General features: G+C 40.1%; 1 pseudogene; it reads left to right on the forward strand.

Moving 5' to 3' along the window:
• The first annotated feature begins 12,590 nt into the window (after positions 1–12,590).
• On the forward strand, positions 12,591–44,454 carry LOC143640728 (eukaryotic translation initiation factor 5 pseudogene; annotated as a pseudogene).
• The last annotated feature ends 27,635 nt before the right edge of the window (positions 44,455–72,089 follow it).

Here is a 72,089-nt window from a genome sequence, read left to right on the forward strand (position 1 = left end):
ATTTGACATGGAGAGTGTTTCTATGTCTGTGTATCCCACTTTTTCCATCATTGTAGATATTAGAAAAGTGAATGCATCAATGCATGTGTCCTGTCCAGTAGACAGCATCCCATCACACATCCTGCCCAATTTATCAATGGACTGTGGCTTGCCTTATCGATTGGCAGCACCTACTACTTTCCTTAGTTCCTGTTTTCTTTCTGAATTCTGGTCACTCTCCAGAATTGGCTCATGTTTTTTTGTCCAAGACATGTACCACTTCCGAGCTCTGTGACATAGCCATGTAATGGATAGCTGAAGGGAATGGGGAGCATCTCAGAAAACTCAGATATCAGTGTGACCAGTAAAGTCTCAGTACAGAAACCCTGCTTTGTTCCTTTTGCTTACCTACTGTTCTGTTGACCTGAATGTCAGGAAGGTCTTTGCTTCAGGCCATCAGTTTGTTAAGCCTGAAGAAAACTGCTTTCTAATGGAAATTAATGGGCATTACCTGTGGCTCTTTGCGTAATTGCTTTAGAAAGGGATGTGTCTGAATCATCCTCTTTGCTCTGTGTGAGGCTGTGGCTTAGATTCTCAGCGTCTGATGGATCTAAAGAAAGATCCCACGTGTGCATCCAAAACCAAAATGGCAAAAAGTTCAGTCATTGTGGATGAAGCCTCATGCTTCCTCTGTTAGATTCCTGACCTCTATCAAGAAAGAATAGGGATCCTTTGGGTCAAATGAGTTCTTCGAAGACCGGCAGAGGTGCTTGGGTTTTCACATGACTCCAAATCACATAAAGAATCTATACCTCACAGTCAGTAGGCCTCAAAATGGAGAAACAGAGCAGTATTAATGGCAGACCTATTTGATCAATCCTGGTTCACAGGTAGTGTGTCCAGGAAACCCTGACTTTAGGCAAATGAGGGGCAAGGGAACTTATTTAGGACACTGACATAGGATGGGCCCCTTATGGAAACATTCAGCCAAAGGTTATGATGAGTGTCTATATGGAAGAAGATGAGGGCCATGTGAGAGTGTTTTGGTTTTAATTGAACATGTTATTAACCCTAACCATACAGTGTTCCCTCAATCTAAGTATTCAGAAGAGCAGGGACAGATTTGTTTTTACAATACAGGAATGTAAGTGATCTTCCACCTGATGAAAACCTCAAAGGTCAATGCAGAAATGATCCCTGGAGAAGTTGTAGGCAGCTATGAAGGACCTGAGAAAGCAAAAGCCATCTTTCATGGCAAACAACCTGGTCAGAATGAAGGGTTGTGTCTGAATCAGACTCTCTCTTCTTAATGTAGAGGAGATGGACCAAACAAGGTCTAAGTGGTGAGCTGTTCCCGGGAGCCTATGTTTGGTATACCATTCTAACTTGTGAAAGTGTCTCAGGAAGTAGGGGCAGCCTACATCTCATGGGACCCTTGGAAGCAACTGTTAGGACAAAGTGGTTGCCAAGGCAGTGACCTCATTCAGTTCCTGACAGAAGTGAACTGGCCTCACTTTCTTGGTGATGGAACTCTCTGAACTTGGTATCTAGGAAGCCAGGGACCCAGAGCCTGTCTGAGTCCTAGTCTCAGTGGTCTCACTTGTTTGGATTTATCAAGGACAGAGTCATTCTTTCTTCGTACCTACTTATGTGAGGATGGCCAAATGCCAGAAGTACTCTGAAGAGGAGCATTTCCTAAGAAAGCAGGTAGTGGCTCAAGGCTGGCTCCTGACAACTTTATAGAGTTGGCCAAGGCGACCAGATCTGAGGTAGTACAGGCCATTTTGGGGGTACACAGTATGGCTCACCAGTCAGAGGACACTCCGGATAGTCACAGACCTACTTAGGGGAAGGAGTTAAATTTGTTGGTTTGGGTGGGGTTTGTGGTTTTTGTCTCATGTTCTGAGAATATGTAGGAAAGGTGGTTTGTTTGGTTTGGAGTGAAATGATTCTAGTAAGTTTTTTGACAATGCGAGTGTTTCTATGTCTGTGTATCACACTATGTTAGTGGTTGTAGACGTTAGAAAAGAGAATGCATCAATGGATGTGTCCTGTCTAGTAGAAAGCTTCCCAGCATTCATCCTGTTCAGTTTATGAATGGACTGCGGCTTGCCTTATCAATGGGCAACACCTTATTTCTTCATAAGTTCCTGTATTCTTCTTGAGTTCTGTCCACTCTCCAGAATAGGCTCTTGGTTTTTGTCCAAGATATTACCACCTCCAAGGTCTGTGACATGGCCATGTACTGGATAGCTGAAGGGAATGGCGAGCAACTCAGAAAACTCTGATATCAGTGTGACCAGGAATGTCTCAGTGGAGAAATCCTGCTTTGGGCCTTGTGCTTACATATTGTTCTGTTGCCCTGAATGTCAGGAGGTGCTTGCCTCAGGCCAAAACATTTGGAAGCTTGAATAAAAGAGTTTTCAATTGGAAATGAATGTGCAATTCATGTGGCTCTTTGCTTAATTTCTTTGGAAAGGGATGTGTCTGAATTAGCCTCTTGGCCCTGTGTGAGGCTGTGGCTTAGATTCTAAGCACATGATGGATCTAAAGAATGATCCCATGTGTGCATCCAAAATCAAAATGGCCAAAACAGCAGTCATTGTGGATGAAGTCTCTTGCCTTCCTCTGTTAGGGTACTGACTTCCATCAAGTAAGAATACGAATCCTTTAGGTCAAATGGGTTCTTCAAAGCCCTTCAGTGGCTTGCCCATAGTGCTTGGGTTTTCTCATGCCTCCAATTAACAAAAAGAATCTAAACCCCACAGTCAGTAGGCATCAAATTGGAGAAGCAGAGCAGTATTAATGGCATGCCTATTTGATCACTCCTGCTTCACAGGAAGGGCGTCCAGGCCAACCTGACTTTAGGCAAATGAGGGCCAAGGCAGCTTATTTTGGAAACTGTCTTGGGCTGTGCCCCTCATGGAAAAGTCCAGCGAGATGTTATGATGAGTGTCTATATGGAAGAAGATGAGGGCCATGTGGGAGTGTTTAGATTTTAATTGTGAGAGATGACTGGTTCCACCTGGGTTAAATTCTGGTGTGATTCCCCTTAGAGACTCAGTTCTTGAACTGACCTCAGAGACGTATTGACATGAATTGTGTTAAGATTTAAGGAGGCCACGCATGAGAGCCGCCCTTGGTAACTGAGATCTAGGCCCAGGGTGGCTTTTCACAGTTCACTGGGAATCTCAGCCAGATAATTACATGATTTTATTCTGAAAGACTTGGCAGCCACATTTGAGAGTCAAAACACAAATGGACCTCACATTGTAGACCTCAATGGGCCTGGCTTCAAGTGACCTTTTGGCCAATCTTTGGGAATCCTTGCCTGTGTGAGTTCTCCAGAGCTTTCATTGAAATGAGCTTCCTCAACATTTAATGGTTTCTGAATGAATTGAAACCCACAATGCCTCCAACTTAATCCTTGAAAAAATGGTTACATAAATACCTTGAAATTTTTAAAATTCCCATGACCAGGTGGCACTGGAGAACCTTTGGATGTCCTGTTGCTGTTCATGAGTATACCAGACAGTTCCTTGATTGACTGGGTTTCCTGAAAATGGTGTAGAACAGAGATGCCAGTATGTTGAAGCCTGCTGAGTAGTGGGCCTAGAGCAGTCGTGGGCAGGTGTGTTATAAACATTAGTGGTACAGCCATGAGGATCTACCATTGGATTCCAAAGCATGTGACTGACATGGTGCAGCCAGCAGACCCTTCTATGTAAAGGCATCTTGTTATATGGAGAGGATTCGGGGGCAATGTTCATAATCAGGTTGCTATGGTCAAGGGGGCAAGTTATGTGGATAGAAGCATCTTGGTGCATTATCCTGCAGATGCTGACCCACTCACTTGACAGAACTTTCTCCAGCACTGTGTCCCAGTTGAACACCTTGTATTTCATGAAGAAAATACCAAACTCCCAGTGCAGCAGAAAGAAACACCATGAAAAGTGGAGGATGAACAAATTGCTACACAGTCTACACGGGGAGACGATTAGTCCCCAGTGGCCACAGTTAACCTACAAAGAGAGAAACCAGCACTGCTGCCTCATGTTCTTTGGAAAATAAGATGCCATGTCCTCCAGGTCACATAGATGCAGACCAAGCTTTGATGGTCTCACTAGAAAGAAGCTAAAACACCTGAAAACAACATATATTTCAAGTGCCCAAACTCAGAGGCAGTTTCTCTGGAAGTCTTTAGGCCAAAAGAGCTTTATGTTTGTGGAGTGTTTACCATGTCCCTTACTTTTGGAAACTCCTCTACCACCTCCAAGGTTGTGAACTCCTGAGCATTTTCCATTGCATAAATGTATTCACAGATTTTCTAATTCTTCTCCTCTAATTGTGTCTTACTTGGGGCGAAGGTAATCTAAAGTCATTTTTCTGGATGAGAGTGAGAAGATTTTTGTGTAGCACATATTTACATACACATTGGATTCATTTTCAAAATTTCCATTCGAAATACTGAATCCCTGATACTAACCACTACCCTACTAGACTCTGAATACTAATTCTAATAAGATGGAGTATAAAAACCCAAACAGAATAGAAATATAAGCAGTTCAATGGAGGCATGGTGTATTGTTGGACTTGCCTGTTGCATTATGTAGGCTAAGAGTTATAAATCTAGTCAATTTTCTGTTGAAATAGTTCTCCATGTATTTCTAAAGTTAACAAATATGTGAATTCCTGTCTCCCTTTCTCTGCAGACCATTCAGCACCTGTAATTTTACATGCACATATAGAATCCTACCTGGAATCACACGTACATTCTTGTGAGGTGGCTTACTTGGCAGATACAAATTGTTAGAACAGTTCACTCTTTATAAACGCTGTTGGAAATGAAAATTCAACCAATGGGTGAACGTCCTATTTGAACAACTTTATACATAAATTCATGTTCAGTAAAATAAATATTTCTGATCTTTGGATGATATATATTTCATGGTCAATTTTGATTGGCATATATATTTCTACTTTTTAAAGTCTCTGTGTGTGTGCGTGTGTGTGTGTGTGTGTATATATATATATATATATATATATATATATATACTCTCCAGATTTTTCAAAATATGAAATATGTGTCTTATTATACACTCCCTAAATTAATTCATATTCATGTATGTGGATTCATAATCAACATTTCACAAGATTATTCTCAGGAATACTCAAACACCTGAAATACATATTTGTTTTCTAGTACTGAGAATTATCTTCAGTGAATGGTGCATACAAATCCTTATATTTCTACAGTAACTTAGCAAGTCTAACATCAATGCAAATAGATTCCTATGGGACATGATGTGTTTTTTAAAATTCCTTTGTATTCAACACTCTTACATTGCGATTTCTTAAGTTTATGAACATCATAGGATAAATATTTCCTTCACAACTTCGCAAATTAATAGGCATTTGTTTCATTTTCAATCACTTCCTGCTTCAGAACACATGTATTCCTCCATGTTTCTTGAATGGTCTTTTCTCTAGACGTCTTTCCAAACACACTATTTTCGATTTCCCTACTCACTTTTGAAGCAAAGCTCACAACCCTTCAGGATGAACCATAACCCTAATATTACCATTAGATGTATATTTGGTTTTAATGAATGTATGTATACCAATATAAGATTCACTGTATATTTTCATATATCAATTCAATCCATTATTTAAAGTTGTAACCAGTTATAGTATTTATTCACAGTATGGTCTATTCATGAATTATCTCTATACTCATAGACACAGGGTACACCTATTTGTACCCCCAGTACTAATGTATACATCTTCACATTTTTGCTCCCAGAAATTGTGGAAGAAATACTCATGTCACCTGATCTACATATACATGTTATCACAGTAATATTCTGGAAACAAAATGCAAAGGTCACACTTATGATTGTACCAAAGCCTAAATGGAAAGTGAGCATGGATTATTAAAAACATTCCTGTCCAGGTAGCTAATGCTCTCCAATGTCAATCCTATTGGTGAATATGTATTTGTTTCCTCCTAAATTATATACTCAACCTCAAGCCTGTTGAAAATGTCTAATCTTATCACGCACTTTATACTTTGCCTGATATCGTAATGTCTCTATTGATATCTGCTTTCCTACATGTTTTCTCAGTTTATCATTGTGACTGACTCTTCACATGTGCTGACATTTACATTCACTCTAACCAAAACGCTATTGCTTAAAAAATTTCGTCCAAATCCTATAATCACTATTCTTTCTAAACTTACCCACACTCTTCCTATTCCTACCGACTATAGGTTTTTGACTGGATGTTCTCTTTGACATTCAATCATCCAAGGTACAAGGTTCTATGCCGTTGTATATGGATTTAACTGAGACATCTCTGAAGAATGTAATTCAAAGCTAAGTATCCCAATCAAGGTACCAATGCCCTTCTGGGCTTCAAATCTTACCTGGATTTCTGTTTTCATACGTGTATTTTACCTATATATTCTTGTAAATATAGCACTTTCCCAATACCATTATTCATCACGCAGAATAATTCCTAATTCAAATTGAACCTGTTATTAACCCTAACCAAACACTGTTCCCTCAATCTAACTTTACAGAAGAGCAGGGACAGAGTTGGTCTTACAATACAGGAAGATATGGGAACTTCCACCTTCTGAGATCCTCAAAGTTCCAAGCAGAAGTGATCCCTGAAGAGGTAGGCAGCTATGAAGGACCTGAGAGAGCAAAAGACATCTTCCATGGCAAACAACCTGGTCAGAATGAAGGGTTGTGTCTGAATCAGAATCTCTCTTCTTAATGTAGAGAAGATGGACCAAACCAGGCCTGTGTGGAGAGCTGTTCCCAGGTTCCTATGGTTGATATACCATTCTAACTTGTGAAACTGTCATAGAAAGCAGGGGTAGACTCCATCTCAAGGAAACCTTGGAAGCAACTGTTAAGACAAAGTGGTTCACATGGCAGTAAACTCACTCAGTTCCTGAATGAAGCCACCTACCTCACTTCCTTGGTGAGGGAACTCCCTGCCTTTGGGATCCAGAAAGACAGGCATCAAAAGCCAGTCACAGTTCCATTCCCAGTGGGCTCTGTAGTTTGGAATAACAAAGGACAGAATAAGTCTTCCTTGGTACCTACTGATATGAGAAATGCCAAATGCCAGGATAGCTCTGAAAAGGGGCATTTCCTGAAAAAGCAGGTAGTTGTTCACCGCTGGCTCCTGACAACTTCACAGAGTTTGGCATGGAGACCAGATGTGAGATAGGACAGGCCTTTCGGGGGAACATAGTATGGCCCACCAGTCAGAGGACACTCCGGATAGTCACAGACCTACTTGAATGAAGGAGGTGCGTTTGTGGGTGTGTGTGTGATTTTGTGGTTTAGTCTCTTGTTCTGAGTGAGAATTGGTAGAAAGGTGGTTTGTTTGCTTTGGAGTGGACTGTTTCTAGTAAGGCTTTTGACAAGTCGATTTTTTGCATGTCTGTGTATCCCACTGTGTTAGTGGTTGTAGACTATAGAAAAGAGAATGCATCAATGGATGTGTCCTGTCTAGTAGAAATCTTCCCAGCATTCACCCTGCCTAATTTATGAGTGGACTGCTGCTAGCCTTACAGATGGGCAACACCTACTATCTTCCTAAGTTCCTGATTTCTTCCTGAATTCTGGTTACTCTCAAGAATTGGCTCATGGTTTTGTGTCCAAGATATGTACCACCTCCAAGCTGAGTGACATGGGCATGTAGAGGATAGCTGAAGGGAATGGCGAGCATCTCAGAAAACTCTGAGATCAGTGTGTCCAGGAAAGTCTCAGTGGAGAAACCCTGCTTTGGGCCTTTTGCTTACCTATTGTTCTGTTGCCCTGAATGTCAGGAAGGTCTTTGCCTCAGGCTACACCTTTGTGAAGCCTGAAGAAAACAGTTTTCAAATGGAAATGAATAGGCATCACCTGTGGCTCTTTGCTTAATTGCTTTGCAAATAGATGTGTCGGAATCAGCCTCTTGGCCCTGTGTGAGGCTGTGTTGTAGATTCTCAGCACCTGATGGTTCTAAAGAAAGATCCCATGTGTTCATCCAAAACCAAAATGGCAAAAAGATCAGTCATTGTGGATAAAGTCTCTTGCCTTCCTCTGTTAGGTTCCTGACCTCCATCAAGTGAGAATAGGGATCCTTTGGTCAAATGAGTTCTTCAAAGACCTGCAGAGGCTAGCCCATAGGTGCTTTAGTTTTCTCATGACTCCAAATCACATAAAGAATCTATACATGACAGTCAATAGGACTCAAATTGGAGAAGTAGAGCAGTATTAATGGCTGGCTTATACATGACAGTCAATAGGACTCAAATTGGAGAAGTAGAGCAGTATTAATGGCTGGCTTATTTGACCACTCCTGTTTCACAGAAAGGGTGTCCAGGCCACCCTGACTTTAGGCAAATGAGGGGCAAGGGAGCTTATTTTGGACAATGTCTTGGGGTACGCCCCTCATGGAAACCTATAGCCAGAGGTTATAATGAGTGTCTATATGGAAGAAGATGAGGGCCATGTAGGAGTATTTTGGTTTTAATTGTGGTCATTTGTGTGGCTGATGGAAGAGATGCCTGGGTCCACCTGGGCTTGAACTCCGGTGTTATTCCCCTTAGAGACAGAGATCTAGAACTGACCTCAGAGAAGTATTGCCATGAATTGTGTTGGGATTTAAGGAGGCCACACATGAGATTCACCCTTGGAAACTGAGATCTAAGTCCAGGGTGGCATTTGACCGAGCACTGGGAATCTCGGCCAGAATATCACATGATTTTATTCTGAAAGATATTCTTCTACCACCTCCAAGGTTGTGAACTCCTGATCATTTTCCATTGCAGATATGTATTCACATATTTACTAACTCTTCTCCTCTTATTTTGTCTTACTTGGGGCGAAGGTAATGTCAAGACATTGTTCTAGATGTGAGTGGGAAGATTTTTGTGTAGTACATGAAATCGTGTTTGGATTTTAGGAGGCCACTCATGAGCGTCACATTTGGAAACTGAGTTCTAAGCCCAGGGTGACTTTCCACAGAGCACTGGAAATCTCACCCAAGATATCACATGATTTTTTCTTAAAAGACTTGGCAACCATACTTGAGAGTCAAAACACACATGGTCCTCACATTGTAGACCTCAATGGGCTTGGCTTCATGTGACCATTTGGCCCCCCTTTGGGAAGCCTTGCTGTGAGAGTTCTCCAGAGTTTCATTGAAATGACCTTCCTCATCATTTAATGGTTCCTGAATGAATTGAAATCCACAGTGCCCCCAACTTCAACCTTAAAAAATGGCTAGACAAATACCATGAAATTTTTGAAATTCCCATGAACAGGTGGCACTGGAGAACCTTTGCATGTCCTGTTGCTGATCATGAGTATACTAGACAAGGCCTTGATTGAGTGGGATTCATGAAAATTATGTCGAACAGAGATGCCAATAAGTTGGAGCCTGCTGAATAGTGGGCCTAGAGCAGGGGTGGGCAGGTGTGTGATAAAACATCTGTGGTGGGACCATGTGGATCTGCCATTGACTTACAAATGGCTTGTGACTAACATGGTGCAGCCTGCCGAACCTTCTATGTAAAGGCATCTTGTTATATGGAGAGTTTTCAGGGCAATGTTCAGAATCAGGTTGCTGTGGTCAAGGGGACAAGCTATGTTGGATAGAAGCCTGGTTCATGCATTCTCCGGCAGACCATGACCCACGACACGTGACAGAACTCCCTCCAGCACTGTGTGTCAGGTGAACTCAATGTATTTCATGAAGCAAATACCAACGTCCCAGTGAAATAGCAAGAAACAAGACGAAAAGTGGAGAATGAACAAATGGCTTCACAGTCCACATGGGGAGACACTTAGCCCCCAGTGGCCACAGTTTACCTACAAAAAGAGAACTCAGAACTGCTGCCTCAGGTTCATTGGAAAATAAGAAACCAATTCCTTCATGTCACATAGATGCAGACCCAGCTTTGATGGTCTCACTACAAAGGAAGCTAAAGCTCCTAACAACAACATATATTTCAAGTGCCCAACCTCAAAGGCAGTTTCTCAAGAAGTTTTTATGCCAACAGAGCTCCATGTTTCTAGAGTGTTTACGCTCTCACTTACTTTAGGAAAATGCTCTACCACCTCCAAACTTGTGAAAACCAGAGTATATTCCACTACAGATATTCACATATTTTCACATATTTTCTAAACTTTCTCCTCTAATTGTGTCTTACTTGGGGCGAAGGTAATGTCAAGGCATTGTTGTGGATAAGAGTTGGAAGTTTTTTTGTAGCACATATTTGCATACACATTGGATTCTTTTTCTAATTTTCCATTCAAAATACTGAATCCCTGAAACTAAATCATACCCTACTAGACTCTGACTACTAATCCTAATATGTTGGAGAAAAATAACCCAAGCAGAATAGAAATCCATGCAGTTCAGAGGAGGCATGGTGTATAGTTTGACTTGCCTTTTGCATTATATAGGGTAGGAGTTATAAATCTAGTCAATTTTTTGTTTACATAGTTCTCCATGTGTTTTTAAATTTAACAAATATGTGAATTCCTGTCTCCGTTTGTCTGTAGCCTTTTCATCACATGTATTTTTATATGCACATATAGAATCCTACCTGATATCACATGTACATTCTTGTGAGGTGGCTGACTTGGCAGACACAAATCATGAGAAGAGATCATTCCTCCTAAACGCTGTTGGAACTGAAAATTCAACCTATGGGGGAGTTTCGTAGTTGAACAACATTATACACAAATCCATGTTCAGTAAATTAAATATTTTTGGATCTGTGGACGATATATATTTCAACATAAATTTTGCTTGGCATATATATTGCTACTTTTTAATTTCTCTGTGTATATATTTGTGTGTGTGTGTGTGTGTGCGTGTATCTATATCTATATATCTATATATCTATATATCTATATATCTATATATCTATATATCTATATATACACTCTACAGATTTTTCAAATTTGAAATATATGTGTCTTATTTTACACTCCCTAAATTCATTCATATTCATGTATGTGGACTTATAATCAACTTTTCACAAGATGATTCTCAGAAATATTCATCCACCTGAAATACATATTGGATTTCTAGTACTGACAATTAACATCAGTGAATGGTGCATACAAATCCTAATATTTCTACAGTAACTGACCCAGGTAAACATCAATCCAAGTACATATCTATGGGACATGATGTATATTTTTTTTTAGAGAGAGAGAGAGAGAGAGAGAGAGAGAGAGAGAGAGAGAGAGAGAATTTTTTATTATTTATTTTTTAGTTATCGGCGGACACAACATCTTTGTTTTGTATGTGGTGCTGAGAATCGAACCCGGGCTGCACGCATGTCAGGCGAGCGCGCTACCGCTTGAGCCACATCCCCAGCCCCATGATGTATATTTTGACGTTCATTTTCATTCAACACTCGTACATTACTATTTCTTCAGTTTCTGCACATCATAGAATGTGTATTTTATCCACAAGTTAGCAAAATCATTTGCATTTGTTTCACTTTCAATCACTTCCTACTTCAGAACACAAGCATTGCTTTATGTTTCTTCACTGGTCTTTTCATGAGACTTCTTTCCAAACACATTATTTTCCATTTCCACACTAATTTTGAAGAAAAAGTCACACACACTTCATGATAAAACATATCCCTAATGTTACCATTAGATGTATAACTCATTAGAATGAATGATTTTATATCAATATAAGATTTCTTATATATATTCAGATATCAATTCAATGCTTTATTTAAAGTGGAACCAGTTATATTATTTATTCACAGTACTGTCAATTCATGCATTACTTCTATATTCATAGACACAGGGTACACCTCTTTGTTCCCCCAATACTAATTTATACGTCTTCAAAATATTGCTCCCAGAAATGCTGGAAGAAATACTCATGTCACCTGATGTACATATACATTTTATCACAATAATATTCTGAACACAAAATGCAAAAGTCACACTTATGATTGTACCAAAGGATAAATAGAAAGTGAACCTGGATTACTAAAAACATCCATGTCCAGGTTGCCTAATGCTCTCAAATGTCAATCCTATTTGTGACTACATATTTGTTTCTTCTTAAGATTATATATTGAAACTCAACCCTGTTGATAATATCTAATCCAATCACTCACTTTATACTTTGCCTGATTTTGTAATGTCTCTATTGATATCTGCTTTCCTACATATTTTCCCAAGTTCATCATTGTGACTGACACTTCACATATGCTGACATTTACATTCACTCTCTAACCGAAAACCTATTGCTAAAGAACTTTTGGTCCAAATCGTATACTCACTTTTCTTCCTAAACCTACCTACTATATTCCTAATCCTTCCGACTATACCTTTTTGACTTGATGTTCTCTAATATATTCAATCATCCAAATAAAGGTCAGGCGAGCGTCGGAAGAAGAGACCACCAAAAGTCTATCTCATGCAGTAGCAAAGGGTTTATTGGGGGTCCAGAATGCTGGAGCTCAGAGCTCAGTTGAATAGAGCAGAGAGTCCTGAGAACAGCTTAAGCAGAGCTTATATACTTTCCTTTGAGAGCACAGGGAGGGAAGTTTTTGATGTGTCATGGCGAATGGGCAGTTTGCGTGCAACCGGGTGAGGGAGTACATTCTGTAGTTTTGCAATTAGGGACAACACATTCTGGGAACAAGACTGGCAAACATTTCTCAAGATTTCAACAGTGTTTTGTTTAGCATACAGAAAAACAGAAAGTGACAAGTACATATTTTATTAATCTTTCATTCACCATGTCTTCTTCTGGATACTTTTAATCATAAAAGTGATCATTGGGGGGTGTCACATTATATGTCTGCTAGTGGGGTATTACCATAAGTTTAACTTGTCCAATTGGTGCTTGGAGAAAAGAAATTACATGATTGAGCAAACAGAGTTTTCTAGTTAGCAATAATATGAGGATTATTATTGAACAGGCCAGGGTTGATAAATGCGTAGTTAACCAGGGGGACTGTGTGAACCAAGATTCAAATCACCCTTTTTGGGCCTCTGTCTCTCGTTGACGCTATTCAATTCATCTTTTTAATTTACTCATAGATTTTTTTACAACTCCAGTATTGTCGGCATGCACACAATATTCTTCCATCAATGCAGAACAAAGGCCCTCTTTTCTCATGAAGTGGAGGTCCAAACCTCCACTGTTTTGTTAAACAATTTCACAGAGAGAGGTTAAAGATTCCTGCAAAGCTGTGATGGAGGTTTATAATATCTTTAAGTTTTGGTCTATTGCTGTTTCTATTTGGGTCATTTGTTTTGTCCCATGGACCAAGGCAGTGGTTCTTGTGCCCACCCCTTGAGCAACTCGTATTCCTAATAGGATGGCTAAAGTGAGGGATATATGTTCCCAGTGGAACCAGGTTTTATGCCCCCCTATTTGATCTTCAAATGAACCTGCGTCATGATAGAGCACTCTGGGAAACATCTGCACCATTACACAATTAATCACATCTGTTGACCATTTCATGAAAACATAAGCAATGTTTAAGTATATAGAATTATGCTGTTGTAGGGACAGATAAGGCAAGGCACCTAAGATAGTACCAAAGACAGGGAAACAGTCCTATTTGGTTGCAACCAGATTTAGGGGGCATTACTTCTGTTGTAATCAATTAATCCCCTGATACCCAAGTTTAGGTAGTTTCAGAATTTTGTATCCAACATGTAAGGGAAGGGGCTCAGAAGTTCACAGCCTGCAGAAGTTTACAAAAAGCAGGTTTTTTCTGTTTCTTTCCACTGTTCTGGGCATGTTAACTTTTCAAGGACACCTGGGTGAGGAAGAGCTTTTTATTCCCTTAATTGTTTCCCACTGCTATCTGTTACCATGGAGCCCAGTTAGTATCTTCTTTATCTTACAATTGTAGCCATCTCTGTGAAGCCCCAGCTCAAGGCCAGAGGCCTTCTTCACATATTTTGTGAAAAACTAGTAAGGGGGTGTCTAGCTTAGTAGTGCTGATTTTTTTTAGACAGTTGCCTAGTAGAACAGGGCAACACAAAAAGAGGAAGTTTACCTACATTGAACTCATTTATAGGGACTCTTTTGCTGAAAGTCCTAAAGTCAGTCATGGTGAAGATTTCTGGAGAAGGTCAGTTAAGAGTTTTCTGTAGGCCTGGTACAGAGGGGGAAGATGGGGAAGGTGTGGCTGTGAGCAGCTCCATTGATCTGAATGAGGTAGGAGAGATGTAAAAGAATAATGGGAAAGGGGTTTGGGATTTTCCTAGCAACAAATCTTGAGCAGTAGAACAGGTAGAGCAGAGGGGAAGACGGGAGTTAGTATCCCAAAAAGCCTGTGAGGGACTTTAAATTCTTTGTAACCTCTTTTCAGTGATGACAAAGCAACTTTAAAGGCCATTTTCATTACATCTTGGATAGGGGTCTGAGGGCTCCCCTCAGCTGGTTTGAGCTTTGGGTTAGCTGGTAAGAGGACCTGGTGGGACCCGTTGCAGGCACTGACAGGAGAAGAGAGGAGTGAGGGAATTGTGGGGTAGCTCAGGACCTGCTCCATCAGCAAGGGGGCAATGGTCTGAGAACTGGCAGATGTTCCGCCTTTGGTCTAGTAATTGAAGGGGAGAAATCAGGTTGCTGATGTGGGAATAACAGCAGAGAGTCTGGAGCAGAAGGCTGCGGGTGAGGGTCGATTGGAGAAGCATTGTTCAGGATGTGAGCAAAGGAGGGAAAAGGCCTACACGTAGAGGAATCTCCTTTCACCCTTTTCAGCACTTGTAGAAGTTATAAAGGTCAGGCAGAATTTGAGGATCTAGAGACCCCTCTGGGGCCATCGCTTTTTGTTGTCTAATTGGTAATATTGCTAATTGTGTGTACAGAATTTGATGAGGAGTTTGGGTTCAATCAGGCAGTCCCTGTCTGCTCACATCCCCATGACTTACAGAAGAAGTCGGCTTTCCCCCCACACAGTCATGACTGTTTGTGGCTTTGATAGTCCGCCGGGCAAACATAGTAATCAAGGCTAGCCCACCTGCATCTGGCTCGGCGTGTCCCTACATCCATAACGTTTGTTTCCATTATCTATGGGTATGGAAGGTATTTAATGGAATTTTAGTGGGATCCTCTTCATCAGGGATATCCCAATAGGAAAGACCTATAGCCAGATGAAAAATGTCTGGGTGGAGAGATGGTCACCAGGTCCCTAAGTGGGCTGTATGTGAGATACACAATACTTCTTGTCCAATAGGATTTGTGATCAGCCATTGCTGCTGAATGGGATGATGAGGGTTAGGACTACTGGTGGTCAAGGGGAGAGTCTATAGCCTTATCCACACGGCAAATACACAATTTGAAAGGGTTACCAGGTTTTTCCAGTTTCCAGCCAGAGTCTGGACAGGTCGCAGGCTTGAGATGAGAGGTATGGATCCAGGAAGTTATTCTGTCTACCTTTTCTTCTGTAGGTGTAATAAAGAGCACCTGCTATGGTCCTTTCCAGCGGGGTTCCAGGGATGACACCTGATGTCCACTTGCATAGACGAAGTCTCTTACTTGATATTGATGTTGAGTCCCCTCGTCCCCGGGTTGGTAGGCAGTGGCCATCTGGTTTCACAGGTATCCCTGAGTTCTCTCAAGAGATTTAAGTCTGTCAAGCAAGGGGGTGTCTAAGGGATCGTTAGGTCTTAGAGTTGGGGTTAGGTCCCTTACTGGAGGAGGGGGACCCATAGAGAATATCATAGGGGGTGAGGTTACACAAAGAAACAGAGAGAGTATTTCTTGCATGAAACAGTGCATAAAGCAGGAGCATAGTCCAATCTTTTTTGCCAGTCTGTAAGTTTAATTTCGTTATGGTCTCGATAATGTTTCCATTCATTCTTTCTACCTGTCCTAAACTCTGGTGTCTATAAGCACAATGTAACTTCCAATTAATCCCCAGGGTCCTGGCAAACCCCTGACCTACCTGGGCCACGAATGCCAGTCCATTATCAGACCCTATTACTTTAGGAAGGCCGTACATTGGGAAAATATCTTCCAGGATCTTCTTGACCACCATTTGTGCTGTTTCTATATTTTCTTTTTTCTTTCTTTCTTTCTTTTTTTATTTTTTTTGATGGGGAAGGCTTCAATCTATCCTGAAAATGTATCTACAAAGACTTGGAGATATTTAAGTCCATAACTTGCTGGCTTATTTTCAGTAAAGTCAACTTCCCAGAATTGTCCTTGTCTGTTTCCTGCAGGAAGCTTGGAAGGGTAAGCATTAACCAATTGATGGACCCAACAGGCTTTTGTTACCCATTCAGTTATTACCTTTTGCTATGAGTCAGTTAGTGGAAAACTCTGTTCTTGATACTTCAAGAATGAATGCAGTTTCTTTAAACCAAGGTTATTGAGTTGATGTATATTTTCTACTGATATATTTAGAGCCATGACTAAAGGAGAATTTACTGAAGGATTTAGAAATTCCACTTGGGAGCCTTCAGAGCTAAAAGTTATTTTAGCCTGGAGCTTTGTGTGCAGATCTCTGCCCATCAATGTGGCCGGGCATTCATAGATTACTAGGATGGAGTGATGAATTTTTCGTTTCCCCTGGTCCAAGGTCCTCTTAGTTGTCCAAGCCTGATGTTTACTGCCATTAGGCCCTTGAATTAGAGACCTTTTACTTGATAGAGGGCCCATTGGGGCCTTAAGGTCTGAGTATATTGCCCCAAGTTTATTGGGGTCCCCCGACTTCAAAAATTACCCTGAGCTCCGGGAGAGGATCTGAGCCCCAACTTTCTTAGTCATCCTCCAGAGTCAGAATGTCTGACTGGTGTGGCTGTCTCTTTCTAGGGCATTCTTTAGCCCAGTGTCCTTTTTCTTTTCAGTAGGCACATTGATCTGAGGCTAGGGGTGGCCTCTAGTGTGGGCCCAGGTATCCCTTCCGTTCTCCATGTTTCTTAATTTCTGGCCTATTTTTTGTTGTTACCAGGACCTTAGTCAATGCCTTAGTCTGACTTTTATTTATTTTATCCTCACTTTGCTCCCTTCTCTTCCTCAGTTTCTCTCTTATAGTATACCTTCTTTGCTTCTCTGACTAAATCTCTCAAAGTCATATCTTGTAATCCATCTAAGCATTGTAACTTTCTTTTAATATCCAGGGCAGCTTGCCCAATAAATGCCATCGTGAAAGATGCCTTTTGATCCTCCGCCTGAGGATCGAAAGGAGTATATCTTCTATATGCCTCCATAATTCCCTCTAGAAACATAGAGAGAGATTCATCAGGCCTTTGAATAATCTCTCTTACCTTGGCCAAATTAGTTGGTCACCTAGCGGCCACTAAGATACCCGCTATTAGAGCCCGGCGATAAGTGGACAGTTGCTCCCTACCTTGAAAGGTGTTGGGGTCCCAGTTGTGTCGGTTCAAGGAAAAGCAAGCTTTGAATATGTTGGGAAGTTGTTGTCCGTCACCCATCTGGTCCAAGGATATTTTTTTCTAGCTTGCAGGAGGATTTTCATTTGTTCCTCTGTCATGAAGAGAGTCCCTAGGAGGTGTGGGCAGTCATCCCAAGTAGGCTGGTGTGAAAACATTAATGAGTCAACCAGACCTGAGAGCCGGGTGGGGTCTTCGGTAAAAGGAGAATTGTTATTCTTCAAGTTTTATAGGTCTGAAAAGGAGTAAGGCCAGTACTGGTAGGCTTGCATTTTTACACCATTGCCATCGTCAATCATTGGCACATAGGGACTGAGGTGGAGCATCACGGGAGTTATAGGGTTTTCAATCATTTGCCGCTGGTGATGTCCTTTAGCCCGGCCAGCTTCCTCCAGGGTAGGAGGGGCTGTGTGTGCCGCAGGGGAGTTATCTGGAGGGCGCTGGGCTGGCTTAGCTTCCTCCAATGGCGGAAAGGCTGAGTCAGCAGCAGGGAAATCACTTAGAGGGTGTTGGGGGTTGGGGTACAAGGGGAGGGGATAAAGAGGGGAAGGAGAGTCCAGTAGAGTCAAATCTTGTGACTTATTGAAAACAGAGGGTAGAGGAGGAGGAAGAGAAGAGGGTTTGAGAGATCATGTGGGAAAGAGAAAGAGCGGGGGCACGGGTAAGAAAAGGCTTCACCAATGGAGAAGGAGATTTGCAGAGGTCCTTCCAAGTTAAGATATATGGCTGTTGATTTGGATGGCTAAGTGTCCCTGGCTGAAAGACTATATCTCTGACTTTTTAAATTAGCTGAATTAGAAAGATCCTTCTAGGGGCCATCTGAATCCAAAGGTGGGCCATTCTGAGGCACAGAGAACCTGCCAGGTCCAGGGTTTTACTGAAAAAGAAAGATTCTGAGCCCTTAAGCAGACTTTGGTGCAGTGATCAAGGGTCAGAGACAGAGGCATTGAAGTGCTCTGTCCCATAATGAAAGATACACAAACAGTAAAAGCAACAACACATGACACAGACAAGACAAGACAATAAAGACAGAAAATGGACGTCCAATACTGAGACCAGGACTGAATAGCCAACAAAACCCGATGGGCTGGCAATACCGAGTCTGAAACAAAATATCAATGAGTCAAAGAGACTATTGTTCCTCGATTTCCCGAGTCCTCTGTGGCGTCCCCCAGGGATGTGGCCTGTGGCTCTGTGACACAACTGTCAGCCACCCTCGGAAAGAGCTCATGCTCTTCATCGACAGCCATTTTGCCAAGCCCTAACCTGATACCTGAAACCAGATAGAATCACCTTACTTACCCTGAGAGGAGCCCTTTGGGGTCTCTTGTCTACCGCTGCCAGATCTCGGTGGAACCACCATATGAAAGGTCGGCGAGAATCGGCGAAAGAGACCACCAAGAGACTGTCTCATGCAAAAGCAAAGGGTTTATTGGGGGTCCAGCATGCTGGGCCTCAGAGCTCACTTGAATAGAGCAGAGAGCCCAGAGAACAGCTTAAGCAGAGCTTATATACTTTCCTTTGAGAGTGCAGGGAGGGAAGTTTATTGATGGGTCCGGGCAAGTGAGCGGTTTGCGTGCACCCAGGTGAGGGAGTAAATTCTGCATTTTGGCAGTTGGGGACAGCACATTCTGGAAACAAGTTTAGCAAACAGTTCTCAAGATTTCAACAGTGTTTTGTTAAGCATACAGAAAAACAGGAAGTGACAAGTACTTATTTTACTAACCTTTCACTACGGACTATACTTTGCCAGATTTCCCAACGTCTTTATTGGTATGTGCTTTCCTACATATTTTCCAGAGTTCATTATTGTGACTGACTCTTCACATGTGCTGACATTTACATTCACTCTATACCTGAAACCCTATAGCTAAAGAACTTTTGTTCCAAATCCTATATTCACTCTCCTTTCTAAACCTAACAAATATCTTCCTAATCTTAACGACTATCCCTTTTTGACTGGAAGTTCTGTTTGACAATCAATCATCCAAGGTACAAGGTCCTATGCCAGACCTGCCACTGACCGGCAGAAGCAGCCCAGGTGTCCGCGGGTGTGGTAGATACGTCTCACCAATTGGAGGAGGTGCAGAGCAGAGCCACCACCCGTTCCTGAAAGGTACGCAGACCTGCGACCAACAGGCAGAACAGGCCCTGCGGCCGGTCAGCGTGGTAGTCAGATCACCCAAATTGGAGGAGTAGCACAGCCGCCGAACGCCCCAGCAATGGAGACTTTTCCACTACACAAGAGCAATATAAATATATAGGGGGAAAATTTCAAAAACATAACAGTTTCACCAAGCAGAAAGTAATGTGAGCAGTATGAAAAGACAAGGAAAGAAAGCACCACAAGCAACGCAGGTTAACTCAACTTTAGAAGAGGTAGTAGCTGCAGCAGATGGAATGTCAGCTAAAGAATTCAGGATATACATGTTTCAGATAATCTGGAGTCTCAAGGAAGACATTAGACAGCAAAATCAGACAATGAAAGATCACTTTGACAATGAATTACATAAAAAATCAAGTAGCCAAAGATCAACTATACAGGGAGATAGAGGTTATAAAAAACAAACAAACAGAAATCCTAGAAATGCAGGAAGCAATGAACCAACTTAAAAACTCATTGAGAATACTACCAACAGAGTAGAAAACTTAGAAGATAGAATATCAGACAATGAAGACAAAGTATTTCAACTTTAAAAGAACATAGACAGAATAGCAAGACTGTTAAGAAACCATGAGCAGAACATCCAAGAAATATGGGAAAACATAAAGATACCAAAGTTAAGAGTCATTGGGATACAGGAAGGTATAGAGGTCCAAACCAAAGAAATGAGCAATCTATTCAATGAAATAATAAGAGAAAACTTCCCAGACTTAAAGAATGAGACAGAATCCCAAATCCTAGAAGCGTACAGGATGCTGAATGTGCAAAATCATAAGACCTCCACACTTAGACACATTATAATGAAGATTCCCCACATACAGAATAAGGAGAGAATTTTAAAAACTACAAGAGAAAGGAAGCAGATTACATTTAGGGATAAACCAATCAGGATAACAGCTGATCATTCAACACAGACTCTGAAAGCTAGACGATCCTGGAATAACATATTTCAAACACTGAAAGAAAATTCCAATGAAGAATCATGTATCCAGCGAAATTAAGCTTCAGGATGGAAGATGAAATTAAAACCTTCCATGATAAAAAAAAGTTTAAAAAATTTGCAGCTAGAAAACCATCTCTTCAAAACATCCTCGGCAAAACATTACAGGAAGAGGAAATGGAAAATAAAAATGAAAACCAACAGTGGGAGGTAGGACAGTAAAGGGGGGAAAATAATCAAGGAGGAAAACAAACCATGTTTAGTAACATAAATAAACAAATATGGCTGGAAGAACAACACATATCTCAATAATACCCCTAAATGTTAATGGCTTAAGCTCACCAATTAAGAGACACAGGCTACTAGAATGGATCACAAAACAAGAACCAACAATATGCCGCCTAAATGAGATACATTTGTTAGGAAAAGACATACATAGACTGAAGGTGCAAGGTTGGAAAAATCATATCAGTCATATGGACTTCGGAAACAAGCAGGAGTGTCCAAACTCATATCAAATAAAATAGATTTCGAGCCAAAGTTAATCAAAAGGGATAAAGAAGGACAATACATACTGCTCAAGGAAACCATACACCAACAAGACATAACAATCATAAATATATATGCCCCAAATAATGGTGCAGCTATGTTCATCAAACAAACTCTTCTCAATTTCAAGAGTCTAATAGACCACCATACAATAATCATGGGAGACTTCAACACACCTCTCTCACCACTGGACAGATCTTCCAAAAAAATGTTGAAAAAGGAAACTATAGAACTCAATAACACAATTAATAACCTAGACTTAATTGACATATATAGAATATACCACCCAACATCAAGCAGTTACACTTTTTTTCTCAGCAGCACATGGATTCTTCTCAAAAATAGATCATATATTATGTCACAGGGCAATGCTTAGACAATATAAAGGAGTAGAGATAATACCAGGCATCTTATCTGATCATAATGGAATGAAACTAAAATCAATGATAAAAGAAAAAAGAAAAAATCATTCATCACTTGGAGAATTAACAATAGGTTACTGAATGATCAATGGGTTATAGAAGATCAAGGAAGAAATTAAAAAATTCTTAGAGATAAATGAAAACACAGACAGAACATATCGAATCAATGGGACACATTGAAAGCAGTTCAAAAAGGAAAATTCAATGCTTGCAGTTAATTCCTTAGAAAAAGAAAAAAAACAACAAATAAATGCTCTCATACTTCATCTCAAAATCCTAGAAAAAGAAGAGCAAAACAACATCAAAAGAAGTAGAAGGCAAGAAATAATCAAAATCAGAGCTGAAATTAATGAAATTGAAACAAAAGAAACAATTGAAAAAATTGACAAATCAAAAAGTTGGTTCTTTGAAAAAATAAATAAATTTGACAGACCCTTAGCCATGCTAGTGAAGAGCAGAAGAGAGAGAACTCAAATTACTACCATACAGGATTAAAAAGGCAATATCACAAGAGACAATTCAGAAATACAGAAAATAATCAGAAATTATTTTGAATACTTATACTCCAATAAAATAGTAGAAGTGAAGACATCGATAAATTTCTTGAGTCATATGATCTGCCCAGATTGAGACAGGAGGATATACACAACCTAAACAGACCAATATCAATTGAGGAAATAGAAGAAACCATCAAAAGACTACCAACTGAGAAAAGCCCAGGACCATATGGGTATAGAGCAGAGTTATACAAAACCTTTAAAGAGGAACTAATACCAATACTGTTCAAGCTATTTCAGGAAAAATGCAAAAATCCTAAATAAAATTCTGGCCAATAGGATATGAAAACATATCAAAAAAATTGTGCACCATGATCAAGGGATGCAAGGCTTTTTCAATATACGGAAATCGATAAATGTTATTCATCACATCAATAGATTTAAAAATAAGAACCATATGATCATCTCGATAGAGGCAGAAAAAGCATTCAACAAAGTATAGCATCCCTTTATGTTCAAAACTCTAGAAAAACTAGCGATAGCAGGAACACACCACAATATTGTAAAAGCAATCTATTCTAAGCCTCAGGCTGGGATCATTCTGAATGGAGAAAAATTGAAGGCATTCCCTCTAAAATCTGGAACAAGACAGGAATGCCCTCTTTCACCACTTCTGTTCAACATAGTCTTGAAACACTGGCCAGAGCAATTAGAAAGACAAGAGAAATTAAAGGCATAAAATTAGGAAAAGAAGAACTTAAATTATCACTATTTGCAGATAACACGATTCTATGCCTAGCAGACCCAAAAGGGTCTACAAAGGAACTATTAGAGCTAATAAATAAATTCAGAAAAGGGGAAGGATAGAAAATCGACATGCATAATTCAAAGGCATTTCTGTATATCAGTGAAAAATCCTCTGAAATGGAAATGAGGACAACCACCCCATTCACAATATCCTCAAAAAAAAAAAAAATAGTTGGGAATCAACCTAACAAAAGAGGTGAAATATTATACCACGAAAACTACAGAACCCTAAAGAGAGAAATAGAAGAAGACCTTAGAAGTTGGAAAAAATATACCCTGTTAATGCATAGGCAGAACTAACATCATCAAAATGGAGATATTACCAAAAGTTCTCTAAAGGTTTAATGCAATGCCAATCAAAATCCCAATGGCATTTCTTGTAGAAATAGAGAAAGCAATCATGAAATTCAAATGGAAAAATTAATGACCCAGAAGAGAACAAACAATGCTAAGCAGGAAGTGTGAATCAGGTGGTATAGCGATACCAGACTTCAAACTATACAACAGAGCAATCATAACAAAAACAGCATGGTACTGGTACCAAAACAGGCGGGTGGACCAATTGTACAGAATAGAGGACACAGAAACCAATCCAAAAAACTACAACTATCTTATATTTGATAAAGAGGCTAGAATGCAATGGAGGAAGGATAGCATCTTAAACAAATGGTGCTGGGAAAACTGGAAATTCATATGCAACAAAATGAAACTGAATCCTTTTCTCTCGCCATGCACAAAAGTTAACTCAAAATGCATTAAGGAGCTAGATATCAAATCAGAGACACGGAATCTGATAGAATAAAAAGTTGGCTATGATCTACATACTGTGGTGTCTGTCTCCAAATAACTCAATAGGACACCCATAGCACAATAGTTAATAACTACAATCAACAAATGGGACTTACTCAAACTAAAAAGTTTTTTCTCAGCAAAAGAAACGATAAAAGATGTAAAGAGGGAGCCTACATCCTGGGAACTAATCTTTACTCGTCACACTTCAGATAGAGCCATAATATCCAGATTATACCAAGAATTCAAAAATTAGACAATAAGAAAACAAATAACCCATTCAACAAATGGGCCAAGGACCTGAAGAGTCACTTCTCATATGAGGACATACAACCGATCAACAAGTACATGAAAAAATGCTCACCATCTCTAGCAGTCAGAGAAATACAAATAAAAACCAACCTAAGATACCATCTCACTCCAGTAAAATTGGCAGCAATTATGAAGTCAAACAACAACAAGTGCTGGCGAGGATGTGGGGAAGAGTACACTTGTACATTGCTGGTGGGACTGCAAATTGGTGCAGCCAACTTGGAAAGCATTATGTAGATTTCTTGGAAAGCTGGGAATGGAAACACCTTTTAACCCAGCTATTCCCCTTCTCGGTCTATTCCGTAAGAACCTAAAAAGAACATGCTACAGGGACACTGCTACATCGATGTTCATAGCAGCACAATTCACAATAGCAAGACTGTGTAACCAACTTATATTTCCTTCAATAGATGAATGGATAAAAAATGTGGCATTTATACACAATGGAGTATTACTCTGCATTTAAAAATGACAAAATCATATAATTTGCAGGAAAATAGATGGCATTAGAGCATATTATGCTAAGTGAAGCTAGCCAATCCCTAAAAACAAATGCCAAATGGCTTCTTTGATATAAGGAGAGTAACTAAGAACAGAGTAGAGACTAATAGCTTGAGAAGATTAACATTAAACAGGGATGAGAGGCGGGAGGGAAAGGGAGAGAGAAGGGAAATTGCATGGAAATAGAAGGAGACCCTCAGGGTTAACAAAATTACATACAAGAGGAAGTGAGGGGAAAGGGAAAAATAATACAAGGGGGACAAATGAATTACAGTAGAGGGGTAGAGAAAGAAGAGAGGAGGGGAGGGGTGGGGAGCGGGGAGGGTAGAGGTTAACAGACACTAGTATGGCAATATGTAAATCAATGGATGTGTAACTGATGTGATTCTGCAATCTGTATATGGGGTAAAAATGGGAGTTCATTACTCACTTGAATCAAAGTGTGGAGTATGATATATCAAGAACTATGTAATGTTTTGATCAACCATCAATAAAAATTAAAAAAAAAGAAAACTAACTTTGGTGAATGGTGCACACGAATCCTAATATTTCTACTGTAACTGACCCAGTTTAACATCAATGCAAGTAGATTCCTATGGGACATGATGTGTATTTTCATGTTCATTTTTATTCAACACTAATACATTATTATTTCTTCAGTTTATTCATATCATAATATTTCATCCACAAGTTAGCAAATTTATCATGGTTTTTTTCAATTTCAATCACTTCCTGCTTCAGAACTCATGAATTCCTCGGTGTTCCTTGACTGGCCTTTTCATGAGACTTCTTTCCAAACACATTATTTTCAATTTCCATAATCACTTTTGAAGCAAAACTCACACAAACTTCATGATAAACCATACCCTAATATTAACATTAGGTGTATAACTGGTTGTCATGAATGATTGCATATCAATATAAGATTTCTAATATATATTTTCAGATATCAATTAAATTCATTATTTAAAGTGGAACAAGTTATATTATTTATTGAAATTAAGGTCTATTCATGCATCATCTGTATATTCATAGAAACAGGGTACACCTCTTTTTACCCCCAATGCTAATTTATACGTCTTCAAAATACTGCTCCTAGAAATGGTGGAACGTCATCTGATCTACATATACATGTTATCACAGTAATATCTGGAAACAAAATGCAAAGGTCCCACTTAGGATTGTACCAAAGCCTAAATGGAAAGTGAACATGGATTACTAACAAAATCCATGTCCATGTTGCCTAATGGTCTCAAATGTCAATCCTTTTGGTGACTACATATTTGTTTCTTCCTAAGATTATATATTCAAACTCAACCCTGTTGAAAATGTCTTATCCTATCACTCACTTTTTACTTTGCCTGATTTCCTAATGTCTCTATTACTATCTGCTTTCCTACAAATTTTCCCCAGTTCATCATTGTGTCTGACTCTTCATATGTGCTGATATTTACATTCACTCTCTACCCGAAAAAATATTGCTAAAGAACTCTTGTTACATATCCTATACTAACTCTACTTGCTAAACCTAACTACTATCTTCCAAATGCTACGGACTATCCCTTTTGACTGGATGTTCTCTTCCACATTCAATCATCCAAGGTTCAAATTCCTCTGCCATTGTATATCGATTTATTTGAGACCTCTGTGCAGATAGTAATTCAAAGCTAAATATCCCAAACAAGGGCCCAATGCCCTTCTAGGATTCAAATCTTACTTTAATTTCTGTTTTCATACATATATTTAACCTCTATATTCTTATTAATATCGCAGGTTCTCAATACCATTATTCATCCAGCAGAATGATTCCTAACCCAAATTGAACATGATATTAACCCTAACCATACACTGTTCACTCAATCTAACTTTACAGAAGAGCAGGGACAGATTTGTTCTTACAATACAGGAATGTAGGGAATCCTCCACCTGTTGAGAACCTCAAAGTTCCATGCAGAAATGATTCCTTGAGAAGATGTAGGCAGAAATTAAGGACCTGAGAGACCAAAAGTCATTTTCCATGGCAAACAACCTGGTCAGGATGAAGGGTTGTGTCTGAATCAGCCTCTCTCTTCTTAATGTAGAGAAGATGGACCAAACCAGGTTTATGTGGAGAGCCGATCCCGGGTGCCTAAGGTTGATATACCATTCTAAGTTGTGAAAGTGTCAAAGGAAGTAGGGGTAGCCTCCATCTCATGGGATCCTTGGAAGCAACTGTTAGGAAAAAGTGGTTGCCAAGGCAGTGACCTCATTCAGTTCTTGAAGAAAGTGACCTACCTCACTTCCTTCTTGATGGAACTTTCTGAACTTGAAATCCAGGAAGCCAGGCACCCAGATTCAGTCCCAGTCCTAGTCCCAGTGGTTTCATTTGTTTGGAATCACCAAGGACAGAGTCAGTCTTCTTGGTACCGACTGATGTGAAGATGGCCAAATGACAGAAAAGATCTGAAGAGGAGCCTTTCCTGACTAAGCAGATAATGGCTCACCGCTGCCTCCTGACTGTTTCACAGAGTTGGACAAGGACACCAAATCTGAGACAGTACAGACCATTACCGGGGAACATAGTATGGTCCACCAGTCAGAGGACACTCCGGACAGTCATAGCCCTACTTGGGGGAAGGTGGTGCCTTTGTGAGTGTGGGTGTGTGGTTTTGTCTCTGTTCTGAGAATAGGTAGGAAAGGAGGTTTGTTTGGTTTGCAGTGAACTGTTTCTAGTAAGTCGTTTTACAAGGTGAGTGTTTCTATGTCTGTGTATCTCACTGTGTCCGTGGTTTTATACATTAGAAAAGAGAATGCATCAATGGATGTGTCCTCTCTAGTAGAAAGCTTCCCAGCATTCATCCTGCCCAATTTATGAATGGAGTGCGGTTTCCATATGGATGGGAAACACCTACTACCTGTCTAAGTCCCTGTTTTCTTCCTAAATTCTGGCCACTCTCCAGCTGGCACTGCAGAACCTTTGGATGTCCTGTTTCTCATCCTGATTATACCAGACACTGCCTTGATTGACTTGGTTTTGTGTGCAAGATATGTACCACCTCCAATCTCTGTGACATGACCATGTACTGGATACCTGAAAGGAATGGCCAGCATTTGAGAAATCTCAGATATCAGTGCGACCAGGAAAGTCTCTGTGGAGAAAACCTGCTTTGGGCCTTTTGCTAACCTATTGTTCTGTTGCCCTGAATATCAGGATGTCTTTGCCTCAGGCCACTTCTTTTGGAAGCCTGAAGAAAACAATTTTCCAATGGAAATGAAGGGCATCACCCGTGTCTCTTTGCATAATTGCTTTGGAAAGGGATGTGTCTGAATCAGCCTCATGGCCCTGTGTGAGACTGTGGCTTAGATTCTCAACACCTGATGGATCTAAAGAATGATCCCATGTGTGCATCCAAAAGCAAAATGGCAAAAAATGTTCACTCATTGTGAATGAATTCTCTTACCTTCCTCTGTTAGGATCCTGAACTCCATCAAGTGAGAATAGGGATCCTTTGGGCCAAATAAGTTCTTCAAATCTCAGCAGAGGTGCTTGGGTTTCCTCATGACTCAAATTCACATAAAGAATCTAAACTGCAGAGTCAGAAGGCCTCAAATTGGAAAAGCCGAGCAGTATTAATGGCAGGCCTATTTGATCACTCCTGATTTACATAAAGTGTGTCCAGGCCACCTTGACGTTAGGCAAATGAGGGGAATAGGAGCATATTTTGGACACTGTCTTGGGCTGTGCCCCTCATGGAAAACTCCACACAGAAGTTATAAGGAGTGTCTATATGGAAGAAGATGAGAACCATGTGGGAGTGTTTTGGTTTTAATTGTGGTCATTTGTGTGGCGATTGGAAGAGATGACTGGGTCCACCTGGGCTTGAACTCTGGTGTGATTCCCCTTAGAGACTGAGTTCTGAAACTGATCTCAGAGAAGTATTGCCATGAATTGTGTTGTGATTTTAGGAGGCCACGTATGAGAGTCGCCCATGGAACCTGAGATCTAGGCCCAGGTTGGATTTCCAAAGAACACTGGGAATCTCAGCCCGGATATTACATGAAATTATTCTTAAAGATTTGGCAGCCATATTTGAGTTTCAAAACACACATGGACCTCACATTGTATATCTCAATGGGCCTGTCTTCATGTGACGTTTTGGCCACTCTTAAGAAAGCCTTGCCTGTGAGAGTGCTCCAGAGCTTTCATTGAAATTAGCTCTTCACCATTTAATGGTTCCTGAATTAATTGAATCCCTCAGAGCCTCAAATTTCATCCGTGAAAAATGGCTAGAAAATTACCATGAAATTTTTGATATTTCCATGATCAGCTGGCACTGGAGAACCTTTGGATGTCCTGTTTCTTATCCTGATTATACCAGACACTGCCTTGATTGACTTGGTTTCATGAAAATGGTGTGGAACAGATATACCAGTAAGTTGGAGCCTGGTGAGTAGTTGGCCTAGAGCAGTGGTACGCAATTGTGTGATTAAAAAATCTGTGGTGGGACCATGTGGATCTGCCATTGGCTTCCAAATGGCTTGTGACTGACATGGTGCAGCCAGCAGACCCATATATGTAAAGGCATCTTGTTATATGGAAAGGATTCAGTGCAATGTTCAGAATCATGTTGCTATTCTAACAGGGGCAATCTACATGGGATAGAACCTTGGTTGGTGCATTCTCCTGCAGACCCTGACTCACCACACCTTAAAGAACTCCCTCCACCAGTGTATTTCATTTTAACTCCTTGTATTTCGTGAAGCAAATACCAAACTCTCAGTGGAGGAGCGAGAAACACCACGAAAAGTGGAGGATGACCAAGGGCCTTCACAGTCCACACTGAGAGACACTTAGACCCCAGTGGCCATAGTTTACCTACAAAGAGAGAATTCAGCACTGCTTCCTCATGTTCATTGGAAAATAAGAAACATGTCCTCCAGGTCACATAGATGCAGACCCAGCTTTGATGGTCTCTCTACAAAGGAACTAAATCTCCTGACAACATCATATATTTCAAGTGCCCACCCTTAGAGGCAGTTTCTAAAAAAGTACTTAGGCCAGCAGAGCTTCATGTTTGTGGAGTGTTTACCATGTCCCTTACTTTTTGAAACTCCTCTACTACCTCCAAATTTGTGAACTCCTGAGTATTTTCCATTCCTCATACATATTCACAGATTTTCTTACTCTTCTCTTCTAATTGTGTCTTACTTGAAGAGAAGGTAATGTCAAGGCATTGTTCTGGCTGAGAGTGGGAAGATTTTCGTGTAGCACATATTTGCATACACATTGTATTCAATTACCTATTTACCATTAGAAATACTGAATCCCTGACATGAACACATACCCTACTAGACTCTGACTACTAATTCTATTATGATGGAGAAAAATAACACAAACAGAATAGAAATACAAGCAGTTCAGAGGAGGCATGTTTTATAGTTGGAGTTGCCTTTTGCATAATATAGCGTAGCAGTTATAAATCTAGTCAATTATTTGTTGAAATAATTCTCCATGTGTTTTTAAAGTTAAGAAATAAGTGAATTCCTGTCCTTCTTTCTCTGTAGCCTATTCAGCACACGTATTTTTATATGCACATATTGAATCCTTCCAGGTACCACACGTATATTCTTGTGAGGTGGCTGACTTGACATATACAAATTGGAAGAAGAGATCACTCCTCCTAAATACTGCTTGAACTGATTATTCAAATGTGAGTGAGCTTCCTAGTTGAACAATATTATACATAAATCCATGTTCAGTAAAATAAATATTTTTGTATCTGTGGATGATATATATTTCATGGTGAATTTCGTTTGCATATATATTGCTATTTTTAATGTCTCTCTCTGTGTGTGTGTATATATATATATATATCACTCTCAAGATTTATCAAAATATGAAATATGTGTCTTATTATACACTCCCTAAACTCTTATAAATTTATTTGATGCTTGGGAGGAAAGATTTTAGAAAGGAAAGGAAGAAGTCACTAAAGAGAATGAGAGTAGGCAGGTAGAATTCAAGGAAGGGGAAATAAGAAAATGGAAAAGAAAAGACAATAGAAAAAATAGAAAATAAAGAAAGAAAATGAATTTTTTTTAAAAAATGATAATGATAATATAAAATTTAAATTTAAATTTAAAAAAATAATAACAAAAAAATAAAAAATTAAATAAATTAAAAACATTTTTAAAAAATTAAAAAACAACAACAAAAAATGAAAATGGAAGAAAACAAAAAAAACAAAAACAAAACAAAACAAAAAACCCAAATTAAAATAATAATAATAATAATAATAATAATAATAATAAATGCAGTAATAGATTGCAATAAACTTCTTTTCCAGTAGGTGGAGCTGTGCCCACTGGGCCAAGCTTCTACTCTCAATAGGTGGGAACCAATTACTGTGCAGCAGCTCTTCCTCCCAGACTGGGTGCGTGTTCAATCCTGAGTGCCTAGGGCCTTCTCTTGTGTTTCCTCAAGCCAGGCCCTGTTCACCTGTGACACTCACCACAATACTGGCTACATGCCAGGTCTGCTGCTCCTGGGAGAACAGTTTTCATGAACACCTGGGCACACTCTCCCTGTTTGTCTCCCTCAGACCCTAAGTTTGTACAGCTTGGGCCTGAGAACCCCCAGCAAATTTGCTTGCTCTCCGGAAGCCATGCCCCCGGAAGCTGGAGCAAGAGACCTCAATTGTCAGCACTGGTGGGAGCAGTTGCCAGGAGGTCTGCGCCACGAGTCCCGTGCCACTCCTAATTCCCTCGGTCTGGCTATCGTGCTCAAGGGAGAGCTGGGAGGGGCCCTTAAGATTTCCCCACCAGTTCGCAAATTTATAGGAATTTGTTTCACTTTCAATCACTTCCTGCTTCAGGACACATGTATTCTTCCATGTTTCCTTACTGGTCTTTTCATGAGACTTCTTTCCAAACACATTATTTTCAATTTCCATAATCACTTTTGAAGCAAAACTCACATAAAATTCATGATAAATTATAACTCTGATATTACCATTAGATGAATAAGTGATTGGAATTAATGATTGCATACCAATATAGGATTTCTTATATATTTTCAGATAAAAATTTAATCCATTATTTAAAGTGGAACGAGTTATATTATTTATTCACAGTATGGTCTATTCATGCATTATCTCTATATTCATAGACACAGTGTACACTTCTTTGTACCCCCAATACTAATTTTTACGTCTTTAAAATATTGCTCCCTGAAATGATGGAAGAAATACTAATGTCACCTGATCTACTTATACATTTAATCACAGAAATATTCGGAACACAAAATGCAAAGGTCACGCTTATGTTGTACCAAAGTCTAAATGGAAAGTAAACATGGGTTACTAAAAACATCCATGTCCAGGTTGCCTAATGCTCTCAAATGTCAATCCTATTGGTGATTACATATTTGTTTCTTCTTAAGATTATATATTCAAACTCAACCCTACTGAAAATTTCTAATCCTATCCCTCACTTTATACATTGCCTGATTTCATAATGGCTCTATTTCTATCTGTTTCCTACATATTTTTCCCAGTTCATCATTGTGACTGACTCTTCACATGTGCTGACATTTACATTCACACTCTAATCGATAACCTGTTGCAAATAAACTTTTGTTCCTAATCCTATACTCACTCTTCTTTGTAAACCTACCGACTATCTTCCTAATCCTACCGACTATCCTTTTTTGGACTGGATGTTCTCTTCTACGTTCAATCATGCAAGGTACAAGTTCTTATGCCATTGTATATTGATTTATCTGAGACCTCTGTGCAGAATGTAATTCAATCCTAAGTATCACAATCATGGGTCCAATGCCCTTCTGGGCTTCAAATGTTACCTAGATTTATGGTTTCATACTTATATTTCACATATATATTCTTGTAAATATCGCAGTTTCAAATACCATTATTCATTCTGCAGAATGATTCCTAAACCAAATCCAACATGTTATTGACCATAAACATACACTGTTCCCTCAATCTAACTTTACAGAAGAGCAGGGACAGAATTGGTCTTACAATACAGGAATGTAGGGGATCTTCCAACTGCTGAGAACCTCAAAGGTCCATGCAGACATGATCCCTGGAAAAGAGGTAGGCAGCTTGAAGGACCTGAGAGAGCAAAAGTCATCTTCCATGGCAAACAACCTTGTCAGGATGAAGGGGTGTGTCTGAATCAGCCACTTTCTTCTCAATGTAGAGAAGAGGACCAAACCAGGCCTGTGTGGAGAGCTGTTCCCGTGTGCTTATGATTGATATACCATTCTAACTTGTGACAGAGTCACAGGAATTAGGGGCAGCCTCCATCTCATGGGACCCTTGGAAGCAACTGTTAGAACAAAGTGTTTGCCAAGGCATTGACCTCATTCAGTTCCTGAAGGAAGTGACCTACCTTACTTCTTTTGTGATGGAACTCTCTGAACTTGGGATCCAGGAAGCCAGGCACCTAGAGCCAGTCCCAGTCCCAGTCCCAGTGGGCTTACTTGTTTAGGTTTAGTTTTACCAATGACAGATTCTGTCTTTCTTGGTACCTACTGATGTGAGGATGGCCAAATACCAGGAGAGCTCTGAAGACGGGCCTTTCCAGAGTAAGTAGGTAGTGGCTCACCGCTGGCTCCTAACAACTTCACAGAGTTGGCCAAGGAAACCAGATCTGACACAGTACAGGTCATTTCGGGGGAACATAGTATGGCCCGCCGGTCATAGGACACTCTGGATATTCACAGACTTACTTGGGGGAAGGAGGTGCCTTTGTGTTTGTGGGTGTGAGTTTGTGGTATTGTCTCATTTTCTGAGAATATGTAGGAAAGGTGGTATGTCTGGTTTGCAGCGGACTGTTTCTAGATAGTCGTTTGACAAGGCGAGTGTTTCTATGTCTGTGTATCCCACTGTGTCCGTGGTTGTAGACATTAGAAAAGAGAATGCATCAATGTATGTGTCCTGTCTAGTAGAAAGCTTCCCAGCATTCATCCTGCCCAATTTATGACTGGACTGCAGGTTGCCTTATCGATGGGCTACACCTGCTATCTTCCTAAGTTCCTGTTTTCTTCCTGAATTCTGGCCAATCTGCAGAATAGTCTCATGGTTTTGTGTCAAAGATAGGTACCACCTCAAGCTCTGTCACATGGCTATGCACTGAATAGCTGAAGGTAATGGCGAGCATCTTAGAAAACTCAGATATCAGTGTGACCAGGTAAGTCTCAGTGGAGAAACCGTGCTTTGTGCCTTTTTCTTACCTATTTTTCTGTTTCACTGAATGACAGGAAGGTTTTTGCCTCAGGCCACCCCTTTGTGAAGCATGAAGAAAACAGTTTTCATATGGAAATGAATGGGTATCACCTGTGGCTCTTTGCTTAATTGCTTTGAAAGGGATGTGTCTGAATCAGCCTCTTGGCCCTGTGTGAGGCTGTGGCTTAGATTCTCAGCACCGGATGAATCTAAAGAAAGATTCCATGTGTGCATCCAAAACCAAAATGGCAAAATTCAGTCATTGTGGATGATGTCTCTCTCCTTTCTCTATTAGGTTGCAGCCATCCATCAAGTGAGTACAGGGATCCTTTGGGTCAAATAAATTCTTCAAAACCATGCAGAGGTGCTTAGGTTTTCTCATGATTCCAATTCCCATAAAGAATCTAAACTCCACAGTCAGTAGGCCTTAAATTGGAGATGCAGAGCAGTAGTAAAGGCAGGTGTATTTTATCACTCCTGGTTCATGGAAATGGTGTTCAGGCCACCCTGACTTTAGGCAAATGAGAGCCAAGGGAGCTTATTTTGGACACTCTCTTGCACTGCACCCCTCATGGAAATCTCCAGCCAGAGGTTATAATGAGGGTCTATGTGGAAGAAGATGAGGGCCATGTGGGAATGTTTTGAGAGTGAGAGTCCCCCTTGACAACTGAGATCAAGGCCAAGGCTGGCTTTCGACTGATCACTGGGAATCTCAGGCAGGATATCACATGATTTTATTCTGAAAGACTTGGCAGCCATAGTTTAGATTCAAAACACACATGGACCTCACATTGTAGACCTCAATGGGCCTTGCTTCATGTGACCATTTAGCTACTCTTTGAGAAGCCTTGCCTTTGAGAGTTCTCCAGAGCATTCATTGAAATGAGGTTCCTCAACATTTAATGGTTCCTGAATGAATTGAAACACACAGTGCCTCCAACTTCATCCTTGAAAAGTGGCTACATAAATACCCTGAAATTTTTGAAACTCCCTTGACCAGTTGGCACTGGAGAACCTTTGAATCTCCTGTTGCTGATAATGAGTGTACCAGACAGTGCCTTGATTGACTGGGTTTCATGAAAATGGTGAAGAACAGTGATGCCAGTAAGTTGAGACTGCTGAGTGGTGGGCCCAGAGCTGTGGTGTGCAGGTGTGTGATTAAATATCTGAGGTGGGGCCATGTGGATCACCAGTAGACATCCAAATGCCTTGTGGCTGACATGGTGCCGCCAGGAGACCCTTATATGTAAAGGCATCTTGTTATATGGAGAGGTTTCAAGGCAATGATCAGAATCAGGTTGATATGGTCAAGGGGAAAGCTATGTGGGATAGAAGCCTGGTTAGTGCATTTTCCTGCAGTCCCTGACCCACCACATGTGACAGAACTCCCTCCAGCACTGTGTCCCAGTTGAACTCCTTGTATTTCATGATGTAAATACCAAACTTCCAGTGCAGCACCATGAAACACCACCTAAATGGAGGATGACCAAATGGCTTCACAGTCCACACGGGAAGACACTTAGCCCCCAGTGGTCACAGTTTACCTACAAACAGAGAATTAAGCACTGCTGACTCATGTTCATTGGAAAATAAGATACCATGCCCTCCAGTCAAATAGATGCAGACCCAGCTTTAATGGTCTCACTAGAAAAGAAGCTAAAGCTCCTGACAACAGCATATATTTCAAGTACCCAACCTCAGAGGCAGTTTCTCAAGAAGTCTTTAGGCTGGCAGAGCTCTATGTTTGTGGAGTGTTTACCTGTTAGACCAGGATGTAAGAAACAAACACTGACTCGAATTAAAATCAAATTAAAGCAAGCTTATTATTTCCACCACCCGGGCTGCCCCTCCCTCCCAAAATGGCGGAAACAAGAGAGCAACCACATCTTTCCTACAGCGCAGCTTCATAGCCCAGAAAGTTACACAAATGTGGGGTTACAGATAACAGAACTCTGACAAGCATCACACTAATGGTAGATTACATTTTTTTTTTGCTAGCCCCAACATCAAAATTTATGAGGACCGTTAGAGCCTCAGAGAGGGTCATTGTCTGGCCACCGAAAGCCAATATTTATGAGGTGTGACTAAATTTTCAGAGAGGGCCGCTATCGGGTCAGAGAGCCATGCATGGGTGAGTTCAAGGCATGGGCAGGCATTCCAGGCAGGTTCAGAATTTGCAGTAATTTATAGTAAAGCCAAAATGATCTTTTCATGGCTTTGTTGCAAGATGGCTCCCAATTTTAATAAAAGATAATGTTGGGTCTATCATTCCCCCCTTTTTTATGTGTCCCTTTCAAATCTTTGATAGGGTAGGGGAAGAGCACTGAGGAAATTTTAATCCCTCGGGTAACAGTCACTAAATATTTAGAATTCACCGAAAACCGATCTCCCTGATATTACCTGACTTAATTAATTACTTAAATTGATAGTCTATTTATTTTTGGCTCCATTGGTGTAAGTAGAGAGTCATCTCTCATTTTGGCTTTTTTTGAGCTGAGAGAGGGTGACGTGAGGGTGCATGGTGTGAGGGACATGAGTTGCCTTTTTGAAGTCAGTTGAGGGACATGAGTTGCCTTTTAGAAGTCAATTCGTTTTGAAATCTGGTTGGGGAAGAACAGGTTGTAAAGTCATCTGGGGATGGGTTCTTCTATGAGAGAAACAAAAAACATGAGTACTGAATAAATGTTGCAGCAGCTGGAACATGTCACTGTATGAAGTTTCCTCACCAATCTTTAATATCTCCAGTTATCAGGACTGTCAACTTAATATTTAACATTTATTGTACAATTGTCCCTCCCCATAAGATACAGTTTAATTATTTAATGTCATCTGATCTTGCAAAATCCTTTCACTAGTATGACCTCTGTGTCTAATAGAGAAACATTTAATTTTGTTACTCAGTCCTGGATAATCATACTAGCAAACACCAAGCCTACCTGTGTAGGTTAGGAATATCTGTAGGCCTTAAACTAAAAACTTCTGCCTCTGGTAGCTCCTCTTGATAGCCTCTCTTTATAGTTATCAGGCATTCCTGTCTGAGAATCCTTCTTTGTAGCCCACAGTCTTACTTATTTTGGGAGGCTAACATAAAGTGTATACCTAAAAATATTATTATTATTATTATTATTATTATTATTATTATTATTATTATTATATAAAAAACCCAGGAATGGCTGTATTTTGCTTTCAACTGTCTTTGCTAAGTGTTTAAGATGAAGCAGTCAAACTGAATTTTGTTTCTATCTATTGTTAACACTCAGCTGAGCTTTTATGGGAGTCATTCCTGGGGAAACTTGAGAGCAGCTTCTCAGTTCTGCTAGTGCCATTTGCGCTAGGTGGGTCCAGGTCTTGCTTGACCATGTGGCTCCTCTCGGAAGAATCAGGGATGTCTCCCTTCTCTGATGACTCTCCTCTTTGTAGCAAATGCACTGATTGGCTTTATGTTTTCCAGTGGTCTTATTAATCTCCCTGATCAGGAGGTTATGTGGCCCAGAGTTGCAAAGCTCTTAGAGAAGTCCCCTGTTTCCTGGATTCAGACTGACTCAGTGGGCAAGAGCCAAATATTGGTTTTCTTCGCCCTTTTCACTTAAATTTAATTTTAAATCCTAATCTGAAACAACCAGCAAATAAATTTTAACAGCCTGTTAATGTCTATAACTTTATATTAATTTATATTTTATTAATTGCGATCTTATTATTCTGTCTGTCTTCTAGGTGATGACTTATTATCTTAAATTAACCCATGTTCTGTTCTTAAAGCAACACTTTTGTAAAACACCAACAGGGAATCATTAGATCACTTATAAGGAAATTACAAAATAAAATTTTTTAAGAAGAGTAAAAATACTTAGTTCATGTAATAGCTACCCTGAAATTTTTGGGTGAGTTATACATTATATCCCCTTTTTGAGATCCTATTAATCTTGACAGAAAAAAAAATAACCTTTTGAACATAACTTTAAATGAAATAAAATCTGACCTACTGCTTTCGTAGTCATTCTCACATGTAGTAAGATGAGACACAGAGCCTTATCTCAGGTAAGGCAGGGCTCTTTATAAATCTTAAGTGTTTTAGTGCTAAAGCTGATCTTTGTTTTTTAAATATCATTTTACAAAGTTTACATAAATTGTTTGAGGTAACATGAACATTAGCTAACACCATATGATATCACTTTTAAAACATGAATTAAAGAACGGCTGGAAGTTTTTAACCTTTACATAGATTAGGGTATCATTAACTTAAAAATATATTTAAATTGTTCCACAATGTAAAAAGTAACATAAAACTTTACATATCTTATTGATAACAGGTAAATAAATCCCCAATATATATTTTATTTACCATACAACTTCAGAACACCAGCTTGATATAATGCGTACTTATACAGACCTTTGCATATCAATCAGATATCAAACAAAAGTACTCATGAATGAGTAATGCCATATCAAATTTACTTTACTTATTTATCAAAATATTAGAAAAATGTACTGAACAGTGTAAACCATATTTATTGGTTGAAGGAAAAGTCCTAGAACAAAGGCATATCAGACCATTTGTAGACATTAATATTTTATTAGATTTTTGAACACCTAGAAAAACTTGTAAGCTTAAATTTAAAGACATTTATATTTATCTGTTATCCAATTTATAATTGAAACATTTAAATCACGTGAATTAAAGATCTTTGGATCCACTTTTTAAAATTGTTTTTATGAGTGATTTTTTAATATAAGTGTTCATTATATTTGTTAATTTGTGTATCATATATATGATATATGGACATATATATATATATATATATATATATATAGACATGCAACACATAACAAAAGTGTGCACACATAATAATAGTGAAGGCCTTGTAGCTTTTAACAGGTGAAATCTCCATTGCAATGTTTTAAAAATTCCACAGTTGGTCAAAGATAGAACTGATCAGAAAAACATTAACCTAGGTCTGTAGGATCAAAATCATGAGCTCAAAAAATAAATAAAGAATCTATGGAAAAAATAATGAGTCCTAGATAAAATGACTGGCCAGTAATTAGTAAATACCACACAATATACCTTTTTCCCCCTTAGGCCTCATATCAGTCTTCTTTTGAGTTTACAGGCTTCTTTAATTTGCATTTGAAAATAAGTCCTGGCTGAGGTCTGGAAGGAGCAGGAAAAAATGGCTATTCTGAGCAGACACCTCAGGCCTAAGGCATTTTAACCATAATTTTCTGGTTAGGATGTTGAAAATTATGATACAAGTTTAAAATACAATTCACAAAATTTTATATAATTACAAGTTGTTTTGTCAACAGATACCATACTATGATTCAGTATCCTTGTCCAAATTAATGCACTGGCACACACAGTGACATTTTCCCAGGCTACCCAATTCAAAATTCGTGAAAAAAAGACTGAATGATTGGGAAATTACTTGCCAACTTGGAAGTAGAGTTCTTTAGTTTTCCATCCTAAGTGTTTAAGTTCTTTGGCATAAATTATCTAAAATCATAAACTAAACAATTACCTAAACCCGACTTTTAACTGCAAGATTGTGCAATGCTTCAAAAACCCATTTAGATACCAGATTGTTACAATGAAACATCATCATTTAGACACACATTCAGCTAAGATCATTCTCAAAAATCAATTTATAATATCAACACATTATTTCACATGTCTTAAAGGGCCAGAAAAAAGGCACAAGACAGAAACAAAGGAACTCCAGACTATGTCTGACAGACAGAAGCCTTTACAACAGAGCAGATAAGAGAAAAATCTCCTACACCAGTGGCACCACAGATGTCCCCACAAGGGGCCCAGATGTTTTCACAGAGGAGCAACCTGAAATGTAAAACCAAGGGTCTCCATGGTGATTTTACTGAATTTAGTGTCCCCTTTTTCTTTTTCTCTTTTTTAAGAGGACAGAGGTGGCATAGTCCTTACAGTGCAGGGGACGAAGGAGGGAATTCCCTGAAGCAACAGGGCTTTGACAGATGCTGGGAGTTCCTCAGTCCCTCCTTTTACTTACAGGATTAGCTCTTCTGGTTCGGTTCCACCCCAAGCATGCTCCATCTCCTAACATTTCAGTCGTCAGCTCTCAAAAAGTTCTGGGACAGGGGGGGGTATATCAAAATTTTTAACATAAAGTTCGGTTCCTGAACTTGAAGCCAATTAAAGCGAATTTAATAATGAGGACAGGGTTTTGAGAAAAATAAAATGGGAGGTTTATTGCTTTGCTAACAAAGGAAAAACAAGGGGACTCTGCCCAAAAGTTGTGACTCTCTTGATCTGGAGGGACCAGGGGTTTCTAAGGAGTTTCACTTGTTAACCTGGGATATACTCAGTTCTTCGTTCCCCAGCTGGCATTGCCATCTGGAGTGGGTGTGCTCCAGGCCGCCAGCTAGGGGCTTCTCTCATCTTGCTTAACAAAGGGTGGTAAAGTTCATCGCAGTTCCTTAAAACACAGTCCAAAGGGGTGTCAAGCATTCTTGCTTTGTTACCCATTTGCAAGTCCAATATCCTTTAGATTTTACCACAGAAATCACTCAAAAAAACGCACAAAAACAAACAAACAAAAAACATATAGAACACAGAACAAAACACAAAGAAACAGAAACCCGGTGAAGAAACAGAAAAACAGAGGAGCAATGCAACGTCTTGCTAAAGCTCCGGGGTAGGAGCTTGTGTGTGCCCCTCGGCATCTCTCTACCCTTCCAGAGGAATTCCCTACAGAACAGAACAGAGGACAGAACGATTGTCATTACTGTCCTGGACAGGAGTGAATGTGAGCCTCCCCAGGCCACCTCTCTGTCATCAGAAAAGATCTCCCTTAACCAGATATCATGTTATAAAGGCGTCACTTACCTATGGAGGCCTCCTCTACCAGGTGCTTGCTAATAGTTTTAGTGTGGTGGTTCACTGCAGTGCTCCCCAGACTGAAGGCTCACCCCAAGGCCTTGTAACATCACAAGTTGTGCACCCCCTAGAGTGGCTCTCCAGCCCAGTGCCCTGGAGGGAAGGCCAGCTTCAGAATTTTCAGTAGTCTGGTCTTGTGATCGGGTCGGGCAGCGTCATCTCACAGGGGAACTCCAAAATGTTAGGCCAGGACACAAGAAAAGACCACTGACTCCAATTAAAATCAAATTAAGGCAAGCTTATTATTAAAACCCGCTGGGCTGCCTCTCCATCCCAAAATGGCGGGAACAAGACAGCAACACCACCTTTCTTGCAGCCCAGCTATATATCCCAGAAAGTTAAACAAAAGGGGCTTACAGAAAACAGAACTTTGAAAACATCACACTAATGGTAGTTTACATTTTTTTTGCTGGCCCCAACATCAGAAATTATGAGGACCATTAGAGCCTCAGAGAGGGTCGTTGTCTGGCCTGGGAAGGAAAATATTTATGAGGTGTCACCAATGTTTCAGAGAGCGCTGTTATCTGGTCAGAGAGCCAGGCATGGATGAGTTCAAGGCAGGGCAGGCATTCCAAGCAGGTTCAGAATTTGCAGTAATTTATAGTAAAGCCAAAATTATCTTTTCACGGCTTTCTGGCAAGATGGCTCCCAATTTTAATAAAAGATCAGGTTGGGTCTATCAAGCCTGTCCCTTACTTTTGGAAACTCCTCTGCAACCTGCAAGGTTGTGAACTCCTGAGCATTTTACATTCCAGATATGTATTCACAGATTTTCGAACTCTTCTCCAATTGCGTCTTACTTGGGGTGAAGGTAATATCAAGGCATTGTCCTGGATGAGAGTGGGAAGATTTTTGTGTAGCACTTATTTGCATACACATTTAGAAGATCACTCCTCCTAAACACTGTTGGAAAAGTAAATTCAATCTATTTGGGGAGCTTCCTAGCTGAACAACATTATACATAAATCCAAGTTCATTAAATAAATAGTTTTGGATGAGTGGATGATATATATTTCAAGATGAATTTAAATTGGCATATATATTGCTATATTTAATGTCCGTGTGTGTTTTGTGTTTAAAATGTTTTGTGATTTATGTGGATTTATAATCAAATTTTCACAAGATTATTCTCAGAAATATTCATCCACCTGAAATACATATTTTTTTTTTTCCTAGTACTGAAAACTAACTTCAGTGAATGGTGCATAAATATCCTAAAAATTCTAAAGTAACTGACCCAGATTAACATCAATGCAAGTAGATTTCTATGGGACATGATGTGTATTTTGATGTTCATTTTTATTCAACACTGGTACATTACTATTTCTGCAGTTAATGCACATCATACAATATATATTTCATCCAATATTACGCAAATTTATAGGCATGTGTTTCACGTTCAATCACTTCCTGCTTCAGAACACATGTATTCCTCCAGGTTTCTTGACTATTCTTTTCCTGAGACTTCTTTCCAAACACATTATTTTTGCTTTGCATAATCACTTTTGAAGCAAAACACACACACCTTTCAGGATAAACCATAACCCTAATATTACCATTAGATGTATTACTGGTTGGTATGAATGATTGTATATCAATATGAGATTTCTTTTATGTTTTCAGATATCAATTCAATGCATTATTTTAAGTGGAATCAGTTATATTATTTACACAAAGTATGATCTATTCATGCATTATCTGCATATTCATAGACACAGGGTACACCTATTTGTACCCTGAATACTAATTTATACGTCTACAAAATATTGCTACAAAAATGGTGAAAGAAATACTCATGTCACCCTATCTACATATACATTGTTTTTCACAATAATATTCTGGACACAAAATGCAAAGGTCACACTTATGATTTTACCAAAGCCTAAATGGAAAGTGAGCATGGATTCATGAAAACATCCATGTCCTGGTTACCTAATGCTCTCAAAGATCAATCCAATTTGTGACAATATATTTGTTTCTTCCTAAGATTATACATTCAAACTCAACCCGTTTGAAAATATCAAACAAATTACACACTTTATACTTTTGCTGATTTCCTAATGTCTCTATTTATATCTGCTTTCCTACATATTTTCCAAAATTCATCATTGTGACTGACTCTTCACATGTGCTGACATTTACATTCAGTCTCTACCTGAAACCCTATTTGTAAAGAACTTTTGGTAGTCAGAACGAGAACATTCCAGAGGTCGCCAGGCTCGGCGCTGCCGGTGTGGACACGGACGTCGCTGGGACAGCCCTTCCTGCTGCTCGGTGGCGGCACCTGCCTGGCCACCCTCCGCTCGCCCGCCCCGCCGCTCCGGACCCGGTTTCCAGCGCCTCTTCCTCCCAGTCCCGGGTGAGCCGCATTGGGTTTATGTCTTTATTTGACGAAAACGAGCTGTTGCACAGCCATTGGTACCTGTATTGGGGAAACATAGCGTACAAGCAAGGAGCTTACAGCCTCAGAGGCGAAAATTTTTTCATGTCAGAGACCGAGAACTCTTGCAGTCGTTTATTTCATCCCTACTTGTCCAGACAGAAGATACCAAAAAGTTGCAATCACAGATCTCTTCATCTTATTGATAAAGCCACTAATAAGCCAAAATATCTGTCAACGTCAACCGCAGCGTGTCAGACCAGTTCTATCGCTACAAGATGCCCCATCTGATTGCCAAGGTTGAGGGCAAAGAAAATGGAATCAAGACAGTTATAGTCAACATGGTTGACGTTGCAAAGGTGCTTAATCGGCCTCCAATGTATTCCACCAAATATTTTGGTTGTGATCTGGGAGCACAGACCCAGTTTGATGTTAAGAATGACCGTTATATTGTCAATGGATCTCATGAGGCGAATAAGCTGCAAGACATGTTGGATAGATTCATTAAAAAATTTGTTCTCTCTCCTGAGTGTGAGAATCCTGAAATAGAACTGCATGTCAATCCAAAGAAGCAAACAATAGGTAATTCTTGTAAAGCCTGTGGCTACCGAGGCATGCTTGACACACATCATAAACTCTGCACATTTATTCTCAAAAACCCACCTGAGAATAGTGACAGTGGTGCAGGAAAGAAAGAAAAGGAAAAGAAAAATAGAAAGGGCAAAGACAAGGAAAATGGTTCTGTATCCAGCAGTGAGACACCACCACAACCACCACCAAATAAAATCAGTCCTCCTCCACATGCTGTGGAAGAAGAGGAGGATGATGATTGGGGAGAGGATTCAACTGAAGAAGCTCAGAGGCGTAGAATGGATGAAATTAGTGACCACACAAAAGTTCTGACACTCAGTGATGATTTGGAAAGAACTGTAGAAGAGCGTGTCAATATTCTGTTTGATTTTGTTAAGAAAAAAAAGAAGAGGGTATCATTGACTCATCAGACAAAGAAATTGTCGCAGAAGCAGAAAGGCTGGATGTAAAAGCCATGGGGCCTCTTGTTCTAACTGAAGTTCTTTTTAATGAGAAAATTAGAGAACAGATTAAGAAATACAGGTGCCATTTCTTATGATTTTGTCACAATAACAAAAAAGCTCAACGATACCTTCTTCATGGTTTGGAGTGTGTGGTGGCAATGCATCAAGCTCAGCTCCTCTCTAAGATTCCACATATCTTGAAGGAAATGTATGACGCAGACCTTTTAGAAGAGGAGGTCATCATCAGCTGGTTGGAAAAGTCCTCTAAGAAATATGTTTCAACAGAACTTGCCAAAGAGATTCGTGTCAAAGCAGAACCATTTATAAAGTGGTTGAAGGAAGCAGAGGAAGAATCTTCTGGTGGTGAAGAAGAAGATGAAGATGAGAACATTGAGGTGGTGTACTCAAAGACTGCCAGTGTACTGAAAGTTGAAACTGTGAAGTCTGACAACAAAGATGATGACATGGATATTGACGCCATTTAAAAGAATGGATGCAACCTAGCTTAACAGTGTAATGCTGCAAATTTTTCTCCATTATCAGCCATAAGTGCAACATGTATGTGTAAAAGCTAAAATGGCTTAACATCATGCTACACTTTAATACTAAAAATATATTACTGTGAGTGGTCTGTAATTAGCCCAATGAGACACCTAGGAAGTCCATACACACATCAGTGAGCAAATGTAGTTTGCTTATTTATAGCATGTTTCTTTTGGAAAAACTAGTGGTGGACACATTTGGATCACATTTATACAGTTATAAAAATAAAGATTTGAGTTTGGTCATTCTTCAGATTTTTGGCTCTGAATGACTTAGCTAAAGTAATTGGCTCCTTTTAAAAAGTGGTGCCATCATTTAACCTGATATGGTCTTTGGAGCCTGGTAGATTTTGTTAGGTGCTGAGACCATTCAGGGGTTTTCAGCAGAATGTAAACAAACTTGTTTGTAATGATCTTACTGAGCTGTTAAATCTAGTACTTTTGAATTTTTTTAGTCCCTCAAATTGGCATCTGTAATTTTTTTGTGCTGAGGTAGACTGATAATCAAATGACAGTGCAACATCTTGTTGACAAATAAAAATAATCTGAGTGTCCTATAAATAATTTTAAGAACTAGTTTTGAAGTTTGGAGTTGTGATTTTTCAGTTCATGTACACTAGCCCCAAATTTTAGTCTTTGGAGTCATGTGCATTGCACATTGGATGAGCCAGGGAAAAATTATTAAATTAACAAATAAGTATTTTAGTGTGTATGTAGTGGTTGCTTTGTACCAAGAGAAAACTCAAACTTTGAGGTTTGATTAAATAATAAATTCTGATTTTATTTGGGGGAAACAGGGAAAGGTGCATTTAATATCTAACAAGAACTCAGCAGTTTTTCAGCTTTTACACTTAAGGTTTAAATTATAATTTCAAAATGTTGAGACATTCTATCTTGTGTTCAGTATGTCATGCACCCCCCAAAAAAAGAAAAAAAATATTGAGGTTTATTCAATGCCATTTACATTTGGACATGTAGCTTATGCTGTTTTAGATTTTGGTTATTGCCTTGCCAAAAAAGTGTTGCTATAATTCAAACTGGATTTTCCCCCCCAAAAAAAAGTCTTATTTAAAAAAGAAACAAGTTAAAGACATATTTCTAAACACCTTTCTCACCACTGGACAGATCTTCCAAACAAAAGTTGAATAAGGAAACTATAGAACTCAATAACATAATTAATAACCTAGACTTAATTGACATATATAGAAAATACCACCCAAGATCAAGCAGTTACACTTTTTTCTCAGAAGCACAAGGATCCTTCTCAAAAATAGATCATATATTATGTCACAGGGCAACTCTTAGACAATATAAAGGAGTAGAGATAATACCATGCATCTTATCTGATCATAATGGAATGAAATTGAAAATCAACGATAAAAAAAGGAAGGAAAAATCATGCATCACTTGAAGAATGAACAATAGGTTACTGAATGATCAATGGGTTATAGAAGACATCAAGGAATAAATTAAAAAAATCATAGAGATAAATGAAAACACAGAAACAACATATTGGAATCTATGGGACACATTGAAAGCAGTTCTAAGAGGAAAATTTATTGCTTGGAGTTCATTCCTTAAAAAAAGAAAAAACCAACAAATAAATGATCTAATATTCAACTCAAAATCCTAGAAAAAGAAGAGCAAAACAACAGCAAAAGAATTAGAAGACAAGAAATAATTAAAATCAGAGCTGAAATTAATGAAATAGAAAAAAAAGAAACAATTGAAAAAATTGACAAAACTAGAAGTTGGTTCTTCGAAAAAATAAATAAAATCGACAGACCCTTAGCCACGCTAATGAAGAGAAGAAGAGAGAGAACTCAAATTACTAGCATAAGGGATGAAAAAGGCAATATCACAACAGACAATTCAGAAATACAGAAGATTATCAGAAATTATTTTGAATCCTTATACTCCAATAAAATAGAAGATAGTGAAGGCATCAATAAATTTCTTAAGTCGTATGATTTTCCCAGATTGAGTCAGGAGGATATTGACAACCTAAACAGACCAATATCAATTGAGGAAATAGAAGAAACGATCAAAAGACTACCAACTAAGAAAAGCCCAGGACCGGATGGGTATACAGCAGAGTTTTACAAAACCTTTAAAGAGAAACTAATACCAATACTTTTCAAGCTATTTCAGAAAATAGAAAAAGAGGGAGAACTTCCAAATTCATTCTATGAGGCCAAAATCACCCTGATTCCTAAAACAGACAAAGACACTTCAAAGAAAGAAAACTACAGACCAATATCTCTAATGAACCTAGATGCAAAAATCCTCAATAAACTTCTGGCGAACCGGAAACAAAAACATATCAAAAAAATTGTGCACCATGATCAGGTAGGATTTATCCCTGGGATGCAAGGTTGGTTCAATATTTGGAAATCAACAAATGTTATTCACCACATCAATAGGCTTAAAATAAGAACCATATGATCATCTCGATAGATGGAGAAAACATTCGAAAAAGTACAGCATCCCTTTATGTTCAAAACTCTAGAAAAACTAGGGATAACAGGAACATACCTCAATATTGTAAAAGCAATCTATGCTAAGCCTCAGGCTAGCATCATTCTGAATGGAGAAAAACTGAAGGCATTCCCTCTCAAATCTGGAACAAGACAGGGATGCCCTCTCTCACCACTTCTGTTCAACATAGTTCTCGAATCACTGGCCAGAGCAATTAGACAGAAGAAAGAAATTAAAGGCATAAAAATAGGAAAAGAAGAACTCAAAATCTCACTATTTGCAGATGACATGATTCTATACCTAGCAGACCCAAAAGGGTCTACAAAGAAACTATTAGAGCTAATAAATGAATTCAGCAAAGTGGCAGGCTATAAAATCAACACGCATAAATCAAAGGCATTCCTGTATATCAGCGACAAATCCTCTGAAATGGAAATGAGAACAACCACCCCATTCACAATATTCTCAAAAAAAAGTAAAATACTTGGGAATCAACCTAACAAAAGAGGTGAAAGACTTATACAATGAAAACTACAGAACCCTAAAGAGAGAAATAGAAGAAGATCTTAGAAGATGGAAAAATATACCCTGTTCATGGATAGGTAGAACTAACATCATCAAAATGGAGATATTACCAAAAGTTCTCTAAAGGTTTAATGCAATGCCAATCAAAATCCCAAGGGCATTTCTTGTAGAAATAGAGAAAGCAATCATGAAATTCATATGGAAAAATAAAAGACCCAGAATAGCAAAAAAATGCTAAGCAGGAATTGTGAATCAGGCGGTATAGCTATACCAGACTTCAAACTATACTACAGAGCAATAGTAACAAAAACAACATGGTACTGGTACCAAAACAGGCGGGTGGACCAATGGTACAGAATAGAGGACACAGAAACCAATCCACAAAACTACAACTATCTTATATTCGATAAAGGGGCTAAATCATGCAATGGAGGAAGATAGCATCTTCAACAAATGGTGTTGGGAAAACTGGAAATCCATATGCAACAAAATGAAACTGAATCCCTATCTCTCGCCATGCACAAAAGTTAACTCAAAATTGATCAAGGAACTTGATATCAAATCAGAGACATGACGTCTGATAGAAGAAAAAGTTGGCTATGATCTACATACTTTGGGGTCGGGCTCCAAATTCCTCAATAGGACACCCACAGCACAACAGTTAATAACTAGAATCAACAAATGGGACTTACTCAAACTAAAAAGTTTTTTCTCAGCAAGAGAAACAGTAAGAGAGGTAAATAGGGAGCCTACATCCTGGGAACAAATCTTTACTCCTCACACTTCAGACAGAGCCCTAATATCCAGAATATACAAAGAACTAAAAAAATTAGACAATGAGATAACAAATAACCCAATGAACAAATGGGCCAAGACCTGAACAGAAATTTCTCAGAGGAGGACATACAATCAATGAACAAGTATATGAAAAAATGCTCACCATCTCTAGCAGTCAGATAAATGCAAATCAAAACCACCCTAAGATACCATCTCACTCCAGTAAGATTGGCAGCCATTAGGAAGTCAAACAAAAACAAGTGCTGGCGAGGATTTGGGGAAAAGGGTACTCTTGTACATTGCTGGTGGGACTGCAAATTGTTGCGGCCAATTTGGAAAGCATTATGGAGATTTCTTGGAAAACCTCAGAGTGGAACCACCGTTTGATCCAGCTATTCCCCTACTCGGTCTATTTCCTAATGACTAAAAATAGCACACTATAGGGACACTGCTACACCAAGGTTAATTGCAGCACAATTCACAATAACAAGACTGTGGAACCAACCTATATGCCCTTCAATAGACGAATGGATAAAATAAATGTGGCATTTATACACAATGGAGTTTTACTCTGCATTAAGAAATGACAAAGTCATAGAATTTGGAGGGAAATGGATGGCAATAGAGCAGATTATGCTAAGTGAAGCTAGCCAATCCCTTAAAAACAAATGGCAAATGTCTTCTTTGATATAAGGAGAGTAACTAAGAACAGAGTAGGGATGAAGAGCATGAGAAGAAGATTAACATTAAACAGGGATGAGAGGTGGGAGGGAAAGGGAGAGAGAAGGGAAATTGCATGTAAATGGAAGGAGACCCTCAGGGGTATACAAAATTACATACAAGAGGAGGTGAGGGGAAAGGAGGAAAAATATAAGGGGGAGAAATGAATTACAGTTGAGATGGGTAGAGAGAGAAGAGGGGAGGGGAGGGGGGAGGGGGAATAGTAGAGGATAGGAAAGGCAGCAGAATACAACAGACACCAGAATGGCAATATGTAAATCAATGGTTGTGCAACTGATGTGATTCTGCAATCTGTATATTGGGTAAAAATGGGAGCTCATATCCCACTTGAATCAAAGTGTGAAATATGATATATCAAAAACTATGTAATGTTTTGAACAACCTACAATAAAAATTAATTTAAAAAAAAGAACTTTTGGTACAAATTCTATACTCACTCTTCTTTCTAAACCTAATGATTATCTTGCTAATCCTACAGACTATCCCATTTTGACTGGATGTTCTGCTTGTTATTCCATCATCCAAGGTACAAGATCCTATTTCATTGTATTTCGATTTATCTGAGACATCTGTGCAGAATATAATTCAAAGCTAAGTATCCCACTCAAGGCCCCAATGCCCTACTTGGCTTCAAATCTTCCCTATATTTCTGTTTCCATACTTATATTTCACCTATATATTCTATATATCACAGTTTCCCTATACCATTATTCATCTTGCAGAATGATTCCTAACCCAAATCGAACATGTTATTAACCATTCACTGTTCCCTCAATCTAACTTTACAGCAGTGCAGGGACAGACTTGGTCTTACAATACAGGAATGTAGGAGATCTTCCACTTGCTGAGAATCTCAAAGATGCATGCAGAAATAATCCCTGAAGAAGATGTAGACTGCTATGAAGGACCCGAGAGAGCAAAAGTCATTTTCCATGGCAAACAACCTGGTCAGGATGAAGGAATGTGTCTGAATCAGCCTCTCTCTTTTTAATGTAGAGCAAATGGACCAAACCAGGCCTGTGTGGAGATCTTTCCCCTGGTACCTATGGTTGATATACCATTCAAACTTGTGAAAGTGTCAGAGGAAGTAGGGGCAGCCTCCATCTCATGGGACCTAAGGAAGAAATTGTTAGGACAATGTGGTTGCCAAGGCTGTGAGCTCATTCAGTTCATGAGGGAAGTGACCTACTTCACTTCTTTGGTGATGGAACTCTCTGAACTTGGGATCCCGGAAACCAGGCACCCAGAGCCAGGGCAGTAACAGTCACAGAGGTCTCACTTGTTTTGGATTTATCATGGAGAGAGTCAGTCTTTCTTGGTACCTACAGATGTGAGGATGGCCAAATGCCAGGAAAATTCTGAAGAGGGGTCTTTCCTGAGAAAGCAGGTAGTGGCTTACCACTGGCTCCTGATAACTTCACAGAGTGGGCCAAGGAGTCCAGATTTGAGAACAAACAGGCCATTTCTTGGGAACAAAGTATGGCCAACCAGGCAGAGGAGACTCCAGATAGTCACAGACCTACTTGAGGGAAGGAGGTGCCTTTATGGGAATGAGTGTGGGTTTGTGGTTTTGTCTCATGTTCTGAGAATAGGTAGGAAAAGCGGTTTCTTTTGTTTGGAATGGTCTGTTTCTAGTAAGTCATTTGACAAGGCGAGTGTTTCTATGTCTGTGTATCCCACTGTGTCCGTGGTTGTAGACATTACAATAGAAAATGCATCAATGGATGTGTCCTGTCTAGGAAAAAGCTTACCAACACTCATCCTGCCCAATTTATGAAAGGACGGAGGCTTGCCTTGTTGATGGGCAAGACCTGCTACCTTCCTAAGTTTCTGTTTTCTTTCTGAATTCTGGCCACTCCCCAGAATAGGCTCATGGTTTTGTGACCAAGATATGTACCCCCTCCAAGCTCTGTGACATGGCCATGTACTGGATAGCTGAAGGGAATGGCGAGAATCTCAGGAAACTCAGACATCAGTGTGACCAGAAAAGTCGCAGTGGAGAAACCCTGCTTTGGGCTTTTTGCTTACCTGTTGTCCTATAGCACTGAACGTCAGGAAGGTCTTTGCCTAAGGCCACCCCTTTGTGAAGCCTGAATAAAACAGTTCTCTAATGGAAATGAATGGGCATCACCTGTCCCTCTTTGAGTAATTGATTTTGAAAGGGATGTGTCTGAATCAGCTTGTTGGCCCTGTGTGAGGCAGTGGCTTAAATTCTCAGCAGCTGATGGTTCTAAAGAAAGATGCCATGTGGGCATCCAAAACCAAAATGGCCAAAAGAGCATTCATTATGGATGAAGTCTCTCGCCATCCTCTGTAAAGTTCCTGAACTCCATCAAGTGAGAATAGGAATCCTTTGGGTCAAATTAGTTCTTCAAAGCCCTGCAGAGTCCAGCCCATTGGTGCTTCGGTTTTCTCATGACCCCAATCCACATAAAGAATCTAAACCCCACAGTCAGTAGGCCTCAAGTAGGAGAAGCAGAACAGTATTAATGGTAGGCCTATTTGATCACTCCTCGTCACAGGAAGGGTGTCCAGGCCACCCTGACTTTAGGCAAATGACAGGCAAGGGAACTTATTTTGGACACTGTCTTGTCCAGCGCCCCTCATAGAAACCTCCAGCTAGAGGTTATGATGAGTGTCTATATGGAAGAAGATGAGGGCCATGTGGGAGTGTTTTGGTTTAAATTGTGGTCATTTATGTGGCGACTGGAAGAGATGACTGGGTGCACCTGGGCTTGAACTCTGGTGTGAATCCCCTTAGAGACTGAGTTCTGCAGCTGACCTCAGAGAAGTATTGCCATGAGTTGAGTTGGGATTTTAGGAGGCCATGCATGAGAGTCGCCCTTATAAACTGAGGTCAAGGCCCAGGGTGGCTTTCCACAGAGCACTTGGAATCTCAGCCAAGATATCTCATGATTTTATTCTTAAAGACTTGGCAGCCATAGTTGAGAGTCAAAACACACATGGAGCTCACATTGTAGACCTCAATTGGCCTGGCTTCATGAGGCCTTTTGTCCACTCCCTGCGAAGCCTTGTTTATGAGACTTCTCCAGAGTTTCACTCAAATGAGCTTCCTCAACATTTAATGGTCTTTGAAACCCAGAGTGCCTCCAACTTCATCCTTGAAAATGGCAAGATAAACACCATGAAATTTTTGAAATTACCATGACCAGGCAGCACTGGAGAATTTTTCGATGTCCTGTTGCTGATTATGAGTATACCAGAGAGTGACTTGATTGACTGGGTTTTATGAAAATAATGTATAACAGAGATGTCAGTAAGTTGGAGCCTGCTGAGTAGTGGGCCTAGAGCAGTGTTGGGCAGGTGTGTGATAAAATATCTGTGGTGGGACCATGTGGTTCGGCCATTGGTTTCCAAATAGCTTGTGACTGACATGGTGCAGCCAGTAGACCCTTATTTGTAAAGGCATCTTGTTATATGGAGAGGTTTCAGGGCAATGTTCAGAATCAGGTTGATATGGTCAAGGGTGCAAGCTATGTGGGAAAGAAGCCTGGATGGTGCATTCTCCTGCAGACCCTGACCCACCACATGAGGCAGAACTCTCTCCAGCACTGTTTCCCAGTTGAAATTGTTGTATTTTGTGAAGCAAATACCAAAGTTCCAGTTCAGCAGCAAAAACCACCACGAAAAGTGGAGGAGGACCAAATGGCTTCACAGTCCACACGGGGAAACGCTTAGCCCCGAGTGGCCACAGTTTACCTACAAAGAGAGAATTCAGCACTGCTGCCTCATGTTCATTGTAAAATAAGAATCCATGTCCTCCAGGTCACATAGATGCAGACCCAGCTTTGATGATCTCACTAGAAAGGAAGCTAAAGCTCCTGACAACAAATATGTTTCAAGTGCCCAACCTCAGAGGCAGTTTCTCAAGAAGTCTTTAGGCCAGCAGAGCTCCATGTTTGTGGAGTGGTTACCATGTCCCTTACTTTTGGAAACTGCTCTACCATCTCCAAGATTGTGAACTCCTGAGCGTATTCCATTCCAGATATGCATTCACAGATTTTCTAACTCTTCTTCTCTAATTGTGTCTTACTTGGGGAGAAGGTAATGTCAAGGCATTGATGTGGATGAGAGTGGGAACATATTTGTGTAGCACATGTTTGCATAAACATTGGATTCATTTTCCAAATTTCCATTCGAAATACTGAATCCCTGAAACTAACTCATAAACTACTAGACTCTGACTACTAATCCTAATATGATGGAGAAAAATAAACCAAACAGAATAGAAATGCAAGCAGTTCAGTGGAGGCATGGTGTATAGTTGTAGTTGCTATTTGCATTATGTAGGGTAGGTGTTAATAATCTAGTTAATTTTTAATTGAAATAGATCTCCATGTGTTTTTAAAGTTAATAAATATGTGAATTCCTGTCTGCCTTTCTCTGTTGCCTATTGAGAACATGTATTTTTATATGCACATGTAGAATCCTACCTGGTATCATATGTACATTCTTGTGAGGTGGCTGACTTGGCAGATACAAATTATAAGAAGAGATCACTACTCATAAACCCTGTTGGATATTAAAATTCAACCTATGGGTGACCTTCGTACTTGAACAACATTATTCATAAATCCATGTTCAGTAAAATTAAAAATTTTGGACCTGTGGACGATTTATACTTCACCATGAATTTCGATTGGCATATATACTCCTAATTTTTAATGTCTGTGTGTGTTTTGTGTGTGTGTGTGTGTATATATATATATATATATATATATATATATATATATATATTCCAGATTTTTCAAAATATGAAATATGTCTTATTATACACTCCGTAAATACATTCATATTCATATATGTGTATTTATAGTCAACTTTTCACAAGATTATTCTCAGAAATATTCACTCAACTGAAATACATATTTGTTTCCTAGAACTGAGAACTACCTTCAGTGAAAGGTGCATACAAATTCTAATATTTCTACAGTCACTTACCCAGTTTAACATCAAGGCTAGTAGATTTCTATGGGACATGATGTGTATTTTGACGTTCATTTTTATTCAACAATGGTACACTACTATTTCTTCAGTTAATGCACATCATTGGATAAATATTTCATCCAAAATTTCAAAATTTAAAACATCTATTTCACTTTCAATCACTTCCTGCTCCAGAACACATGTATTCCTCCAGATTTCTTGACTGGTCTTTCATGAGACTTCTTTCCAAACACATTATTTTTGATTTCCATAGTCACTTTTGAAGCAAACCTCACACACTCTTCATGATAAAACATAAACCTAATATTACGATTAGATGTATAACTGGTTGTAATGTATGTATACCATTATCAATATAAGATATCCTGTATATTTTCAGATATCAATTTATTTCAATTCCAATTTCTAAAGTTGGATCCAGTTATATTATTTATTCACAGTATGCTCTCTTCATGCATCATCTCTATATTCATCAAAACAGGGTACACCTATTTGTATACCCAATACTAATTTATAGGTTTTAAAAATATTTCTCCCCATATTGGTGGAAGAAATACTCATGTCACCTGATCTACATGTACATTTTATCACAGTAATATTCTGGACACAAATGCAAAGGTCACACTTATGAATGTACCAAAGCCTAAATTGAAAGTGAGTATATATTACTAATAACATCAATTTCCAGGTTGCCTAATGCTCTCAAATGTCAATACTATTGGTGACTACATATTTGTTTCTTCCTAAGATTATATATTCAACCTCAATCCTGTTGAAAATGTCTAATCCTATGACTCAATTTAAACTTTGCCTGATTTCCTAATGTCTCTATTCATATCTGCTTTCCTACAGAAGTTTCCCAGTTTATCATTGTGACTGACTCTTCATATGTGCTGACATTTACATTCACTCTCTAAAGGAAACCCTATTGCTAAAGAACTATTGGTCCAACTCAAAGACTCACTCTTCTTCCGAAACCTAGGATCTTCCTAAACCTACTGACTATCCCTTTTTGACTGGATGTTCTCTTCAACATTCAGGCATCTGAGGTACAAGTTTTTATTCCACTGTGTATAGGTTTATCTGATACCACAGGGCAAAATGTAATTAAAAGCTTAATATTCCAATCAAGGGCCTAATGCCCTTCCTGGCTTCAAATATTACCTAGATTTCTGTTTTCATACTTACATTTCAAATATATATTCTTATAAATATTGCAGGTGCCCAATACCATTATTCATCCAGCAAAATGATTCCTAACACAAATAAAACATGTTATTAACCCTAAGCATACACTGTTCCCTAAATCCAAATTTACAGAGACGAGGGACAGAGTTGGTCTTACAATACAGGAATGTAGGGGAACTTCCCCCTAATGAGAACCTCAAAGTTCCTTCCAGAAATGATCACTGGAGAATATATACGCAGCTATGAAGGACCTGAGAGAGCAAAAGTCATTTTCAATGGCAAACAACCTGGTCAGAATGAAGGGTTCTGTCTGAATCAGCCTCTCTCTTCTTAATACAGAGAAGATGGACCAAACCAGGCCTGTGTGGGTAGCAGTTCCTGGGTGCCTATGGTTGATATACCATTCTAACTTGTGAAAGTGTCACAGGAAGTAGGGCCAGCCTGTTTCTTATCTGACACTTGGAAGCCAAACCTGGCCTGTCTGGAAAGATTTTCCTGGGTGCCTATGGTTGATATACCATTCTAACTTGTGAAATTGTCACAGGTATTAGGGGCAGATTCTGTCTCATGGAACCCTTGGAAGCAACTGTTAGGACAAAGTGGTTGCCAAGGCAGTGACCTCATTCAGTTCCTGAAGGAAGTGACCTCACCTCACTTCTTTGGTGATGGAAATCTCTGAACTTGGGATTCATGAAGCCAGGCACCCAGAGGGAGTCTGAGTCTCAGTCCCAGTGGTCTCACTTGTTTGGGTTTACCAATGACAGAGTCAGTCTTTCCTGGTACCTACTGATGTGAGAATGGCAAGATTCCAGCAAAGCTCTGAAGAGGGGCCTTTCCTGAGAAAGCAGGTAGTGGCTCACCTCTGGGTCCTGACACATTCACAGAGTTGGCCAAGGAGACCAGAACTGAGACAGGTAAGGCCATTTCAGGGGAACATAGTATTGCCCACCAATCAGAGGACAATCAAGATAGTTACAGACCTTCTTGGGGAAGGAGGTGCCTTTGTGAATGTGGGGGTGGTTTTGTGGTTTTGTCTCATGTTCTGAGAATAGGTCGGCAAGGCGCTTTTTTTGGTGTGGAATGAACTGTTTCTAGTAAGTCATTTGACACAGCGAGTGTTTCTATTTCTGTTTATCACACTGTGTCAGTGGTGGTAGACATTAGAAAAGAGAATGCATCAATGGATGTGTCCTTTCTAGTAGAAAGCTTCCCAGCATTCACACTGCCCAATTTTTGAATGGACTTCAGATTGCCTTATCGGTGGGTAACAACTGGAATCTTCCTAAGTTTCAGTTTTCTTCCAGAATTCTGGCACCTCTCCAGAATAGGCTTATGGTTTTGTGTCTAAGGTATGTACCACCTCCAAGCTCTGTGGCATGGCCATGTACTGGATAGCTCAAGGGAATGGCGAGCATCTCAGAAAAATCAGATATCAGAATGACCATTAAATCTCAGTGGAGAAACCCTGCTTTGCACCTTTTGCTTACCTATTGTTCTCTTGCCCTGAATGTCAGGAAGTTCTTTGCCTCAGGCCACCCCTTTGTGAAGCCTGAAGAAAACAGTTTTAAAATGGAAATGAATGGGCATCACCTGGGGCTCTTTGCTTAATTGCTTTGGAAAGGGATGTGTCTGAGTCAGCCTCTTGGCCCTGTGTGAGGCTGTGTCTTAGATTCTCAGCACCTGATGGATCTAAAAAAAGATCCCATGGGTGCATCCAAAACTAAAATGGCCAAAAAGTAGTCATTGTGGATGAAGACTGCCACCTTCTTCTCTAGGGTTCCTGACATCCATCAATTGAGAATAGGGATCCTTTGGGTCAAATGAGTTCTTCAAAGCCCTGCAGAGGCTAGCCCATATGCTCTTGGGTTTTCTCATGACTCCAATTCACATAAAGAATCTATACCCCACAGACAGTAGGCCTCAAATTGGAGAAGCCGAGCAGTATTAACTGCAGGCCTATTTGATCACTCCTGATTCACAGTCTGGATTTGAAGGCCACACAGACTTTAGGCAAATGAGGGGCAAGGGAGGTTATTTTGGAAACTGTCTTGGCCTCGCCCCTCATGGAAACCTCCATCCAGAGTTTATGATGAGTGTCTACAAGGAAGAAGATAAGGACCATGTGGGAGTGTTTTGTTTTAAATTGTGGTAATTTGTGTGGCACTTGGAAGAGGTGAATGGATCCACCTGGGCTTGAACACTGGTGTGATTCCCTTTTGAGACTTTCCATGACCACTTTTGAAGCAAAACTCACACACTCTTCATGATGAACCATAAACCTAATATTACCTTTAGATGTATAAGTGGTTGGAATGAATGTATGTGTATCAATATAAGATTTTCTGTATATTTTCAGATATGAATTGAATGCATTATTTAAACTTGGAACCCATTATATTATTTATTCACAGTATGGTCTATTCATGCATTATCTCTATATTCATAGTCATAGGGTACACCTATTTGTACACCCAATACTAATTTGTACATCATCAAAATATTGTTCCCAGAAATTGCGGAAGATATACTCAAGTCACCTTATCTACATATACATGTTATCACAGTAATATTCTGGACACAAAAAGCAAAGGTCACACTTATTATTTTACCAATGTAAAGGTCAGGCGAGCGTCGGAGGAAGAGACCACAAGAGACTTTCTCATGCAACAGCCAAGGGTTTATGGGCGTCCAGCATGCTGGGGCTCAGAGCTCCCTTGAATAGAGCAGAGAGCCCTGAGAACAGCTTAAGTAGAGCTTATATACTTTCCTTGGAGAGGGCAGGGAGGGAAGATTATTGATGGCTCAGTGCGAGTGGGCAGTTTGCATGCAAACGGGTGAGGGAGTACATTCTACAGTTTTGCAGTTGGTACAGCACATTCAGGGAACAAGATAAGCAAACCATTCTCAAGATATCAACAGTGTTTTGTTAAACATACCGAAAAACTGGAAGTGACAAATACCTATTTTGTTAACCTTTCATTCCCCACTTTTTCTTTTGGTTACTTTTAATCATAAAAGTGATTATTGGGGGTGTCACATTTTATGTCTGCTAGTGTGGTATATTGTTTTCTTATTACCATAAGTTTAACTTTTCCAATTTGAGCTTGGAGAAAGGAAACTACATGGTTGAGCAAACAAGGTCCAACAGTTAGCAATAATATGAGGATTATTAATGGACCGGCCAGGGCTGATAAGAGCATAGTTAACCAGGGGGACTCGGTGAATCAAGACTCAAACCACCCTTTTTGGGCCTCTCTCTCTTGTTGATGCTCTACAAGGCATCTTCTTAATTTAATCATAGATTCTTTTGCAACTCCAGTGTGGTCGGCATAATAACAACATTCTTCCCTCAATGCAGGACAAAGGCCGCTTCTCTCATGAAGAGGAGGTCGAACCCTCGACTGTTCTGTAAAACAACTTCAGAGAGAGAGGTTAAAGATTCCTGTAAAGCTGTGATGGAGGTTTTTAATACCTTTAAGTTTTGGTCTATTGCTGCTTCTATTTGGGTCATTTGCTGTGTCCCATGGACTAGGGCAGTGGTTCCTGTGCCCACCCCTGCAGCAACTCCTATTCCTAATAGGATGGAGAAAGTGAGGAATACAGGTTTCCGGTGGAACCAGTTTGTATGCCCCCCCTATTGAAACTTTAAATGATCCTGCATCATGATAGAACACTCTGGGAAACATCTGCACCATTACATACTTAATCCCATCTGTTGATCATTTTATGAAAACATAAACAATGCTTAAGTATATAGAATTATACTGTTGTAGGGATGGACAAGGCAAGGCACCTAAGATAGCACAGAAGACATAGAAACAGTCCTATTTGTTTGCAACCGAATTTAGAGGGCATTGCTTCTGTTGTAATCAATTAATCCCCTGAACCCCAAGTTTAGGTAGTTTCAGAATTTTGTACCCAACATGTAAGGTAAGTGGCTCAGAAATTCACAGTCTGCAGAAGTTCACAAAGCACAGTTTTTGTTTCTGTTTTTTTTTTTCTTTTCCTCTGCTCTGGGCAAGTTAACTTTTAAAGGACACCTGGGAGGCGGAGAGCTTTTTTCTTCTCTTTTTTTTTTTTCTTCCTGCCAGCTGGTACCATGGAGCCCAGTTGTAAACTTCTTTATCTTAGAAATGTAGCCATCTTTGGAAGCCCCAGCTCAAGGCCACAGGCCTTGTTCACATATTTTGTTAAAAACTAGTAAGGGGGTGTCTAGCTTAGGAGTGCTAATTTTTCCAGCCATTGTCCAAGTAGAACAGAGCAACACAAAACGAGGAAGTTTATCTACACTGAACTTCTCTATAGGGACTCTGTTTCTGAATGTACTAAAGTCAGCCATCATGAAGACTTCTGGAGAAGGCCATTTAAGATTTTTCTGTGGGCCTGGTACAGAGGGGGAAGATGGGGAAGGCGGGGGGGGGGGTGAGAGCAGCACCGTGATTCTGAGAATGAGGAAAAAGAGATACAAAAGAATACGGGAAAGGGGTTTGGGATTTTCCTGGCAACAAAACTTGATCAGTAGAACAGTAGAGCAGAGGGGAAGACGGGAGTGAGTATCCCAAAAAGCCTGTGAGGGACTTTAAATTCTTTGTAACCTGTTTTCAGTGATGACAAAGCAACTTTAAAGGCCATTTTTATTACATCTTGGATATGCGTCTGAGGGCACTCCTCAGCTGGTTTGAACTTTGGGTTAGCTGGTAAGAGGACCTGGTGGGACCTGGTACAGGCACTGACAGGAGAAGAGTGGAGTGAGTGGGTGGAAGGGTACCTCAGTACCTGCAAGCTCAGCAAGGGGGCAATTGTCTGAGAACCAGGGGAAGTTTGGGGTTTTGATCTAGTAATTGGAATGGAGAAATCAGGTTGCTAATGTGGGAGTGACAGCAGAGACTCTGGAGCAGAAGGCAGAGGGTGAGGATCTATTGGAGAAGCATAGTTCTGGATGTGAGCATAGGAGGGAAAAGGCCTACACATAGGGGAATTTCCTTGGAAGGAAATTCCAAAAGGATGGATTCTTTAGAACACTTGCCGAAGTTGAAACCGTCACACAGAATTTGAGGATCTAGAGACCCCTCTGCGGGCCATCGGTTTGGTTGTCTAATTGGCAGTATGGCCAATGCTGTGTACTAAATTTGATGAGGAGTTTGGGTTCCACCAGGCAGCCCCGGTATGCTCACATTATTGACTGAAGAAGTCGGCTTTCCCCCCACACAGCCATGGCTGTTTGTGGCTTTGATAGTCTGCTGGGCAAACATAGTAGTCTAGGCTAGCCAACCTGCATCTGACTCGCATGTCCCTACATCCATAATGTTTGTTTCCATTATCTATGGTACAGAAGGGATTTAATGGAATTTTAGTGGGATCCTCTTCATCAGAGATATCCCAATAGGAAAGACGTATAGCCAGCTGACAAATGTCTTGGTGGAGAGATGGCCACCAGGTCCCTAAGGGGGCTGTATGCGAGATAGACCATACTTCTTGTCAGGTAGAATTTTTGAATAGCCATCGCTGCTGAACAGGCTGATGAGGGTTAGGACTACTGGTGGCCAAGGGGAGAGTCTATGGCCTTATCCACATGGCGAGTATGCAATTTGAAACGGTTACCAGTCTTTTCCAGTTACCAGCCAGATTCTGGACAGGGCTCAGGCTTGAGATGAGAATTAGGATACAGGAAGTGATTCCGTCTACCTTTACCACTGTAGGTTTTATAAGTAGCACCTGGTATGGTCCTGTCCAGCGGGATTCCAGGGATGACACCTGATGTTGTCTTATGTAGAGGAAGTCTCTTATTTGATATCGATGTGGAGTCCCCTCTTCACCATGTTGGTAGGCAGTGGAGAGCTGTTTCGAGAGGTATTGCTGAGTTCTTTCAAGAGTTTTAAGTCTGTCAAACAAGAGGGTGTTGAAGGGATCATTAGGTCTTAGAGTTGGGGTTAGGTCCCTTAGTGGAGGAGGGGCCCCATAGAGAATTTCATAGTGGGTGAGGTTACACAAAGAAAGAGAGGGAGTATTTCTTGCATGAAACAGTGCATAAGGCAGGAGCATAGTCCAATCTTTTATGCCGCTCTCTAAGCTTAACTTTGTTAAGGTCTCTTTAATGGTTCTATTTATTTTTTTTACCTGTCCTGAGCTGGGGGTCTATAAGCACAAGGTAACTTCCAATTTATCCCCAGGGTACTGGCAAACCCCTGACTTACTTGGGCCATGAATGCTGGGCCATAATCAGACACTATTACCTTAGGCAGGCCGTATCTTGGAAAAATATTTTTCAGGATCTTCTTGACCACCATTTGTGCATTTTTTTTTGTGGGGAAGGCTTCAATACATCCTGAAAATGTATCTACAAAGACTAGGAGATATTTAAATCCATAAGTTGCTTGCTTAGTTTCAGTAAAGTCCACTTCTCATAATTGTCCTGGTCTGGTTCCTCATAGGTGCTTTCCTGCAGGAAGCTTGGAAGAATAAGCATTAACCTATTGACAGACCGGACAGGCTTTTGTTACCCGTTCAGTTATTTCCTTTCACTGTGAGTCGGTTAGTGGAAAACTCTGTTCTTGATCCTTCAGGAATGCCTTCAGTTTCTTTGAACCAAGATGTGTAACTTGATGTACATTTTTAACGTAGTGTAGGGCTTTCTGAAATTGCAGGCTTGGCTCAGTCAAGTTGAGGAGTTCAGTGCCAGTGTCGTTAGATGTTATCAAAAGCTTGCTGGTTCTCCGGGGTCCATTGGAATTGGGAATCTCCCTTTAACAGCGGGTATAATGGAGAAGTTAAGGACGCAAACACAGGAATCCATAACCTGCAAAACCCAGTAGTCCCAAGAAACTCTCTTGTGTTGTCTGCTGCTAGATGGGGGTGGTATCTGCACAACCGTTTGATTTCTGGGCTCAGTGAGCCATCGTTTACCGCCCCTAAGGGAATAGCCCAGGAAGATTACTTCTTGCTGGCAAATTTGGGCCTTTTGGGCAGAACCTCTATACCCGAGTTGAGGAAGCTCATATAATAGTGCTTTGGTCCCAGACTCACAGTTTTCCTTGGTGTTGGCTGCCAGTAGCAGGTCATCCACGTATTGAAGCTGGGTGACTTCGGGGTGCATAGTTCTGAAGTTGTTGAGATCTCTGTGGAGGGCTTCATCAAAGAAAGTGGGAGAGTTTTTGAACCCCTGTGGGAGTCTAATCCAAGTTAGTTGACCAGACGTTCCGGTTTCTGGGTCTACCCACTAGCAGGCAAACAGCAACTGACTAACTTTATGCAGAGGCAAGCAAAAGATAGCACCTTTTAAGTCCAGAACAGTATACCATTTCTGCTCAGGGTTCAGAGTGATAAGCAGATTGTACGGATTAGCTACTGTAGGGTGAATGTCCTGCACTCTGTTGTTGATCTCTCTTAGGTCTTGAACTGGGCATAGTCCCCGGTTCCTGGCTTTTTTTACTGGTAGCAGGGGAGTGTTCCAGGCCGATTGACAGGGCCTTAGGACCCTAAGGCCAGATATTTCTGAATATGTGGCCTTATCCCATCTTTACCTTTTTTACTCAGAGGATATTTTTTGACATTGATTGGGGAGGCTGAGGTTTTTAACTCCACTGTTCTTGGAGGTTATTTCACAGCTAGGCCTAACCCCGCAGTTTTTGCCCAAGCATCTGGGAAATCCGTTATCCATTTCTGTGGTAGCTTGCCTGTTTGATCAGTCTTGGGGGGTGTGAAGAGTTGCTGTTCATCTTCTACTGACATTTATAAAGCCAAGACTATAGGAGTTTTTACTGAAGGATTTAGAAATTTTATTTTGGGGCCTTCGGGGTTAAAAGTTGTTTTGGCCCAGAGCTTACTGTGTAGATCTCTGCCCATCAATGGGGACAGGAATTCTGGGATTACTAGGAAGGAGTGATGGATTTTTCCTTTCCCCATGTGCATGGTCCTCTTAGTTGTCTAAGTCTGATATTTACTGCCGTTAGCCCTTTGAACTAGAGACCTTTTATTTGATAGTGGGCCAAGTGGGGCCTTAAGGGCTGAGTATACTGCCCCTGTATCCACTTCAAAGTTTACTGGGATCCTCTCCACTTCAAAAGTTACCCTGAGCTCAGGGAAGGGATCTGAGCCCCGACTTTCTTAGTCATCCTCCAGAGTCAGAATGGCTGGCTGGCATGGCTGTCTCTTTCTAGGGCACTCTTTGGCGCAGTGTTCTTTTTCTTTACAGTAGGCACATTGATCTGAGGCCAGGAGTGGCCTCTGGCGTGCACCAAGGTATTCCTTCCTGTCTCCCTGTTTCTTAATTTCTGGCCTATTTATTGTTGTCACCAGGACCTTAGTCAATGCCTTAGTCTGTCTCTTGCATCTCTCATCTTCCCTTTGCTCCCTCTCTTTCTCTCTGTCTCTCACTTATACTATACTTTCTCGGCTTCTCAGACTAAATCTCTCAAAGTCTTATCTTGTAATCCATCTAAGTATTGTAACTTTCTTTTAATATTCAGGGCAGCTTGCCCAGTGAAGGCCATCATGACAGATGCATTTTGATCCTCTGCCTGAGGAACAAAAGGAGTAAATCTCCTATATGCCTCCATAATTCTCTCTAGAAACATAGAGGGATATTCATCAGGCCCTTGAATATTCTCTCTTAACCTGGCCAAATTACTTGGTTGCTTACCGACCAGTTGGAAACCAACTATTAGGGCCCAGCAATAAGTGGACAGATGCTCCCTACCTTCAAAGGTGTCAGGGTCCCACTTGGGTCAGTTCAAGGGGAAGCCGGCTTTGATTATGTTGGGAAGTTGTGTTGGTCACCCATCTGGTCCAAGGATATTTTTTTCTAGCTTCCAGGAGGTTTCTCTCTCATTCCTCTGTCATGAAGAGAGTCCCTAGGATTTGTTGGCAGTCATCCCAAGTAGGCAGGTGTGAAAACGCCAAGAAGTTATTTGAGTTCTTTTAGCCGGCCAGCTTCCTCCAGGAAAGGAGGGGCTGTGTGTGACGAGGTGGAGTCATCTGGAGGGCGCTGGGCTGGCCTAACTTCCTCCAATGGCGGAGAGGCTGAGTCAGCAGCATTGGAATCACTTAGAAGTTGTTGGGTTTTGGGGACGAGGGCAGGGGATAAGAAGGGGGAGGAGAGTCCAGTAGAGTCTTGAGACTCAGGGAGAACAGAAGGTGGAGGAGGAGGAGCAGAGGGTTTGAGAGATAGAATCATGGTGGAAGGAGTAGGAGCGGGGGCAGGGACAAGAAAAGGCTTCTCCCATGGAGGAGGAGATTTGCAGAGGTCCTGCCAAGTTAAAATATATGGCTGTTGATCTGAATGGCTATGTGGCCCCAGCTGAAAGACAATATCTCTGATTTTTGAAATTTGTGGGAAGTAGAAACATCCTTCTGGGGGCCATCCAACTCCAAAGTTGTGTCATTCTGAGGCACAGAGAGTCTGCCAGGTCCAGCATTTTACTGAAAAAGAAAGATTCTGGGCCCTTAAGCGAACTTTGGTCCAGTGATCAAGGGTCAGGGAGAGAGGTATTGAAGTGCTCTGTCCCAAAATGAGAGATACACAAACAGTGAAAGCAACGGCACACTACACAGAGAAGACAAGACAATAAAGACAGGCAATGGACATCCAATACTGAGACCAGGACTGAGTACCCGGCAAAACCTGATGGACTGGCAATACCAAATTCGAAACAAAATATCACTGAGTTGAGGAGACTATTGTTCCTTGATTTCCTGAGTCCTCTGGGGCGTGTCCCAGGGACATGGCCTGTTGCTCTGTGACACATCTGTCAGCCACCGTCAGAGAGAGCTCACGCTCATCACCGATAGCGATTTTGGCAAACCCTAACCTGAAACCTGAAACCAGAAAGAGTCGCCTTACTTACCCAGAAAGGAGACCCTTGGGGGTCTTTCGTCCACCGCTGCTGGATCTCGCTGGTGCCTCCAGATGTAAAGTTTGGGCGAGCGTCGGAGGAAGAGACGACCAAGAGAATGTCTCATGCAACAGTAAAGGATTTATTGGAAGTCCAGGTTTCTGAAGCTCACAGATCACTTGAATAGAGCAGAGAGCAATGAGAACAGCTTAAGCAGAGCTTATATACTTTCCTTGGAGACGGCAGGGAGGGAAGTTTATTGATAGTTGAGGGCAAGGGGGCGGTTTGAGTACAAATGGGTGAAGGTGTACATTCTCCAGTTTGGCAGTTGGGGACAGCACATTCTGGAAACAAGATTAGCAAACAGTCCTAAAGATTTCATCAGTGTTTTGTTCAGCATACAGAAAACCACGAAGTGACAATTACCTATTTTATTAACCTTTCACCAAAGTCTAAATGGAAAGTGAGCATGGATTACTAAAAACATCCATGTCCAGGTTGCCTAATGCTCTCAAATCAATCCTATTGGTGACTACATATTTGTTTCTTCCTAAGATTATATATTCAACCTCAACCCTGTTGAAAATGTCTAATCCTATCACTCACTTTGTATTTTGCCTGATTTCCTAATGTCTCTATTGATATCTGCTTTCCTACATATTTTCCAGAGTTCATCATTGTGACTGACTCTTCACATGTGCTGACATTTACATTCACTCTCTATCTGAAACCCTATTGCTAAAGAACTTTTGGTCCAAATTCTATACTCACTCTTTTTTCTAAACCTACCAACTATCTTCCTAATCCTACCGACTATACCTTTTTGACTGGATGATCTCTTCGACAATCAATCATCCAAGGTACAAGGTCCTATGCCATTGTATATTGATTTATCTGAGACATCTTTGCAGAATATAATTCAAAGTGAAGTATCCCAATCAAGAGCCCAATGGCCTTCTTGGATTCAAATCTTATCTAAATTTCTGTTTTTATACTTATATTTCAACAATATATTCTTGTAAATATCGCAAGTTCCCAATACCAATGTTCATTTCTCAGTATGATTCCTAACCAAATTCGAACCTGTACTACACTAACTATACACTCTTCCCTCAAACTAAGTTTACAGATTATCCAGGACAGAGTTTGTCTTACAATACAATAATGTAGGGTATCTTCCACCTGCTGAGAACATCAAAGGTGCATGCAGAAATGATACCCTGGAGAAGTTGCAGGCAGCTATTAAGGAACTAAGAGAGCAAAAGTCACATTCCATGGCAAACAACCTGGTCAGTATGAAGGGATGTGTCTGAATCAGCCTCTCCTTTCTTAATGTAGAGAAGACTGATCAAACCATGCTTGTGTGGAAAGCTGTTCCCAGGTACCTATGGTTGATATACCATTCTAACTTGTGAAAGTGTCACAGGAAGAAGGAGCAGCCTCCATCTCATGGGACCCTTGGAAGCAACGGTTAGGACAAAGTGGTGGCCAAGGCAGTGACCTCATTCATTTCCTGAAGTAAGTGACCTCACCTCACTTCCTAGGTGATGGAAATCTCTGAACTTGAGATCCAGGAAGCCAGGCACCCAGAGCCAGTCCCAGTCCCAGTTCCAGTGGTCTCACTTGTTTGGATTTACCAAGGACAGAGTCAGACTTTCTTGGTACCTACTGATATGAGGATGGCCAAATGCCAGAAAAGCTCTGAAGAGGGACCTTTCCTGAGAAAGCAGCTATTGGTTCACCGCCGGCTCCTGACAACTTCACATAGTTTGCCAAGGAGACCAGATCTGGGACCGGACAGGCCATTTTAGGGGAACATAATATGGCCCACCAGTTAGAGGACACTCTGGATAGTCACAGACCTACTTGGGTTAAGGAGGTGCCTTTTTGGGTTTGGGTGTGAGTTTGTGGTTTTCTCTCAAGTTCTGAGAATAGGAAGGAAAGGCTCTTTGTTTGGATTGGAGTGGACTGTTTCTAGTAAGTCGTTTGACAATGCTAGTGTTTCTATGTCTGTGTATCCCACTGTGTCCGTGGTTGTAAACATTAGAAAAGAGAATGCATCAATGGATTTGTCTTGTCTAGTAAAAAACTTCCCAGAATTCATCCTGTCTAATTTATGAATGGACTGCGGCATGCCTTATGGATGGGCAACACCTAGTAAATTCCTAAGGTCCTATTTTCTTCCTGAATTCTGGCCACTCTCCAGAATTGGCTCACGGTTTTGTGTCCAAGATATGTAACACCTCCAAGGTCTGTGACATGTCCATATACTTGAGAGCTGTAGAGAATGGGGACATCTTAGAAAACTCAGATATTAGTGTTACCAGTAAACTCTCAGTGTAGAATCCCTGCTTTGGTTCATTTGCTTACCTATGGTTCTGTTGCCCTGAATGTCAGGAAGGTCTTTGCCTCAGGCCACCCCTTTGTGAAGCCTGAATAAAACAGTTTTCAAATGGAAATAAATGGGCATAATCTGTGGCTCTTTGCTTAATTGCTTTGGAAAGGGATGTGTCTGAATCAGTGTCTTGGCCCTGTATGAGGTTGTGGCTTAGATTCTCAGCAGATGATAGATCTAAAGATAGATTCCATGTGTGCAATCAAAAGCAAAATGGCCAAAAATCTTTCATTGTTTAAGAGTCTCTTGCATTCTCCTGTTAGGTTCCTGACCTCTATTAAGTGAGAATAGGGATCCTTTGGGTCAAATGAGTTCTTCGAAGCCCTGCAGAGGTGCTTGTGTTTTCTTATGACTCCAAATAACATAAAGAATGTATCCCTGAGAGTCAGTAGGCCTCAATTTGGAGAAGCAGAGCAGTATTAACGGCAGGCCTATTGGATCACTTTAGGTTCACAGGAAGGGTGTCCATGCCACCCTGACTTTAGGCAAATGAGGGGTAAGGGAGAATATTTTGGACACTCTTTTGGGATGCGTCCCGCATTGAAACCTCCAGCCAGAGGTTATGATGAGTGTCTATATTTAAGAAGATGAGGGCCATGTGGGAGTGTTTTGGTTTTAATTGTGGTCATTTGTGTGGCAGTTGGAAGAGATGACTGGATCTACCTGGGCTTGAACTCTGGTGTCATTCCCCTTAAAGACTGAGTTCTGGATCAGACATCAAAGAAGTATTGCTATGAATTGTTTTTGGATTTTAGGAGGCCACGCATGAGATTCGCCCTTGGAATTGGTGATCTAGGCACAGGGTGGCTTTTCACAGAGCACTGGGAATCTCAGCCAGGATATCACATAATTTTATTCTGAATGACTTGGAAGCCATATTTGCTAGTCAAAACACACATGGACCTCAATTGTAGACCTCAATGGGCCTGGATTCATGTGACCTTTTGGCCACTCTTTGGGAGGCCTTGGCTGTGCGAGTTCTCCAAAACTTTAATTGAAATGAGCTTCCTCACCATTGAATGATTCCTGAATGAATTGAAACCCACAGTGCCTCCAACTTCATCCTTGAAAATTGGCTAGATAAATACCATGAAATTTTTGAAATTCCAATAACCAGATGGCACTGAAGAACCTTTGGATGTCCTGTTGCTGATGATGACTGTACCAGACAGTGCCTTGATTGACTGGGTTTCATGAAAATGCTCGAGAACAGAGATGCCATTAAGTTGGTGCCTGCTAAGTAGTGAGCCTAGAGCAGTGGTGAGCAAGTGTGTGATATAACATCTGTTGTGGGGTCATGTGGATCTGCCATTGGCTTCCAAAAGGCTTGTGACTGACATGGTGCAGTCAGCAGACCCTTATATGTAAAGGCATCTTGTTATATGGAGAGGTTTCAGGGCAATGTTCAGAATTAGGTTGCTATGGTCAAGGGGGCAACCTATGTGCTATACAAGTCCTGTTGGTGCATTCTCCTGCAGACCCTGACTCACCACACGTGACAGAATTTCCTTCAGCATGGTGTCCCAGTTGAACTCCTTGTATTTCGTGAAGCAAGTACCAAACTCCAAGTGCAGCAGCAAAAAAAAAACACTATGAAAAGTGGAGGATGATAAAATAACTTCACAGTCCACATGGGGAGACACTTAGCCCCCAGTGGCCACAGTTTACCTACAAAGATAGAATTCAGCACTGCTGCCTCATGTTCATTGTAAAATAAGAATCCATTTCCTCCAGGTCACATAGATGCAGACCCAGGTTTGATGCTCTCACTACAAAGAGAATTCAGCACTGCTGCTTCATGTTCATTGGAAAATTATAAACCATGTCCTCCAGATCACAGAGATGCAGACCCAACTTTGATGGTCTCATTAGAAAGGAAGCTAAAGCTCCTGACAACAAGATGTATTTCAAAGCTCCTGACAACAACATGTATTTCAAGTGCCCAACCTACAGGCAATTTCTCCAGACGTCTTTAGGCAGGCAATTCTCCATGTTTGTGGAGTTTTTACACTGTCCCTTACTTTTGGAAACTCCTCTACCATCTCCAAGTTTGTAAATTCCTGAGAATTTTCCATTTCAGATATGTATTCAAAGATTTTCAAACTCTTCTCCTCTAATTGTGTCTTACTTATAGGGAAGGTAATTCAAGGCATTGTTCTGAATGAGAGTGGGAAATTTTTTTTTTTTGTAGCACACATTTGCATACACATTGATCCATTTTACAATTTTTCATTTAAAATAATGTATCCCTGACACGAACTCATACCTTACTAGACTCTGACTACTAATCCTAATATGATGGAGAAAGATACCCAAACAGAATGAAAATACAAGCATTTCAGAGAAGGCATGGTGTATAGTTGGACTTCCCTTTGCATGAAAAAGGGTAGGTTTTATAAATCAACTCAATTTTTAATTGAAATAGTCCTCCATGTGTTTTTAAAGTTAACAAATATGTGAATTCTTGACTCCCTTTCTCTGTAGCCTCCTCAGCACATGTATTTTTTAAATGCACATATAGAATTCTAACTGGTATGACACGTACATTTTTATGAGTTGGCTGACTTGGCAGAAACAAATTGTGAAAAGAGATCACTTCTCCTAAACGTTGTTGGAACTGAAAATTCAAACTATGCGTGAGCTCCCTAGTAAAACAATATTATACATAAATCCATGTTTAGCAAAATAAATATTTTTGCATCTGTGGATGATTTATATTACAGGAAGAATTACGATTGGCATATACATATTGATATTTTTAATGTATTTTTGTGGTTTTTTGTATATATATATATATATATATATATATATATATATATATACACTCTCCACATTTTATAAAATATGAAATATATGTGTCTTATATACACTCCGTAAATTCATTCATATTCATGTATGTGGATTTATAATCACCTTTTCACAAGATTATTCTCAGAAATACTCATCCACCTGAAATACATATTTGTTTCCCATACTGAAAACTAACTTCAATAAACGGTGCTTACATATCCTAATATTTCTACAGTAAATCATCCAGTTTAACATCAATGCAAGTAGATTCCTATGGGACATGATTTGTATTTTGACGTTAATTTTAATTCAACACAGGTACATTACTATTTCTTCAGTTTTTGCACATCATAGGATATATATTTCATCTAAAAGTTCAGAAATTTATAGGAATTTGTTTCACTTTCAATCACTTCCTTCTTCAGAACACATGTATTCCTCCATGCTACTTGACTCATCTTTTCATGAGACTTCTTTCCAAACACATTATTTTGATTTCCATAATCAATTTCGAAACTAAACTCACACACTCTTCAAGATAAACCATAACATTAATATTACCATTTGATGTATAACTGGTTGGAATGAATGTATGTATATCAATATAATATTTCCTGTATATTTTCACATTTCAATTCAATCCATTATTTAAAGTTGGGATCAGTTATGCTATTTATTCACAGTATGGTCTATTAATGCATTATCTCTATATTCTTAGACACAGTGTAAACCTATTTGTCCCCCCAATACTAATTAATACCTCTTCAAAATATTGCTACCAGAAATGGTGGAAGAAATATTCATTTCACCTTATCTATTAATAGATTTTATCACAGTAATATTCTGGACACAAAAAGCAAAGATCACACTCATGATTGTATCAAAGCATAAATGGAAAGTGAGCATGGATTACTAGAACAACAGTGTCCAGGTTGCCTAATGCTCTCAAATGTAAATCCTATTGGTGACAACATATTTGTTTCTTCCTCAGATTATATATTAAACCTCAAGCCTGTTGAAAATGTCTAATCTTAACACTCACTTTATACTTTGCCTGATTTCCTAATATCTCTGTTGATATCTGCTTTTCTACATATTTTCCACAGTTCATCATTGTGTCTGACACTACATATGCTGACATATACATTCACTGTCTACCCTAGACGCTATTGCTAAAGAAATGTTGGTCCAAATCCTATATTCACTCTTATTTCTAAACCTACTGACTATCTTCCTAATCCTACTGACTCTCGCTTTTTGACTCGATGTACTCTTCGACAATCAATCATCCAAGGTATAAGGTCCTAAGCCATTGTATTTCAATTTATCTGAGACATGTATGCAGAACATAATTCAAACCTAAGTATCCCACTCAAGGGCCCAATGCCCTTCTGGTTTCAAATCTGACCTATATTTGTGTTTTCATACTTATATTTCACCTATATATTCTTGTAAATATCACAGGTTCCAAATACCATTATTTATCAGGGAGAGAGATTCCTAACCCAAATCAAACATGATATTAACCCTAAACATACACTGTTCCCTCAATCTAACTTTACAGAAGAGGAGGGACAGAGTTGGTCTTACAATACAGGAATGTAGGGGATCTTAAACCTGCTGAGAACATCAAAGGTCCATGCACAAATGATCCCTGAAGAAGATGTAGGCAGCTACTAAGGACCTGAGAGATCAAAAGTCAAATTCCATGGCAAACAACCTAGTCAGGATGAAGGGATGTGTCTGAATCAACCAACAACCTCTATCTTCTAAATGTAGAGAAGATGGACCAAACAAGGCCTGTGTGAAGAGCTGTTCCCAGGTGCCTATGGTTGATATATCATTCTAACTTGTGAAAGTGTCACAGGAGGTAGGGAGAGCCTCCATCTCATGGGACCCTTAGAAGTAACTGTCAGGACAAAGACGTTGC

This window comes from Callospermophilus lateralis, unplaced genomic scaffold, assembly GCF_048772815.1.
Source record: "Callospermophilus lateralis isolate mCalLat2 unplaced genomic scaffold, mCalLat2.hap1 Scaffold_600, whole genome shotgun sequence".
Lineage (NCBI taxonomy): Eukaryota > Metazoa > Chordata > Mammalia > Rodentia > Sciuridae > Callospermophilus > Callospermophilus lateralis.